Consider the following 55204-nt stretch of genomic DNA (forward strand, 5'->3'; position numbering starts at 1 on the left):
AAAAATTGCTGTATGAGTTTTCTGCCTTTCTAGGCCATATTGAGTCACTAATTTTGAAATCAAAATGAGCAAAAGGCAAGAGGTATTGCTTTTAGAGAAGAGACACATCATATTGGGTTTAGCTTTCAGGAGCCCTTTGTGCTTTTGATGCAAGCCAGGGGACCTTACAGGAAAGCCATATAGTCTGCATATTGTCTTGAGTTGCTACAGGAGAAAGTAGCTACAGATTATCAGATTTCATCAGTATCACATCCCAAATGGCCAGAGTTCACTGCTAACAAGGAAGGCAATTTTAAAAGCCAATAAAATTTGGTTATCTGTTGTTCAGGTAGTCTGTATAATGTCATGGCTGGAGATGACCGTAGGTCCTTCTTCAGTCTAAGCAGATCACTAGGAGCCACAATCGTAAAGCCTTTGGTTGCAGAAAAAGATCTCAGAAAAGGAAGCCCCAGTTGAAGGTGGTATAAACTCCACTTCGTCCAGAGTAGGTTCTCATTTCTGAGCAGCTAAACCTGGTATTCTTGTAAGTCATACAAACACAGTGTAGCCACAATGACCATAATACACATTTTGGTAATACCTTTATTAGGCTATACCAGGCCTGCACAACATACAGCTAATGGTCCACATGAAGCCTGCCAAAGACTTCATTTCGGGTGGCCTGCAAAAAATGTAGACTCCTACTTCTCCATTCCTAGGCTTTCTCCCCTGTGGAAGCCCTGGGATGTTGACTGGTTACTGACAAGAAGTGTTATATATCCCATTCACCAAATGTAAAAAGAAAGAAAAACCTGAAAAATATATTAAAACTTGTACTGTTTAGCTAATAACAATCTTAACTACTAAATGTAATCAACTGATATTAATTGGAATTTCCTTTTTTATAATATGGTTTATTTGCAAAATATTTTAATCATTAATTATACCTTTACTTGGAAAGTGAGCTGCTAAAAACCTATCTGCTGCCCAAAGAAATTTAGGCTATTTTAAATTTGAGCATACCTATTGCCAAGTTATGCAGGTCTGGGCTAAGCAAAAAGCCCCCAAATCTTTGTGCAGCCTTTCCAAATTACAAGTTTCTTCATCTGGAGATTAAAAAAAAGCATGGACAGGAAAGTACACCTGGAAGCATTGTTGAGGAAGAATGGAAAAATTCAAGATCCAGAAGGTGGCAGTAAATTGCTGTTTTGTAGCCATCTCCTGGAGAGTGTGGAAACATGGAAAAGGCAGCTGCTACTTCCTTGCAAAGATGCCCAGCTCTGCAATATCATGAGGAAAAAGTCCTCCCAACCCACCAGCAAGAAAACCAATTTCCACAGTTCAGCCTCTATGAAGCATAGAATGGTCAAAAAGAACGAATCTTTGGACAGAGAGAGAGTGTTGGCTCTCCCATGTTTACCAATATTTATTAGAAAACTTGGGAAGACAGTGAAGATACAAGCCAATCAACCTTGCATCATATTGAGGGGGGTATTGATAGAGTCACTCACTGATAGAAGAATCACTAGGAACCCAGAGATACAGAAGCTGGACAGCTAGATCCATACTTAAAAGACAGTAAAAACAGTGGAACTGAAGTTAATCATGTCTAAGTTTGGCTCTAAACCTGAAGTCTTAGTGGACAAGAATGGCTTGGCACGTCACAATCTGTGCATCTCAGAAAGGTTTATTCCCCATATTGCTGCAGTGGCAATTCAAAATGCTATACAGCTTAGGTTCAGACTATATGAAAGATCATATTGCCCCATATGAACTGGCCAGAGTTCTAAGATCTACAGGGAGAGGCTTTTTCTTGGCCCCAAGACCATCACAGGCTCACTTGGTGACCACACAACCTTCAGTGGCTGCTTGCATCCTCTGGAACTCCCTCCCATGGAAGGCTAGGCTGGCCCTCTTCCTGCTTTTCATTTGCTGGCAGGCAAATGCTTTTTGTTTAAGCAGGCTTTGAATAGGGGAGCTTCTTTTTGGGATGTTTATTTATTGCAAGTTTTTTCAAATGGTTTTTCAAAACTTCTTTATGTGGTGATTTTAATTTTTAAACCTTATTGTGAAGATGTTTTCTTTTACTTTCTCTGTGGGAGAAAGGTAGATAAAAATGAAATAAAATAATTTGCAAGAAATTTGTGTCTTCAAGTTCTTCCTCCACCTACCCCTGAAATCAAGAGGCTTGTAGTTAGAATCCAGTTGCCCCTCCTAAGTTGTTGGATCTGAGATCTGCGACCTTGAATATCCACGGAGGGGCAACCCACACTATTTTCAATATTGTGCACATGCACCCAGGCCACATGCATGGGGGTGCGCCCATTCAAGCCTATGGGGCTTGAATATGTGTGAGCCTCCATTTTTGCGGGTGTGTGTGTGTCCAGAACGGATCCCCATGAAAATGGAGGGCCAACTGTACTATTAAAACTTTCTTGGTGTTCTGTTTTAAACAGCACTTAGTCATATATTTTCTTTAGAAAGGATTGAAAACAGATGACAGTGAGAACTGATAGGAGTTTTACACCCACATTGAGAGGGCCACAGCATTTCTTATCCTGGCTTTATAAGGTGTCCTGTGTGCTGGGTCTGAGAGTTTTCCCAGATAATGAAACTTTAATGCCACTCATTTGCCTGAAAAACAAGTTTAAAATGACGAAGCAAGGATAGTGATTGAACAGCAGTGAATGCATATGATTCCCCAGCAGATGTCACTATTATCACTTCTATAAGCCACATTTTCTACTTGATGGCAGTTGAAAATGCAGCAACATGTTGTTTCTCTACAAAAGGAGGTCTGCAACAGTCACAATATTGGTGTATTTTATTCATAGTATAAAAAAGAGAGATGATCTACAGTATTCCCCATGCTAGTTGGAGCATTTATTTAAAAAGAAAAGAAAAGAAGATATTTAACCACACATACAGACATACCTTTCAGTTCCATGGATTATGTATCACACGAGTAAACAGGTTTTCGTAGGGCATATAAAAAGAGTATCTACACCAGAAAGACTTGTTAGTGTTCAGGGCCTTCTCTCTCTCTCTCTCTCTCTCTCATACACACACACACAGACATAGAGTTTAACTTTAAAACTGAAATGCCCTTTTGTGTACCAAAACTTTACAAAAGGCAGTGCTACACTAGATTAGAAAAGAAATATGCAAATATTAAGTGAATTGGCTATGTGTAATGCCAAGGGGAAAAAAAAAACCCAAAACCCTGCTCTAAATATAAGCACTGGAACTGTGGAATAAAACCATGACTTGGGAAGCATGTGAAATATTCAGATCTGTTTCCCAAGAATATCCATAGCAGCAGGAGCAAGAAGTGTGATGACAATGAGAGCTGGATCCAAAGGTCATACATGGGAAAGGGTACCTATCCTTTCACTGGGTCATCTCTCTCTCTCTCTCTCTTTTTCTCAAGACAAAGTAAGAGTGTTGTCAAAAAAGGCCAGATCTGATGCAAGCCCCTTTCCCAAAGAAAGATATGCCATTAGCAAGGAGTGTTCCCAACTGCTCTTTCCAGATTGCTACCATTTTGTGGAAGTGCACCTTCAATGATGGGCACTTGAGATGACTTCAGACACATTCTTGCAGGGAAATAAAATCATAATTCTGTGTATTGCCTGCAGTTTTGTGCCGAACGAGTTCTGCCTTATTAGTTACTCCTGGGCCTCCTTACGAGCCAGTTTGTAAACCTCTGTGGGTCCATCCACGTGGGTGATAGTGGTAGTAAGCTGAAGTTCTTCTCCACTGTTTACTCTGAGATCACCTGAAAACATAAAGCTAAATCTTAGAAGAAAGCCCAAAGTTTCAAGGGAGGGGGATTGGTTCTGAAGAGGTAGAGGAAAGTGAAGTTTCTTTAAAAGTATTCATGAAAGTTGGGAAGGTAGGGAAAGTATCAAACTAGACAGGCAGGACTCCCAAAGGTAATTCCTACACTGAAACAGGATCTGGTATGGAGAGCACAAACATAACTGACTGATCCACAAGACATAGCAGCCTTTCCCAGTCTAGTGCCACACAGGATGATAATTCTATCATCTCCAGCCAGCACAGCAACTGACCAAGCTGCCCTGGGATGATGTGAGTTGTATTCCAAAACATCTAAGGATGGGCTATGACAAGAATATACACACAATCCAAATACATGACATTAACAATGTTTAGGCTCAAGACAATACATTGGAGTATGAGATGTGGAATAACGTTGTATGACTAGACAAACTAGACCAATACATTTCTTTCCTATTCCCCTTTCTCCATCAGAGTTATGCACCATATATCTTCACAATGTGTGCCCTCCAGCTACATTCAAGCAAAATAAAGCATTAGTCATCACAACCCCATGCTCAGCCTGTAATCCCAGCTGTTTCCAAAACACAGAGAAGCCCAAAGTTCTCTGAAGTCCAATCAAGTCACTGCTGTATCAAATATCATCTCACCATTTGACTGATCATCCCCATAGTTTTTGTGTGAAGGAGCATACAGGAACATAAGGGCAAAGACGTAAAGATTCCACATCCCATAAATTCCAGTGAAGAAAGCACTGTTCACTTGAACGGTGAATTCACCCCACTTCCAATGGCCTTCAGTTACCTAGTCAGGAAGAAGAGTAAGGTTTAATGAAGTATGGAATACATACCCAGTGAGTGAGTAGAAAAAGTCAAGAAAGAAAGCAAGAGTCTAAAGTCAACACAAATAAATTGATCTTTGCATAGATGAAATCATATATCCTATGTTTCTAATCCCCATTCTGACATGGCATAGCTTCATCGGTTGTACTTGCTTCCTTAGTGATATAAGGACAAGAATAACAATCACAATAAATGTTAAGGAGAAAAAATATACCTACAATGCCATCCTCCCCACTTCTGTCTTAGACTTGCGACTGATAATGGTACAAATCAAGAAGTGCACACCATGCATTTTTTGTTTGTTTGTTTTTTGAGAGGAGGGCAAAACCCCACATTTCAAATGTTTGTTTTTTGAGAGGAGGGCAAAACCCCACATTTCAAATCAAGAAACTCAATCCCAACAAGTCATGAGTGAGGTACCAGTTGACAACACACACACCACCATGTAAGAGAAATTAATCATCATGCCTTTTTAAGATTACTCACCTGACTGACAATGAAAAATATCACTGTCATGGCAGCACAAGCTAAGGTGATCAGCATCAAGAATTTGAATCTAAAAATGAGCCCCTAAGAGGAGAAAAGAAGAGTAAGCAGGGAAAACAAAAACTATCTCTCAAATATTTCAAGCCAGAAGCTGTGTGATAAAGACTGTTGTGGGCTGATGACATAAGCAAGAAATGCAATAGGACTCCCATAATAACAGTTTTCAGTTGTAGTTTGGATTGGCAAGTCACACCTATATAAACAGCAGATCTTGAAGTAAAAGGTGCAAGAATACAAGATTGTGCCAGGGAACCATGTACCATTTTGTTTCTCTTTCCCAAACCTATTTTGAAGTGAAGATGAAAGAGAAGGGGGAGTATCTGTGCCAGCATCTGTCTTGTCTTGCTCAGAGACAGGAGGATGATTCACTTTCCACTCAGTTATATTACAAGATAGCAATCTTCAGCCTCCAGCTAGTGTCTTCCACAAAGGAGACATCAGTGGCTGACCCATCTGCAGCTGTCTTCAGATTTCTCCATATTTAGTAATATAAAAGACAAGACTTTCCCCTCTCCAGTTCATTTAACAGCCTGCATGAAACCTGCGGTCAGCCTCCCAATGGTCATGGCATCATCTATTCTAACCTAATGGAAAAATGTACAAAATCCCTAGAAGGCGTTTTCTTTAACAGCCCTGGACTTTTTGGGAAAGACCTATCATTCCATTGAATCTGGGTAGCCAGCCAACTTGGGGAAGGCCCAGCCCTCTGAGCCTGGAAGATCTCTCACCTCATAATGAAGCCTTCGGGCTTTGGACATCGCTGGGAGACTGGACTGTTTGCCACTGATGTTTCTGAACACTTGAAACACCATAAAACACAGCAACAAGAAATAGAGACAGAGACAGATTCCAGCAACAATAATAAATGCCATCTGATCAGTAAAGTTAAGGGAACAGTTATTACAGTAAGCAGAGACTGAGATAGTAACAGGTAATTCATTCTGTTCTTAAGGGGACACTTTGGGGGGAGGGGAGTTTCTATTTGCAATATTCAGTGGGCTTTTGGTATCTGTTGGGGTTTGGTTCCAGGGCTTCCTGTGGATACCAAAATCTATGGATGCCCAAGCTCCATTATATAAAGTGGTGTAGTAAATGGTGTCCTTTGCATAAAATAGCAAAATTAAGCTTTGCTTTTTGGAACACACACACACACACACACACACACACACACACACACACAAGCATGAATAGAGGAATCAGTGGGTGCAGAATCTGTGGATAAGGAGGGCTGACTGTATATGCAGCAGAGCTTTTATGCAAGGATAAAAAGGGCACTGATTTGAGTTTGTCCCAAACCTCATGTGTTGCCTGCTGTTCCTTCAAGTTCTTCAGATGGCAATGATATAGAATAAAATATTGAAAACGCCTGCAAATTGAAAAATAACCTCACATGGAATGATCACTTCTACTTCACCAATGCATCTGAGGAAGTAGACTTAAGTCTACTAAAGTTCATGCTACCTGATTTCGGGTTGAGATGGCGAGGCAAATATGAGGTGAGAGCTCGTCCCGACTGCACCACCACCACAAATACAGCAACTGAGGAGAGTTTGCTGGACACCCACACACCGGAAAAGGTGTTAAGGATAGTAGGGGCTCATCAAGAACTCTTGGATTAGCTTCCCAACCCCCCTAACTCAAGAATTGATGACAGAGGAGGAGGAAGTTTGGGAATTGCAGAGCAGCCTTTGCAGTGGGTTGGAAGTCTTTAGAGGCACTAGTCTCTCCAACAACCTTATTTCAATCAATATAGAGGACACTAAAGAATAACTTGTAGACTATACAAACCCACAAAATAACCTCTACAATTTAGGGCTCCTGGAATAAAAGGGGAGACAGAGTTAAAAACGGCAATGTTATTCTCTAAAGGACAGATTGGAGAATTGGAAGGAGTATTTCAGTTGCCGTTTGTTTTGGTCAGAGCCTGTTTGAGTTCATTTCGGTATGAGTTTGTTTGGATGAAGGGAAGCTAGTTCAGCAGATGCACAGCTAGCAATAAAGAAACAATAGCTGGACTAACTATTCCTCTTTCTTTTTGAAGAAGCTTCTAAAGTTTGGATTTTGAAGAAGCACTGGACAGAACAAACTTTAAAAAATACACAATTTTTGGATGCTCTTTGATTTGTGGACTGCCTTGGCTGCTTGTGGTTTCCGGTTTGGGAACTGCAGTTATTGCGGGAGGCTGGGAATAAACACCCACACTTTGCTTGAAAACCAAGAATAAAAAAAGTGCATGCTGCCAACTTCTTTCATTCAGTTAGTCTCAAAGGTGCTGCAAGATCTTTCTACATACCGATTCCACAGACTAACATGGCTATTTCTTTGAAATCTATTACTCCAGTATAGGCAAAGATGTTTTAAAGCAAGCAATCACTTTGGAAAGTATTGCTAGAGGTTTGGGTTGCAACATAAGTGGAGCTCACCATATTAACTTATCTCAACTTTTCGGGGGAGAGCTGCTCTTTGGCCCCACCTCCATAAACCTCTTCCCCTGGAAACCTTGTCACCACACCGGGTGACACCTGGGCTGGAATGCCATTGTTTTATCATGCATGTTTGTGGCAAAAAATGATTCAAAGGAACCAAACCCCAGTGGATAATACCAAAGGCTCCTAAAGCTATCCTTTGGTGTGTATGCTGCTTTATTCTAAAGCAGAGGCAGAGAAGCTTTGGCCTTCCAGATGTTTTGGCCTCAAACTGCCACCAGACTCAACTCAACATGGTAAGAGTCTGCCAGAGCCACTGGCTAAAATATCTGGAGGGCATATGTTTTAATTTATTATAGTTGGAAACAGCAACTGGATTCAGGCCAATAAGAAGAGACAAAAGCCCAAACTTTGCTCATCTCAGGTTTTGGCCACAACCTCTTAGCTTGTGGTCTAAACCTAAGCCAGGCAGCGGTATGCACCTTTCATCCTCATCCTCGCTGCTGAGAAAGCAGAAATGCTTATCTTTATGTGTGTGTGAATGTACTGGACAAAATGTTCAGTGAAAAACAACAAGCCAAATAGTTTCTGATCAAATTACACCACCCCAAGGTTGACTTTGCAGAAAAGCATCAATTTTGTTTTCTGTGAAACTTGTTGAAAGGCTCTCCGAAATGATCCACAACTTTTAAATAAACTCCTCCCATCATTTTATCAGTGTCACCTTCCCAAAGTTAAGAGACTTTTGAGGCAGGTTCAGCAAGCCTGAGAGAAAAGCAGTCATATCCCATCATGAAAGGTTCCCTCAATGAACTTGTTTGTTCCCCCTAATTGTACAATGTCACTACCATAATGAAAATGACAGTTAAGCGTCCTGTATATGTATTCTTATACATATTCTTATACTCATATCCTCAGCCTGTTTTAAAGTTTTATTCTTGTTGATTTAGTGGAACTATAATAAATAAAATTTTATTTTAAAAGAGAGAGGAAAAAACAGTAATGGCTTCTTGTCCTCCTTTCTTTTGACACACCATGAAAAGCAAAACAATGGCCCCACTGAAGCGAGAGGCAAAGGATACAGCCAGTTCTGTGCCGACATCTGTAGCCCAGATACTATAGAAAGGATTTTTCAATTGTACCCCCCTGAAAAATGGAAGAGAATCAACAGAGCAAACTATATACAGCCGAAATATAAAATAAAGCAGAAGTTCCTCTTGGAGTCAGAAAGTACTGGAAGAGTGATGCTTGCGAGTCTCCTGATGGACTTTATGCAGGGGAAGCTATTTGAAAACTGTTCAGGTTAATGCATTGTTACAATATGCTACTTATAATTTATTGTCAAAATACAATTTTATTCTATGTTAACCTGGCTGAATAGTGCTTCAGTGGCCCTTTCAATTTAAAACAGCCTAGGCATTTTATCTCTATTAATATAGATGGTGACATCTACATCTACTAGAGAGAGAAAGCAGATTCAGCCCCTATCAATTCTGCTGACAGAAATGATTCCACTGAATCTTGGCCCATATCTGTTTCTGTTTCTATGAGGAGGATTTGGAAGGAACCAAATGTTATTAAACACTAGAAATTGCAGCAGTTCCCCCATAGCATGCAGTAATGAAAGGCAAAATGTGAGATGGCAGATCTTACAGGAAAATCTCTTTTGGATTGCAACACACAGAATCCCCAACCAATATGACTATGATTTCTGTTCTTTTATATAAGCATCCACTGGAAATCCAATACATTCAGCTCCCAAGGCCATGCCATAAAACAGTGCACCCTTTCTTTATGCGGGGGATCCGTTTTGGACTCCCTCACGTAAAGCAAATTCTGCCTATGCTCAAGCCCTATTTAAATTAATGGGGCTGGTGCACACGGCCACGCAGTGGCAAACATGTCCTCCATTGTTCCCTATGGGACGTGCTGCCCCTTCTCCCCACACAGCTTTCAGTGTATGCTGAAAGCCACGTATGATGCAGGCACACTGTATATATGTTGTTAGATTCCTTCAAGTTGTTTCTAACTCATGGCAACCTTAAGGCAAACTTATCAGTTGGTTTTCTGGGGCTGAGAGGGTGTGATTCACCCAAGATCACCCAGTGGGTTTCCATGGCCAAGTGAGGAATAGAATCCTGATTTCCAGAATTGTAGTCCAACACTCAAACCACTACACCACACTGGCTCTATAATGAACAAAACAGATAAGGTATTCACCAACCTGTTCCTTTATCTTACAGAACTTTTTAAAAGGCCTGGCATCAATTCTTTCTTTTAAGAAGTAGTTGCCGATGTAAGTCCAAAGACAAGTTAAAAACAGAAAAGACATCATCTGAAGCCAACATTGAAAAACCAAGGATGTCTTAATTGCCCTAAACCAAATGTCATGCTGCCACAGTACTGCCAAGTAAAATGAAATTTCCTTCCTCTTTCCTTCAAATTCCCAAAACCCCATTCTAAGGCTGCATCTGCACTGCAGAAATAATCCAGTTTGACATCACTTTAGCTGCCATAGCTTAATGCTATGGAATTTTGGAAGTTGTAATTTTGTAAAGCATTTAGCTTTCTCTGTTAGAGCGCTCTGGCACCATAATAGACCACAATTCCCAGAATTCCACAGCACTGAGCCATAACAGTTGGCTGCATTATTGGTGTCAAACTGCATTATTTTTGCAGTATGGATGCAGCCTAGGCGGTTTCTCAGCTTTACAGGGATGGTTTTGGGGGTGCATGACAGTCTGGAGTTGGGAAGGGGGATTGCCAGCAGACATCTAGCATTGGATATTGCCCATTAAAGACAACAGGCTTGTGAGACAGGATTCATGTAGAATCCCCCTTTACCTAAATGTTTGCTATATTTAATAATAAAAAATGGTATTTCCTCATTGTTGTAAACCACTTCATTTTCTTTTTAAAAGGAAAAAAGGGCTCAAACTAAAATTCATTCACCTTAAGATTATAAAAACATTATAAAAAGGAAGCTCTTCAAGTTACCTCTCACACATATCAAAGACAAAGAGGCAGAAAGATCCTACAGCTATTGGGCCAACTTGTTTCCAGTAAGCTGAGAAGTGATTTCGTTGATTCTGATCCTAAAAATTAATAATTAAAAAATATTACTTTACCTATACAATGAAATAGTCAATAATGCAAGCTATATCAAGGCTGAATCAGTAATAGTGAAGCATTCTCACATTAAAATTAAAATGCAGTAGTAGTTCCTTGACACTTGAATATATATCAATGCTGTAAAACAAATGCAGGATTTCAATAAATAATTAAAACATAAAGCAACCCTGCTGCCAGAACTTAAAGATTATTTCAAAGTTTTTGGACTAGCTGTAGACAATTATATTTTATGATGTTCTAAACAGTCTAACACAGTACTTCTCAAATAGTGGGGCGCGCCCCCCAGGGGGGGCGCGAGGCTCCATAAAGGGGAGCTCGTTTGACCTCGGCAAATACTATTTGCAGTCGTGCGGGGGGCACAAAATGTTTTCTTCTTCCTAGGGGGGGCATGACAGAAAATAATTGAGAAGCACTGGTCTAACATGATGAAGTCTCAGTCTCAACTGTCTTCTTTAACAAATGAGCACCTTTTTTCTTATCTAGTTCAGTCAATGAAATACAAACTAGAAATTCACATATGGTGCTTTGACAACTACATGACTGCATACTTTAGCAGAGATGGAAATCATGTGCCCCTCCAGCAAATCATGTTGCTGGACAGCAACTCCCATCAGTTTAGCAGAGCCGACAGTGAAGGATGGTGGGAGTTGAAGTCCAGTAACTGGGTTGCCAGAAATTGCCCAGATTTCCACTTCAGAGTGAAAGCAAATTTTACAATAATTTCCCCATGTTTTTGAAGAGCAAGAAATAGCCTGTTCAATAATATTGTGTCAACGATTTGGTATGATTGCACCTACCATCATATGCTCTCCACAGAAGATGATCCAAAACGAGAGAAGCATTGCATAAAAGATTCCTTGGCGAATGTCTCCAAAAAGCAACATCCATGTCCAGTCAAATCCAATAGAAAACCACTCTACTGGGATATTTATGAAGGTCATGGAGATCCCAAGGGCGAAGATAACTCTGGAAAGAGTAACATTTTCAAACTTTTTCCTTTCAGATAAATGACCATGGCAAAAACTCAAGGCATTCATGTGAAAACTCAAGGGTAAAGACATTCAAATTATGCAAAATTGATTTTAAGATTAGTCAGCAAGGTCTACTTTAAAAGGAAACCACTCAGTTAAAATGGCATGCAACCAGTTAATGTCCTCTTTGCTGATCTGCTCTAAGTCTACTGCATTAAGAACTGCCCACAGATGGGATGATCAGATAGAATCTCCTGAACTTCTGGAATGCTTTAGGCATCGAGTGGGGAAAATATGGACTCTGGCATACATTTGGCTCCCAATGCCATTTTTTAAACCACTCAAGAGTCCCCAGGTCCCCACCCCAAATTAGGCAGAGGTATAATTTTTTCAAAAATGGTTTCCTGTATGGCCAGTTGTTCCCCCAAAGTGCCCTGGAGGGGGGAGCTTTTTTATCCTCTTTCACAAGGGAATCAAATGCAGGCCCCTTTTTCTGAAAGACTAGATTCCAAAACATTGCCTAAGATGTTCTGGCCTCCAAAACTGGATCCTGGAATGTCTCCTGACAGACGCTCAGCATTCAGAAAGCAGGCACTGAGACCACTGAGTGGAAGCAATATCTGAGCTTGAAACAAGTGATGAAGGGTATTTTTAAAAAAAAATAAACTCCATAAAATAAACATTACACCCACGATTTGGAGGGGACAGTGAGATCTGTTTTAGGAGTTCTTGAAAGAGGCTACTACCAGCTAAGTACACTCAAGCCAAATGTAGGAACCAAAATCTCAACAGGTAGGACATACCTTTACTGAAATCCAGATTCTTTATAGGTGGCTATGTTAGAGAATAAAGCCTGAAATAAAAGGTCCAGATGTGGAGAAAGTGACAAAGGTAACTATAGGTCACTTGCAGTCTGATAACCAAGGAACTGGTTACAGCTGGTACAGGATATGTGATGTATCTGTAAGGTCATCATGTTCCGGAAAGCACTGTAAATATGCTCGGTCATCTTGGCTGGGGGACAACAATTAAGGTGACATAGCAGGAAGAGGCTGGACTTAGTGGCCGCATGGCAAAAGTGTATATAAAGCCCAAGCCTCATTGTACAGTGTGGATTTGTTGATTGTCGGTGGTGGATGTGTAGCTTTGGAGTTTAGTTTCTATATGTAGCAACTGGAAGATTAAAGAGCCTCTTTGAAGAGACACCTGTCTCAGTGTGCTTTCTCAGGATCTGGAGGGAAGGAGGAGATTCCAGATCAGCCACACAACTCCGTGACAGTCTGCTTGGTGGTTCTTCTGATGGAAGCTTCTGCGTAAATCCATGCAAGCTGCGCACTCAGCCCATTCCAACAGGCTAACCTATCTGACTAACAGGGATTTAAAATGAACCACACACAAATTAATTGAAACTAATCTATGGCCTCTTACTACCAACCCAACATCAGACAGTTGCATAATTTCTTCTCCTTCTTTTCAAATATATACTGAATTTCATGAATTCTGAAATCTACAAAACATCTGGGATGATCTTTGCTCACTTTTCCAAGAGTACAGGTGGCCGTGTCATCAGTGTGATCCGTCTCCAGTACCAGATCATGATGATGACGATACTAGGTGTAAGAAAGGTCTTCATTGCAAACCACACTTTTGTAAAGCCTCCGTTTTGGTGGATGCCCTGAAAGTGAGAGCAAGTTTTAATGTTTTATTTCTTTATATTCCCATTAAGAACTATCATACTGATTACACTACCTTGTAACAACTCTACAAGCCTTAAATAATAACTATGTTGGGAGCGGCGGAAGGAAAAATCCCCTGGAAAAATACAAGCTCTTTAGAGAGCTCCTTCATCATGAAAATATTTGAATACAAACAGATTTCCATTTACAAATGAAGACAGAAGCCTTTATAAAAATACTCATCAAAACCAATAATTAAAAATGCTGGTCACAATCTTCTAATTATATCTTAGTCACTTTATTCTACACTTGTTAATGTACTGCTCACAACTGCTTGTGTTTAAGAATTGAAGCAACCAGACTAATGAAAGCTCACTGATTTAACCACAGACACAGAGGGAAAAGTACTCTTAATGGACACTGGAAATTTTCAAAAATATTTCAGTCCATAAAGAAGAATCATTTCCATATTAGATGGACCTAGCAACAGAATTCCTTAAGACTGTTATCTGTATCACAATGAGAATGGTACTCCTCCCACTTGCAATTTAGGGTAAAAAAAATCCTGAAACTTAGAGAAGTTCCTTTTTGGCTACACCTCCCAGGTTGGTCAAACTTTGAAAAAACGATCCTTGTTTTGTGTAATGAATAACAAATCCTTAGAATAGTCATTTTTATCATTTCTCATATTCTCTTGTTTTAGCTTCCACAGAACCTAGTAAAAGTAGGTACTACTTCTACAGCTGAGTTCTCAAACTTTAAATAAAAAGACAGATGGAAGAGTCATCCTATGGGAAAAAACACTGGAAACATGGGTGGCTATGTGTAGGGGCATTCCATTCACCTAATACAAGGATTACTAGACACTTTTTCTATGAAAATCCTTGGGCAGTATCCAATACTGGACTTCTGCTAATGGAACAATGGAATCCAACAGGACAGGGAAGAACAATTTCCCTCTACATCTCAGAGCCTTATGTGCCCCAAAACCAGTTCTAGACAGATTCTGAAGGTCTGAATTTCTGGGCAATGCAGACAGAGTTCTGAAGGAAGGAAATTCTACCCATGTGACCCTTGCAGTTGCATATCTAGTCTGATAGTCAGAGAACTCTATTTTTGCAATGTACTACCCTTGTGAATCAAACTAGTTAATAAAAGGTGAAAGCATGGAAAGTGATTTCAAATGCTTTTCTTGCATGAACAGGACTTCTGCCAACTTATTAGAATCATAGAATCATAGAGTTGGAAGAAACCACAAGGGCCATCCAGTCCAACCCCCTGCCATGCAAAAACTATTCAATCAAAGCATCCCCGACAGATGGTCATCAAGCCTCTGTTTAAAGACCTCCAGGGAAGGAGACTCCACTACACTCCGAGGGAGTGTGTTCCATTGTTGAACAGCCCTTATTCTCAGGAAGTTCCTCCTAATGTTGAACTGGAATCTCTTTTCCTGGAGCTTGCATCCATTGTTCCGGGTCCTGTTCTCTGGAGCAGCAGAAAACAAGCTTGCTCTCTCCGCAATATGACATCCCTTCAAATGTTTAAACAGGGCTATCATATCACTTCTTAACCTTCTCTTCTCCAGGCTAAACATCCCCAGCTCCCTATGTCATCATAGGGCATGGTTTCCAGACCCTTCACCATTTTAGTCACCCTCCTTGGGGCATGCTCGTTTCTCAATATCCTTTTTAAATTGTGGTGCCCAGAACTGGACACAATATTCCAGGTGGGGCCTGACAAACCCTATACTCTCAACTTTACATCTGGTTTCTGATGGAGTCTATCACAACCTCTCAGAACACACTAACATACATGGTTAATTATACATTTAATAAATCAGAGGTTAAGTCACCATTTTCCAACAAACATTCCACATGAAATACATTTTGGGACACTTGAATTAAGGTGTTAGCCAATGGACTATCTGCATGTTACAGGGAGAAGACCAGAGGTAAAGTGAATTATACTTACCACTAGACGGATATCTTTTATTTCACCAATTCCCACATTGATGCCTTTCTTCTCATTCACAGGGAGACGAATGTTGATAAGATAATACTTATGAGCAACGGTTCCAATCTCCATGAATGGCAGTACATCACAATCATAAAACTTGCCTTCATGCTCTGGAGTCTACCGGAACATCAGGGAGCAGAAAGTCGTAGAAGCTGGCTTCAATTTGCAATCCAAAATTTCTTTATATTTTTAAAAAACCCTTACATTTCCCAAAATGGCAAAATATTTTTCCCTTTGCCACTTGTTATCCCTCTAAGCTAAACTAAACAACTAATAAAAATAATTATCACAACAAGAGATATAAATATCATAAAAGAGAAATAACAGATAACACATGGAATTAATCCATTTGCCACTGTATTCTATGTTTCACACACAAGAAAACTTTTACTCTTGTCAGTCAGGTACAATGATTAAGAAAAAATGTCCTTGCAATTCTCATAAGGGAAGAGAAACCTAGAACATCTAGGAGAATAGTATACAGTCGTCCCTCCATTTGTGCAGACTTTGAATCTGCATCTCTCGATTACACGCAAGGGGCAAACGGAGGGACATAAAATGAGGTGCATGCCCGCAGGGATGCACCACCATTCAAGCCAATGGGGCTTGAATATTGGCAGATTTCCATTTTCGCACTGGGGGTCTGGAACGGATCTCCTGTGAAAACAGAGGGGCAACTGTATACTGAAATCCCCCAGGTCCCCTTGAAGAGGAGTCTATGATGATGAGTGTTTTTGACTGCAAGAATGCAATGTTGGGGTACAACAGTCCATCTTTTGAGGTTTCTGCAACTATTTGGCACCTAACAGCAGAAAGCGATAAGGTTGAGTATACTTTATCTGGAATTCCAAATTCCAAAGCACTCTACAATCCAAAACATTTTGAGCTACAACACAAGTAGTGTGTACATACCTGTACTGTACTACCTGTACTGTATTAGTGAGTCTGGACAGACATGTATCTGGAGAGAGACATGAGGATATGTGAAATGTAGGGAATTCACACCTCTTGCTATTTCACAATCCTAAGTCTTTCTCTAGCCTGTTTATGACTCATTGTGTATACACAAATATAGGTATTCCAAAATCCAAAATAATGAACACTTCTGGTGCCAAACATTTCAGACGAAGAAGAGTAATGCTTCACAGCTTATACGTTAAAAAATGAAGTACAATATTTCAGAGACAAGTCTCCCTGGTATGGCCTCTATTTCAGTACTCACAACCAATTTGAGCCACAGTTGACTGAGGTTGGAGAGCTCTTACTGAAAAGTCTAACCATGGTCTTCTGGAAATATCACGACCTTTAGCAAAAGTAGGACAGGGAATATGCCCCTTTTATGAGCTAACAAACACATCTTGATCTCAAAAGAACACCTGCCTCCAACTGACATTTCCCTGGCTCTCATACTATGAGACTCAAACAGGTTTTCTCCAAACATCCAACTCATGTTCTTGCATCAATTACTGTAGTATGTTCGAAAGCAAAGGGTACATAACACCACTTCTTTGGAAAGATTCTAACAATGTTAAATAAGAACAAGGGACCTACTTTTGGAGCACCAAAAGTACACTTGAGCTTTCGGGTCTCTGTAGCACGTGCCATTTCTTCCCAAGGGCCACCCATGACATCACGATATGCCAGAGACACATCAAGTGTAACTTCTGCATTCTCTTCTGCAGGAAGAAAGCATCAAATTGGTTACAGAAAGAAATTGGGAAAATCTGAAAAGTAGCACCATCATTTCAAGATAACCGCCTTGATACCAGACAGTCATACATATGCACTAATTAATGTATACATGTTTACCTGTTCATGTCTGAAAGGGGAAAAAAAACCTCATAGTCAATTTGTCAGAATGAAGTTTGTTCCACCATTCAGTTTTTAGGTAGTGTGCACTATTCTACACACAAAATCCTTAAGCCCCAAGTATTCTGTTGCTATAACCTTTCCAAGTGTCTACTGACTCAAATATTTTTTTTGGTAGAAGCAGGTCTGTGATAATGTACTCTTACAGAAGTCATATTCTGAGCTTTGAACAGCTACAAATTTCCTTCCCTTCCTGCTGCAAAGTGAGATGAACATTTTTGATCAGTCTTTCTGAACTATTGATTGCAGATTCAGTCCTAGTCAGCGTATGGAAGAACACACACACACATCCCCAAATACTTCAGGGTTGTTGTTGTTTTTTAACAAGAGTCCCAGAGTGCACATGCTTCATGTGTATGGACACCAGTGCCTGGTTTAAAATTATGGTCTTGGATGCAGTTCTCATGCAAAACTACAAATACTGCTTCCACTGGACATAAATGTAACTCGTCTTGAAACCCCACTTTTGTTACACATTATCAGAGAGGTTGTACATGCAGCACACCTACTGAGATTTTAGTTGCAAGTGTCAGTGCCATGGACTATTGAAGACAACCCTTGCCTATGGTCTTCAATGTATATTTCCAACCTGCAGTTAAGATGACATCTTTGAAGTTCTACTGGCCTACACATCTGCTGCCTGTTTCAAAGTTATAATTTTATTGGAATTACGTGGAGGGCTGCTCATCCAGAGTGCTGGGAACAGGCGTGGAAGGATTTTGTGGTTCAGACCTGCTATTTATATCATCTTTGGAGGTGTTTCTTTTCTTGTGCGGTACAACAATGTTCTTCTTCAGTATGCACAACTTCCATATTCCAGATTTAAAATGGAAGTGGATCCAGCTGAATGAAGTGCAAATACACTTGAACTTTCCTCTTCTTTCCCAGCTACAAAAACTGTTATTCTAAAAGGGCAGAAAGTGTGCTGATAGATGAGGAAATGCCTGTGACATACGCTTTTTATAAGGGTTTTCTGTGAGCAAATTTGTAGGAACTAGGGTCCTCCCCACTTTCCTCAAATTTCTGACAGTGGTGGAGCAAGGGATCCTTGAGGAAAAACTCAGCATGTGCTGGACATTTGACTAACCCACTTTCCTTGAAGGCAGAAGCTGGTGGCAAAACGTTGTGGGTTTTGGAAATTTTTGTATTTCTGGCTAAGGGAGGTTCAACTTGTTCTTGGCATCCTCTTAAAATGGCTAAGACACAAGGGACAAAAGGTTTTAAGAAGTTCACAAAACAGACAGTACCTTTCCTGTGGTGGCCTCCAGACATACAGAATGCTCTCTAGGAGATAAACATGCACCTGATTTATTTTTAAACAGGCCTTAAGGACTGGGTGCTCTAGCCCTCTTTTAGATGAATGGCTCTTTTTAGAAATTGTACTCCTGCTATTATACATTTTAAGAACAATGTTTACTTTTATAATTGTGAAGTTTCTATTATGATTCTGTTGCTTTAGCTGGCTGCTGACACAATTTATTGTTTTCACATTTTACCTTGTAGATTAGTTTGAGGCTTTGCCTCAAAAAGGGGATAAAATATGCAGACGCCTGAGATTAATGCAGTTCTTTAAAAATATAATGCAGCTCTTTAAAAAAGTAGAGGAGGGTTGGTTGATAATAATCCCACCAACTCTACTTGGAAATCAGACAATTTCTTAAAATAATGCACAAAAATAATAGGGCTCTGTTTCTAAACTGAGGATCACTGAGGCTCAAGCCTAACTCAATTCTAAACTGCAAAGATCTTCCTTCATCTAGAGATAAGACAGAAACTGGTCTAGAGTGGTGGCAGAAAGGCCTAGAGTAAAGGGTAAGGAACTAATTATCTTTCACAAGCATGCAGCCCTAGTAAGGCCAATCCTTCAGACTGTCTCTAGAAGAGAAATAAAAAAGAAATAAAAAGAGTGGTGAAAGAAAGAAAATATTATTACAAAGGATGTTTGAGGCATACTTGTTCTCCAACAATTACAGTTCTTCATTTTGGGAACTTCATTAACTCCCTCCAATATATTTTATCACAGCAGTATTCAGACAGCTGTAGTTCTGGTATTTTGGATCTCCATACTGCAAATACATACAGACCACTGGCCTTGAAAACAAGACCAAACACTGGTTTTGCTTTATTTTATATACTAATAAATGTCCTTGATGTATTGCAGTTTCTCACATTAGCCATGTTTTTATTTGCAAAATCTTGGCTCTGAATTTAACTAATGCTTCACGAAACACCCCCTCCTTGTAGATTATACTAAAGATTCAAAACACCTCTAATTTCACAGACCTTTGTTCAAACTACAATGATCTAAAAATAGAAAAGCTGTTCAACACAAAGGCAGCACTTGCAGCTGCTTTAAATAAACAGAGAGGAAAAGGTGGACTTAAATGCTTCAGTCTGAATTATAGCACAGTTCAGATGTCCAGAAAGCATGTAGTCATGTTTTTCTGATGTACCACTGTTTCTTAAAACCAACGAACATTTATTGAGATCCTCATCCTTTTACACACAACTGAAGAGGTTGTAGCTCTCTAAATGTTGGTGGCCTCAGCTCCCATCAGCCCCAGTCAAAGATGATGGAAGATGTGATCTAACAACATCTGAGGGAGCCAAAGTTTCCCCACCTCTGCTCCAATGATTCTGTTAACTCTAAATAAAAGCAGCAGCTCACTGACTTCTCTTTGTTATGGGCCCTAATTTGACATGTGAGTTTGTTGATATCATCCTTACAGTATTCCAGGTGAGGTCTGACCAAAGCAAAGTAACTTCTTGTCATCTGTACATTGTACTTCTGTGGAGATGACGGCATGATCCTTATACCTGGGTTGTCCAGTCCTTATTCCTCCTGATGTTAATTTTGAGTTGTGCATGAATGCACAAAGATTTGCACTACACATCTTGTGACTCCAACCATTTTCCTTCAGGATTATTGGCTTGATTCTATCTCTTTCCCCAAGTTGTTTGTTTATTGTTGTTGTTGTGTGCCTTCAAGTCATTTCCAACTTATGGTGACTATAAGGTGAACTTATAAGGGGGGTTTCTTGCCAAGATTTGTTCTAAGGAGATTTATTGCCTTCCCCTCCCTCCAACTGAGTTAGTGTGACTTGCCTAAGGTCGCCCAGTGGGTTTCATGGCTGAGTGGTGATTTGAACCATTATCTCCAGAGTCATAGCCAGACAATTAATCCACGTCACCATACGGGCTTTTAGTAAAGGACACAAAATAGCACTGCTCAGTGAAAGCTACATTTTATTCTAGATGTTCTTGTAAAGGTCTATAATATATGGGTAATCCCCTCCCTATTGATAAGGAATTTGGGAAACCATTCTAAGAGTATTTCTGGAGAGACAGTGGATTTTGTGAACTTCAGGCATGTCTATTCTGAGTACCTGACACCTGCAATTTGGACAAAAGCTGTAAGAATTTATATTCCCCTGCTCTACAGATCAGCCCAGAGCCTGTAAAAGTTATTTTTTTTTTTCAAGTACAGATCTCAGAGCATGGAGCCCCTTAGATCTGTGACCCAGAAAAAGTAAAGCTTCCAAATTCTGATGCAGCCTAGGTTCCTCAGACCAGTATAGCAGAAGCTATTCAGAAAATAAAGAATACTAAAGAACAGAGGAAGATGGCTGGAGTTCTGACTCATTGAGAGGAATAAGCTTACTTACAAAAAGCTGGAAGTACCCTTCCTTGTTTCAGAATGAGCCTTTTGTGCAGCTCCACATAAGAGATTTCTTTCCACTGCAAAATGAGATTCTCTTTTACTCTCTCCTGTGCTCCACCCTCTTCAATCCTCCTTCACCACAGTCCCATCTCATCAAATGTCAGGTTACCCCATACAAACATTCCCCCTTCAGAACTCCATCTATTGCCTGGGTGACTAAGCTCTTTCAACAGCTGTGTTATTGCTGGAAGACAGGCAATGTTATTCACAGAGTATTTGTTTCATGTGGTTTGTGTGAAATGTGACTTGCTGCTGCATCAGTGCAGAATCTCAGACCCGTTTAGAGAGGGAAGAACATCACATATAAAGTTACACAAAATATTCACCACATCTCACAACTTAAAAGCAAGTGAGGAGCTAATTACTTCAAGAAGACATCAAGACATGTATTTAACCTGTTTGGCAAATATAACTGAATTAAAACAAAGGGTCATCATACACCAATGGCCAACCATCCAGCAGGAATCATCTAGCACTACCTTCTGAAAAGAGTATGGATAAAAAAAAAAACCATACACAACTCCCAGAATCCTCCAGCCAGCATGGCTACTGACTGGATCCACCACATCTTTATTGAACCAAATTTTTCCACATCAACCTGCTTGGAGATCAAATACACTCCTTCAGATAGTAGCATCACCTGAGATAAAGCGCAGACTTTTCAGTGCTGGCCTTGCTTTTGGAATTCTGTTTCCTGATATGGATGATGATACTCTTTCAGTACTAGACAGAGACCTTTTTATTTTCCTTAAGTTGCTTTTTAGATCATTTGGGCCTGTTACAGACTGCTAAAATAAAGCTGCTTCGGGTCTCTTTGGAGGTATTCTATTTAAATGATGCATGGGTCCTAAGAGTCCGGAGGTCACGCCAAAGCCACACTCCATTCCTAAGCACTGGAGTGCAGTGTTGGTGCAGCTTCTGGATTCTTAGGATGCATGTAGGGTTGCCATAACTCAGGACCTCCAAACTGGGGAAAATGTAGGACAAAATTGTGAAATGTAGGACACTTTTTTTTTTTAAAAATGGGGCCTCCATTTTAAAAAAAACGTGTCCTACATTTCATAATGCAATCGCCAGTAGCCCCACACGCTCCTTCCCGGCCTCTGCGGAGGCCTCAGTCTCCTCAGAGGCCAGGAAAGAGGGCACGGAGCCCCTAGCGATCGCCAGGGCCTCCCCTCCTTCTCGGCCTCTGAGGAGACTGAGAAGGAGGGTGCAGGGCTTCTGGCGATCGCCAGGGCCTGCCCTCCTTCTTGGCCTCCACAGAGGCCGGGAAAGAGGGCGCGGGGCCGCAGGGAGGCGGGGAGGGTGGTGCGGCCGCGCACAGGAGGCGCCACCTCCCCCTTCGCCTCCTCCGCCCAAGGCCTCGCTGTCCTCCTCTTCCTCCGCGCGGCCATGAGAGGTGGAGGAGGAGAAGGGCAGCGAGGCCCCACGGGTTGCAGCGCAAATCCGCTGCAACCGGGGTTGTCCCGGTTTTTGGCAGCACCCGTGATGTGAGCGGGCAGGTGCCGCCAAAACCGGGAAAATCCCGGTTGCAGCCGGGTTATGGCAACCCTAGATGCATGCATCATTTAAACAGCATACCTCCAAAGAGATCCAAAGCAGCTTTATTTTGGCAGTCTGTAACAGGCCATAATTTCATTGTTTAAGTCATTGTGACTATCTTACTACTGCATTCTAGGATGCTGACTTTCTTCTGTTGTTTTATTGGACCTCATAGGACTGCTAGTCCTATCAAGAGTATGCCTGCTGAATCAATGGAATTTGCCTAAGTCTTGATTTATCATTCGCCAACTGCAGCTAAAACTAGCAACTGGATTTAGACCCTGTGACCATTGTTTTAAAATAACATTTCCTTGGTTTTACTGTAACCTGGTGGGAATTTTATTGCTGAAAGTGAGATTTACAAGTAATAGATATAGATATATAGATACAGATATATATTAATATGGTTCCTAGTGGTAAGCCATCTCACTAAGCAGAGATAATGCTGGCTGTATTTAAGATGAAGAAAATGTATTGCCCATATAAATACACTACCCATCCAGCAGGCTGTTGTTGTTTTTTTCTTTTCTCTTCATATCAATCTATCAGCTAGCAAGGAGATAATTTATTCACGCATGTAAATATTAAATTAATCAATTTTGTTCACAGCAATAACAGAATTAACTACAAAAATATTTAGTCACTGGAAAGACCTAATTTCCATAAGCATGCATAACAAATGCATCTTTCAGAAAGAAAAGCGCAGCACCCTTCAAGGTCATTAAAAACATCCTCCTCCAAGATGTGCTTTAGAGCCTCACAATCAATCTGCTTTATTTGAAAGGAAAATAAAACCACTGCAAAGATCTTTCAGAGGCATCCTGCCAAGATCAGAGTATTCCTCCACTGCTAGAAAACCTTTAGCTGTTTAAAAGAGGAATTTATAAGGTCTCAACAGCATTACTGCCTAGATCTTGAATTTCTGCACTGTGTATCATAAACAAAGAAACAGTAATTACACTGTGGTGAAATGGTGACTTAAGCCTCCCATTATCTTTCACTCAGTGATTCAAGCAGCCAAGGGATACTGGCCAAAGGAAGCAACTAGATTGAGTCAAACAATGAGTCACTCTGGCCATTTTTATTCCACTGGTGTCCCCCGATCCAAGTCTTCTATATATGCCTGCACGCTCTCTCTCTGAATTTTAATGTCAAACCCAAAATAATTCCACCCACAAGGAAAAAAGTGTGAAAAAGAACAGCTGCATATATTTTGGGTCTAGGTTTCTGATTGTGTATGGTCTCACCCGAAACAAAAGATCATTACTGAAGATGAGATAACATATTGAAACACTAACTTAAGGAAACAGAGACATTAGAATGCAAATTAAATTTGTAGATTATAGGAACCTCAATGGATTCAAATAACATGCTGTAAGGATGGTGTAAACCAGTAGTGGAAAATGCATGGTCCCCCAGATATGTTTGGATTTTCCACCCTGGCCAACACAGTTAATATAAAAATAAGGGGCCTCTGAATTACACAAATAAAGCATGAACATAAACTTTAGTACAGTGGAATAACAGGGGTCAAGATAAATCTTTGAAAAGTTAACACTTTGGATCTATACAGAGTGGCAGCTTATGAGGTAGCATAGATAAAATAAATTTAGTCAACATGGGCACTATATCAGGGGCCAAAATTTTACACAGTAGTCGGTAAGCTGAGCCATTATCATTCACATGTTACAGATGACAGGATGTCTGAGACAATTCAGAGTAGTGTGAAGTAGTGATTAGGATTTAGGAGATCCAGCTCCATGTTCCTCTAAGATAAGAATCTCTCTGGATATCTTTTAGCCAACCACTTCCCCTGACCTATCTCACAAAGTTGCTGGGGATGAAGTGGGGGAAAGGGAGAGCCATGTATACTTAGTACAGTGCAGTTGATGGAAGATGGGACAGAAGTGCAACTAATAAATAATATGATATATTATTTTGCAAAATGAGAGGACGACATCTCCAGTCATTTTTTTCTACATATAATCCATTGAATGTTGCTATCTCCAATGTTACTGCCTGTCTGATTTGCCTTCTGTTGGGCAAAAGGTCTGGCGTATGTCAATAACTATCAAACCACCCACCTGCTTAACACTCACAATAAAGGGGCGTATTCAGTATTCTATACACCCAACCAGAAAATTTTGTGGCTCTGGCTTTAGGCGAATCACCATTTTTCAGTCTCCCGGGCATCATGGGCTTTCCAAATGAAAAAAAGACACCTCCTATTTCTTCTCTCTTGGACAAAGGGAAGGATGCATTCTAGGGCACAGAATAATTAACTGAGATCTATTTATCCACTGATAGCTAACAACATATTGTAAGGGTTGCAAATTTTAATGGATGAAATAAAATACCTAGGGATGGCTCCATAAAGTTAAAAGGTGTTACCAGCTAAAATGACAACATAATTAAAGGAAGGGATGTGGACAAAGTAAGATGGGGCACTGGATGACTAATGAAGCCTACAGAGTCAGGAGAAATGCCAGAGGGAGTCGAGGCTTGGATCCTGGCCAGTCTGTACTCTCATTCAGTGTCTAGAAATGGCAAAGGCAGGACAGAGTTATATTCACTCAAATTAGAACAAGAGAATCAAGCCAAGAATGATCTCAAAGATGACTTTCACCTTCATGTTTCTCCTTGACAACATGAGAAAACTACATGTTTTTTTCTTTTTTTCTTTTTGTCCTCAAGACAGAAAGGAAAAGGGTGTTTGGGATTCAGATGTCAGATGAATAGTGAATATACTATTATAAGAACATCATTAGCGGCAAACTTAAGTTCAGAGATTTAAAAAAAAGAAAATAAACAATTCTAAAGATTCATCTTCTGACCTCCACACATTTCCTGGAAATGAAGAAAAGAAATACCCCCAAACTATTGTGCTTCATGAAATGAAAGGATTTTAAAAACTGAATAAACACACAGATGAAGGATTGTAACTCACTTGGAATGTTGTGGACTTTGATCTCTCCAAAACTGTAGTCATGAGATTATTCCATAGAGTATAAGAGCTGCCTTTCCCACTGGCCACAGCCAGACAGAGATAGATAAGAAAATATGAATGTGAGATGGTGGTGACCTCAACACTCACAACTTCAGGATGAGGTTGCTCCAAACCAACATGGGGTTACAGTAAAGTCATCCAGACAGAACTGGGGTATCTAAGAGTTAGCTGAATAAGTGAATACGACTGTTCAGTCTGTGGAATGAAGACCCTAACAGATCCTATCAGCTCAAGTGCAGCTCCATCTCTGACTCTGGATGTATCTACACTGTAGAAATAATGCATTTTTGACTCCAGTTTAAGTGCTGTAGCTTCATCCTATGGAATTCTGGGATTTGTAGTTTTGAAAGATCTTTAGCCTTCTCTGCCAAAGAGTGTTGGTGCTTCACAAAACTACAAATGCTGGAGTTCTGTAAGATGGAGACATGGCAATTAAAAAGGTGTCAAACTGCAGTATAAATGCACCCTCTCATTCATATTCTCTCTGTCTCTCTCTTTTGGCACTAGCTAATGATTCTATAGGGCTTCTCTACTATTGTCTTGGTTTTTGTTACAGTGGTGGGCAACCCAATGTAGACCAGTTTACCAGAAGAAGCCTTAGAGATGGACAGTCAGGGCATCTATCACCTGTCAACTTTAAGGTGGGGAACAAGAAGCACCAAGAAAACAATGAAGACACAACTGTCAATTGTTGTGGTGGGAAGTGTTTGACTGATGAAGAGTGACATGACTGGTCAGTTGTAGTAGTGAATTGTGTAGGCATTGGAAAGTTGAGTGTGAGTGGGCTGTGCTGTGAGAATCTGCAACCATTTCTTAAGGATTAGAAATATTTATTTATTTATTTATTTATTTATTTATTTATTTATTTATTTCCTTCCTTCCTTCTCTTTTCCCAGGACTGGGACTCAATCACCTCAATCCAATGACTAAGAGAAACTACTGGAAGATGCATACCTTGTAATTTAGAGAGTGACTTGTTCTGATGATATCAAAGGGGATTAGGAGAAGAGGGGCTAGTGAAACGTCCCCCTCCCTAGGAAAGGTCTCAAAATGGCTCCAGGATTGATGCCAAAGTGGCTTGTGTTTATAAAACAGTGCAACTCACTGAAGTGAGAATTCTTTGCTTTCATTTACATTTTAACACTCATTTGCCCCTTCTTTTTTCTTACAGTGATACCATTAAACTGAAATCTTTTTTCCAGGTACTTACTTATTTGGTTGTCAGTCTTGAAAGCAATATCCATATGCAAAATGTACAGCATGAACTGGAACCAAGGGCTCATTTCTTTGTTGGGAAGTGGCATGTGAACCGAAAACACAATATCATTGGCTTCTATTTGCCGGATCATAGCTTCATCCAAATCTCTGATTTTTTCACACTGGTTAGGTCCCCACGGCATAAACCATTTGTTCTTGTGGTGGTTTTTCCGCACATCTATGCATTTTATTGCCACATAGGGCACAGCTGTAGTGGGACTTGGAGCTGAAAAAAAATGCACATATACACAGAATAGTTTTAGGATTCATTAACACATGATATAGCGACTCAACAATGAAATAATAAGTGAATTTCCTGCCTTGGAAAACAATTGGCATAAATCATGGGTGGAAATTACGCAGCCCTGCAGATGATGCTGGATGGTAACTCCCAGCATTCCTAACTAGTGGTTATATGAGCTAAGGCTGCTGGGATATGCAATCTGAGAGCTGCAAGGCTGTATGATTTCTGCCCCTGGAATAGATGAATTTTGCAATCACTTCTAACTCTATGACAGTCAAGATCTCATGTAGTTACTTCAACTTAGCATACAGCAGAGTTACTGATATGAAACACCAGAATACTATTATTTTCCCATTTGTTTGTAAGAAAAAAGAAGAAAAGATCAGACCCTATTTTTATTTCCTTGCTCCTTAGATCTATACAGCAAAATAGTTACAAATAGAAATCTTGCATTACTACAAAATGGTTGTTTCCTTTGAATGGAGTCATCAGTATTACTGTCCTCCTCAGTCTACCTTGTGAACAGGAAGCACATAACTGTTAAACTTCCATGACAGGTTCTTAAAGAATTAGACTTTCTGCAAAAGGATTCTCCAGGAATTAAATATATTCAGCCTGGTAGAGCAAAGCAAGGACACTGAAGACTCACTTATCTTCTTGTACAAATATGTACAGACAAAACACAAACAACAGACAGAAGAGTGCCATAAACAAGACCACCTTTCCCCGCATGCATATGCTAGTACCAGTAGCACAGGTAATAATACTTCAACTATCACAAAATCAGTACCCAAAACGTCTTTAGTGATATGATTATCTCAAAAGAAACAATGGAAGGCTCACCTAATGTAACACATGAGACTATCAAATCTAGTACATGGCACTGTTCTGGGCCATGCCCACTCCCTGGCATACTCCTCATCTCTTTATTGGTGTATTGGGCAAGGAATTTTAAGCCTACATTTAGGAAACACAGTGGGTTTCATGGCCAAGCCAGGATACAAAAACATCCCCAAAAAATTAGGTGCAGTTTTGGTAAAACATGCCTAATGTAGTCCCAGTTTTTTAAAAAGATGTTTTACCCTTGTTGAAGTAGAAACCTCAAACAATAAAGCTTCAGTCCATTGGCTTCCTCTTTAGGATTCTCCTGTTGTGGCTAAAATGCAGTATCTTCACATCCAGGAAACATACTCAGGGATGTTGGCCATACAGCAAAATACAGTAACAGCCCAAAATTACATTTGGTATGTTTTACCAATACAGCACTTAAAATTTTCCCAGTGCAAAAGCATGGAAGCTTCTCTTGAGACATCCAATGTTCTCTGCCTAACAAAGGAGGTTGTGACCTCACAAGGGTTAGAGACATTTTGGATCACATAGGAAGTACCTTTTTGTATTGCTGATGGAATTTAAATTTTATCTCCTGGACTCCTGGAATGTTTTGTTCCCAGTGCCACATGGTCAGAAGGAGGGGTCTTCCTGCATAGCTATCCCTCCACACCATCTTAAGTCCAGTCATAAGCAAATTTATGCAGATCTTTAAACAATCAGCCCAGCAACCAAAATCACCACACCTCAGGCTGCTTATATTATAGGAGAAAACATTAGCTTATACACACATTAAAATTCATCATCCCAAAACAAAAATAGCAAAGCAAAATCTTGCCTCTACAGTAACAGCATAACCTCATCTATAAAGCTCCTGCCAATTCTACAATTAAAAAGAAAAACACTCTCAATCACCAACTGCCAAATGCTTTCTATAATAAAAAATACACGTTTTTGAATGTGTTTTTTAAAGAAGAGCTGTAAAACCAGCACAACCTGTATTATAAAATCCTCTCCTCTATCCATGGACTCCTCCAAGCAATCCAGAATTTGGAATTTCACATTCTCCAAATAACACAGAGAACATCTATAGATGGAAGCATCTCTCCTCTTCTGAAAGTCACTCCTCATGAAGACAACAGTAAGGGGGAGGGGAGTGTTAAGATAATTCCCTTTTTTACATATTCTTAATATGATGTTAAGGTGCTAGTTCTTAGAAGAGTACCATCCATTTCATATTTTACCTCCTCTGGTGTTCATACAATAGGTACTTGTGCAGTGATAGATTTGGAGGACATATCTTAGAAAGTTTGCTTCTCAAATTTGCAGAGGCTTCCACATTTAACTGACCAACTTACTTCTACAATATGGAGGTACAGTATTTTAAACCCTAGCACACATAAATGACTTATGTGCAATATCTTGATGGCCATTCAGCCTCTGGAATTCCCTGGCTGACCCTATCTGCTTTGTTCCATCAAAGATCAAAGGCTTCACTGAGGGTGTATCCATGCTGCAGAATTAAAGCAGTTTGACACCAGTTTAAGCATCATGCCTATCCATTCCTACACAGAATCCTGGGATTTGTAGATTGTTAAGGCAGTCTACAAGAGCTCTGAAAGACCAAACGAAACAACAAACCTCAGGACTGTGTAGGACAGAGTTGTGACAATTAAAGTGGTGTCAAACTGCTTTAATTCTGTAGTGTGGATACACCCTAAGACAAGCTCTTGGCATATAAACTCAGCTGCCATTACTTCTGTTTTACTGCTGTCTTCTTCTTTATTTAATTAAAAGTCGTTGTGTTGCCCTTCTGCCCACCAGCACTTCCAAAATGATAAAAGCTTTATTTAAAGCCTTATTTAAAATAGATTAAATGCAATGTTAAAAAGTGAATGTGAAAAACCAGTTTTAAAAGCCATGTGGAATACAGGTACATCTCAGTTAACAAATCCTTTTAAGAAAGAAGCTTCTTTTCACAAAGTCTTCTGGTGCCTGCCCATACCCTCTGTTCTTCATTGTCCTATATCTAAGTTTTTTGTTTATGTTTTTTGCAGTACTGACACTGAGGATGAGGTAAAGAACAAACTTTCTGCTGTTTGTAGTAAACCATGCAATAAAAATTGAGCAGGGAAAGAGCAAGATTCTACTTTGCCAGTTCAACTACAGTAATGTGTGCCTCCTTAAATCAGTCAAGGTAAGCAGCAGCTGCCTTTGGAATCTCATACTAAGCACAACTGAGTGGCAAGCTACCACCAGAATGTTTTTAAAACACAGATCTATCAGTTTGGCCACCAAAATGGAAATTATTAGAAAAAAGGGTGAAAAAAATATCCCAGGGTGCATTTTGGACGGTTTGAATTAGTCTCACGCAAGGCTTATTTGACCTGGTTGTTTTATTTCACATATGCATACTTTTAGTTCTGAATAATAATTTTTAAAATTCTGCTGAAACGTGTGCTTTTTTTGTGGTGAAGGAACATATCCCTATTCTGTTCATATTATTTCTTCTTTTGATTCCAAAAGTTTCTATTAAAGAAGTAATACCCAGAACACATCTGCTTCTTTAACTGAGGTATACCTGTAACACAGTTTTGGCTGCTCATGAGAAGCTCAGCAAGGACAGATGATTTTCTTAGTTGACATTCATGTTTTAATTGTATTTGTTTACTTAGCAAACCGGAAAGCCAATTTTGTTAATTTTGGGGACAAAGGAAGAAGGTACTGGTAATTAATTAAATAAACAACAACCACAAAATCAAACTGCTGTAATGAAAACCATGGCCATCCAAAGAAATTCAAGATATTGCTGAATATGTGCCAGTTACTGAGTAATCAGAACAGGATTAGAGAACACAAGAGGGATTCTCCTACAGTTGGATACACAAAATAGCCACATGGTTCTCAAAAGGTCAGGGGCAATGACTGGCTCCATATATCCTGCCTTTTGTTTTGTCCCAGGGAGCATGTACTTGTATCAGTAACTCTGGTCAATTAGCTGGTCCCATGAGCCTCCTAATCCTGCACATCAAGCAATGACCTGCTCCAATGAACCAAACAAAAGCATGTTCCTGGGCCTCCAGCCCACCAGAGGATCATTTTGCTTGCGGCTTCATCATATAAATTTCTTTTACAGAAGAACATACAATCTAGTGAACAGTCACTGGCAGAAGCCAAATCACTGTTAAGCCTTGCTGAAATAAACGCATCAGCACATGCACATAACATGCACACACAGTCAAGGGTCCTTAATTTTGGTTGGGCTCTGCAGCCTTATTAACTATTGTCCCAGAACCTTCTCCTCACCCTGAGTCTTCTGGTTCTTGCATTGCAGAAGACTGCATGACTTGCCATGATACCAGAGCTCTAGAGGTCAACACACAAGAGCCTCACCACCCATTTGGAGCGGCAAGGAAAAGAAACAATACGGGAACCTGGTGGAGAGCAAGCTTGTGATGTTGTGGTATTTCTTACCTTGATTTTACTTTATTCCTAAATTCATTTTTTAGAATGTATAAATCTTAACCTACAGGCAGTATTATGGGTCACAGGCAAATTCAGCATAATGTTATATTCTGGTTAAAACTTTTATTCCAGGGCATGTATATTTCTCTGAGAATTTTTTTTTTTTTAATGCACTGGTGAGAGTTGAAGAATTGAATTTTCTGCACTTTTCAAAAAGATCCTTTAAGGTAAGATTGGGGAACCCATGGTAATCTAAATAATTCAAGATTCCAACTACCATCAACTCCATCCAGCCCTACTAATGGTCAGGGATGATGGGAGGGGGAGTCAATCGTCATCTGGAGAAACACTGCTTCATCACTTGTTCTATGGACACTGAATTCATCTCAGGCAAAAAAAAAAAAAAATATCCCAATAATTAAAAAGAGAGAGAACAGGAAAACCAAATTTCATTTCCTAACTCCTTCTGCCCTCCTCCCAAATTGAAATAATAGATTTTCAAATTGTAAGCTGTTTATAATACATTTTTTAAACTTAATATCTCTTCTTGTTACGTATTCATCCACTGGAGAATTTCTGTATTCTCCATTTTACCAAAAAAAAAAAAAAAAGTAAAGAAACTTATGTTGGAAATGTTACATTTTGAACTGCAAGTCTCAGAATCCCCAAGCATGTCTGGCAGCTGGCTGAAGAGATTCCAGGAGTTGTAGCCCACAAAGTAATTTCTCCAAGCTATATAAAGAAATGTTTATGTCCTGCATGGCTACCGAGCTGAACATAATAATATCTTATCTGAAGAGCAATGTTTAGCATAACACTGCAATTCCGTTAAGTACCTCGGCTCTCATCCCATGGAGTCCCTCTTTCCCCCACACTTCGTATAGCACTCTTTTCTATTGAATGGGATGGGAGCCAAACCTATAATGCAAGCCAAGTAGTGATGCTTGTCCAGTGCACCAGCCCTGACAAATAATAAAATACATAAATTGTCTCATTTTCACAGTTGTAATTTTGCTTGGGAAGGCACTATAGGCTGCTGGTTTGAAATTATGATCTGAACCCTAAGTTAGGATGAGTTCATAGGTGAGTGGTGAGACAAGGGGAGTTAACATTTTATATGGAGCACCATTTGTTTAACTGAAAGATGTCTGCTTCAAATACAAAAGACCTCATCAAGTTGTATCTCTGGAATGTCTGGCACTTCTTAATACTTGAATCCAAGTCATTCATGCACAGGGGTGGTGGGAAGTCCCCCCCCCCCATGTTGGAGGATTTGTTGGGTAATAAAACTAAAAGCTGCTTGATGCCATTTCAAAGTAAATGTAGGCAAAACAAAAGACCAGGAAGAGTCCAGATATCTTTAGAACACAGTGTCTCATAAAACCTAGACAATACATAGTCAACTGATCCAAATCATATAGGCTGCATTTTTAGTACTACTTGCTGCTAACATTCTTTATGTCTTGAAGTGTTATTTGAATAGCAGCTGAAGTGTTCATACTTAAGTATTTTGTTTACAAGGTTATTGAGCTCTCTCATGAAAAAACAACAACTGCAATTCACTGGAGCAGCATTTGCCTTTAATAATGTTCTTCAAATTCTTTTCTCTCTCTTGAGAAACCAAGGCTGCACCCACACTGCAGAATTAAACCAGATTGACACAACTTCAACTGCCATGGCTCAATGCTATGGGACTCAGGAACTGTAGCTTTGTGAGACATTTAGCCTTCTCTGTCAGAGCTCTGGTGCCACAACAAACTACAAATCCCAGAATTCCATAACATTGAGCCATGCCAGTTACAGTGGTGTCAAACTGCATCATTTCTGCAGTACAGACATAGCCCCAGAGAACACAAACACATGCACATACCACTACTATCTTTTCTCCCATGTAATAATGGTCATTAATGGGAATACACTGGAAAGGCACCATGATGGGAATTACTGTCAAATGCATGGCAGAAGGGTGCTCTGGTTCTAAAACATGCCCAGTTCAGCCCATCTTGGTGTTATGTTTCTCTAGTTTCTGTTCTGTAATAAAGTAGATTCTGATGTGAGATTTATTCACAGGATGCAGCCTCATTCTGCTTGATTTTAAACATTACACTTTCTTGAGAAGGAAACCAGAATTTTGATTACAACAAAGCTTTCTCGGGTCTGGAAGCTATCATTCCACAATTTGTGCTTATTTTTAAGGTGCCTAGTTTTGGCCACGAAATCCACTGGGTGACATTGGGCAAGATGCATGCTCTCAGCCTCAGGGGTAGGCAATGGCAAACCTCCTCTCAACAACTGTTGCCAGGAAAACACCATGATAGGGTCATGCTAAATCAGAAACAACTTGAAGGCATGCAACGACCATTTTGGTGGTCAGTAATATTTTGACAATAACATCAATAAATTCATAATGTGGTACATGAAGAAACATCTCAGAAGGCTTTTAGTTTTGTTCCAACATCTCCAATATATTTCTAGAAGCATATAACTTTTGCTTTTAAAACAGATTAGGATTATTAGACTCTGCAATTTCTCTCTATTCCCATATGTTCACAGATGGCCAGAAAACAGTGACTCTGAAATAAAAACTAAATTCTTCCAATGGGAATGTTCTATAGCAGTGGTTCCCAACCTTCCTAATGCCGCGACCCATTAATAAGTTCCTTATGTTGTGGTGACCCCCAACCATGAAATTATTTTCTTTGCTACTTCATAACTGTAATTAAATAGGTGTTTTCCAGTGGTCTTAGGCGACCCCCATAAAAGGGTCCTTTGACCCCCAAAGGGGTCCCGACCCACAGGTTGGGAACCACTGTTCTATGGCCAGGATATTAAGTAGCATCCATGAATGGAAGAAGCCCTTTTGTTCACAGATGGTACTGGATGTTGAGATCCAGCAGAATGTGATTGGCAGAAGGTGTGCATTGGGTGATCTTTGTTGATTCACAGTCCCCTGTAGTGTCACCTCCACTCCCCTACAAACAGACATAGTTCCATAAGGTCCCTGACAACAGATTTGGGGTGTCACAAAAGGATGCACGGTCAAGGGACCATTTCCCACCTTCTGCTGATGGTAAAAAGCTCAAAATCTCAGCCTGTATTTTCTAGGAAGAACTGTCCCCAGAGTAGCACATGAGACTGGATTATTTTGCCTGAACCCATGAATCCTCATGGTTGCTATTAGTTTTCTGGGTCTCTTCTAAGCATGCTTATTCTGTACTGTATGTTCCCACAAGATTAGTTAACACAGACTTAGAGCCTGAATATTAAGAAGACACTTGCCCCATAGCAATACATTTGGATATGGCAGACAGCTCTGCCACAACATTTGAATTTAAGAGCTCTCTAGCACTTTATCCCCCTCAACCAAACCCTGCTGCAATGATTCACAGCCCCCAGGACACAGATTGTGAAGAAGCTGGCTTTCTTTAAGAAAGCTGCGACAAGAACAGCTGTTTCTTAATGCTTTTCCAAATCAATGTTCATAGGGGGTTTGCTGGGAATGAAATGCTTGCCATTTTCCACTTGGTTCCAAAAGCAGATCTGTTCAGCAGTCACCGGCAACTCAGATCTTCCTATACCTCAAGGCTGAAGTTTGGTGTGGTTGTGTCTGTAGGGAAAAGGGACTTTTTTATTCCTGGGAGTGGATGGGTGTGACTTCTTGAGACAGAAGATTGCAAATTCCCAGAGTTGGCCTTACCATCAAGCAGAATGAAGCAATCTGGTTGGGATATCAAAATCTGTGGTGTCACAAAAAGGTAGCCAAATTGTTCACTGATTTGTTAAAAAAACTGAGATGGGGACAGAGATGGGTACTTGAGGAATGGATGCATACATTTATGCATATAAATGTATATATGCGGGGCCATAAGTGTATGCATAAATCTATGCATACAACCTCCAGGGCCAAAATAGTTCATTTTGCTTTGGGTACCATGCTTATTAACATAACTGAAGAAAGCAAACTGTTTTGTTATTATCCCTCAGGCAGCAAATGTCTTTAGCCACTCCTCAAGCAAATTCTTCTAACTAGCTCCCTCCAGCTTTTCCAGGAGTTCATGACTAAAGTCAGGTTCACAAGGCAGCTCCATACAGCTCTCTCCTCAGGTGAAAATAACTTTGGGAAATCATCATGCATCATGTTTGGAGAACTGGTGTTTATTTGATTAGTGGCACACAAAGTACAATTGTCTATTTTAAAGCTAGATACAGACTCCCAGGTTTTTTGTTTTAGAAGGCACCTGCAACTTAATGTCTGCTCCTCATTTTCCACAGTGCCATCTGTATTTCGGATTATTTCTTGACCCCTGTTTCACACCCCAATGGGTCCTTTAGAAAAATCTCAATTGCATGGTGTCTACACTGATTAAAACCTGAAGCCTATGACCTCATGTGATGTTAACGACTCCCATGCTCCAAGAGCCCTCTGCTTTTCTGTTCAATTACTCCCTTCTGTGCAGAGCTATCGCTACTAAATGAGTGCATACAATGGACTTCTGCTTCATTACACTAACCAACAGCAGGATAGGAATAAACAAGCTAATTTATCATCCTAACCTCTTCTCCTCACATGCCTAGATCTCAAGAATTTCTCTCATTTTTGGAAAGAATTTAATTATCTGCTGACACCAAACTCTTAAAATTCTTAGCACTTTAACCATTGTGCTACAAGCTATTGGGACTTAACCTTCTGGTAACTATTACACCCCAAAGTAGCTTACACAAGAGTAATCCAATTTTTCTTAGAACTACACCACTGGCTATGTTTTAGGTTCTTGTTAGGTGTTTTGCATTGGTTTTTTGTTTTTGTTTTTTGAAGTAACATTTTATCAGTGTGGATGCTTATCTGAACTGCTATAAAAATAGCCTGTGTGCGTATGTGCCTTCATGTTGCCTGACAACTTGTGGTGACCCTATGAATTTCATAGGGTTTTCTAAGGCAAAGAATATTCAGAAGTGATTTTGCCAGTTCCTCCCACTGAAATATATATTACAGCACCTGGTATTTGTTGCTGATTTCTCATCCAAATACTAACCAGGGCTGACCTTGCTTTAACTTCCAAGATCAGGTGCCTTTGGGGTATTTAGGCCTTAAAAGCTCAATGCTTAAAAGGTATCCTACAGCTAAGCCAACAGCAGAATTTATCCACCACCACCACCCTAATTGGAAGATCAAGAAAAATAATCATGAAATCCTTTCAGAAGGACTGAAACCAACATTGTAGCATCAAGTCGCCTACATGGTTTATGAAAACCAAAGCGCTATCTGTTTTATTCCATGCAGAGACAAAACTGCAGAAAGTAGGGAAACATCAATCAAGCTGAAATCTGATTACATTTTATTCTTTTTGGCCTTTTCATTTCCCTTTTCTTTACTCACTGCCAGCCTTCCCTTGAATGAAGTAGGCTAGAAATAGAAACAAACGAACATTGGCGGGTAAGAAATAGGAAAATTGATACAAGAAATGAACAAAGGATACAAGAAATGAACAAAGAACAAACAGAGGATATGTTACAATATATGAGCCTCAAGATTCAATGTCAGAGTGTACTTATGAAGAAATCTAAATGGGAATGTAGTATATACAGTTCAACCACAAAACCATGACCAGATGTCAGTGCTCTATTCAGTTTTGGTCTGAATTAGGCAAAAAGGGGACACAAAAGCACAGAGATTACAAAAAGCTTCAGGGAACAGTGACTGCTTCGACTCAACAACCAACCCGCCCACATTTTTCCTCACATTTTAACATGTTTCTTAGACAGGTTATGTGACTTGACAAAGGACATCGGGCAAGGTCAGTGACAAAGCAGACAACAGAATTCATATCTCTATCTTAGTGCTTCCTTTACTTAAATAATAGCAATAGCAGATGTTGTTGGACGGCAACTTCAGCATAACCAGTGTGGAGGGATGATGAGAATGAATGACAACCCAACATCTTGAAGGGGCACATCATCTTTTGCTTTCACTTTTACTAGTGATAGTTTAAGATTTTTGTTGGATATTTATTTGGAAATATGGCACAAAGTAAAGTGCCATACAGTATTTTGTCATTAATTTTTAAATGTCCGGTTTCCTAGTGTACAATTAAAAAGCATTATCCAGTAGCTGTCACCACAGTGTCAATGACAGAACCAGAATTTGTTGGCATTTCACTAAAAACAACACCTGGATACTTTGTTTTTCAATTTTAACTTAAAGGAACTTGATCCCCCACATCTTACACCCATACCACTGTAGCTAAGTCCATTCTCATTTTATAGTAAAGTTCAGAAAACACAACTTTTTTAGTCTACTGTTTGAGTCTACTGTCCTTTACTTGCAGTATGCCAGCTTGGACCAGGAGGCAAGGCAATTAATATACTGTAGCTGCACAACATGAAAAGCCAAGGAAACCTGGCCTGCCCAATGCAAGCAGTGGACTGGTGCATGTTGTTCAATCCCTTATACTTGCACAGGGAATGACTAAACATATCATGGATTTTGCTTGTGAGTGCTTTACCTTCTTTGGTTTGTTTCTCTTTCAACAAATCAGAGAGAGAGAAAACCATGAAACAAACCTTGAATTTCCTCCCCAACTTACCTTGTTTTTGAATGACACCATAAACAAACCACAAAGTCATTCCCTCTTTAAGCAGCAGCAATTATTTAGCCAATCCCACTACAAAAACCAGCGCTTTGTTCTCTAACTTGTTGTGTTCTACAACCACAGTCTTTTACTCAGAGTTATGATAATGACAGATATGATCCTGAGACCTTCCCAAGGTACTACTGCTAACCTTGATGAATCCTGCAAAGTTCCTCATATTTAATCAGGCCTACTACAGGATATTTACTGGAATAATCAACAATAATTCCAGATAAAAAATAAATTTGGCCCTCCACATTTCCTGGGCTTTGGGGCTCAGGACCCCTGTGAAACTGGAAAAATGGCTAATAAGAAACACAATATTTTTTTAACCTGAGAGAATATATCTCTAGGAATCTCTAGGTCCTCCACTGCAAGTCCTATGATCCACATCTGCAAGAAGTTGACCATAAAATTGTACTGGAGGACCTACAAATATTTAGAGAAGTATTTTCTCTAGGAATCTCTAGGTCTTCCAGTGTGACTCTATGGTTAACTTCCAGCACAGTCACACCAGAGGACCTAGAGGTTCCTCAAGAGCACAAATTAATCAAATCCTCAAAGCTGCAAATGTGGAGGCTGACTATAGGTCTGACATTCAAATATTGCACTGTGACTTTGCAAACCAGGGATGGGCAACTTTGCTAAACCATGGACACATTTTCTTCTGGGGCTCTCCTCAGGGTACATCTATATACATTGGTGCATCCCCACTCTACCCTCAACTGGACACAAATCCATAACCAGTTTTGGTGAAAAGTCCCTCCTTCCCCCTCATAAACATGGCCTTGTGTTTTCTTTGGGAGGCACACTTTTTGTTCTTCTAAAAGAAGATACAATGCTTCTGGAATCTTTTAGAGTAAAAAGTCTTTTTTGAAATATGGGAAGTAGTCTGGGGTCCATAAAGATGGCTGGGAGCTACATCTTGTCATTTCCATCATAAACCCATCCAGTTCCCCAAACAGGCAAAGTTTCTTAAGTGCAACAAAACATGCTTGAGGCTTGTAGTACCTTGTGTCAATTTTAACTCTTAATAACAAGACACCTCCTGCTAGTGTGCCCAAGCTATTTTATTCCCTCACACTTTGGCTTCTATAACAGTGATGATGACCCAGTGTTATTTACAACTTGAAGAAAACACAGTTCTGAAACAAGCTATCCTCCCTCTCAATTTTACAGTGTCTGATGATAAACTAACCAGTGAGTTCATTGTAAAACCAGTATATTTAGACATTTCCTGCCTTTTCAGGCATATTCTATGTGCATCTACCACATAATGCCTGAAGGAATGCTAAAGCATTTCTGGTATGCACCCAAAGTCTTTTCATCTCAAGGAAAGCATTTCTGGCTTACCAAAGAGTTAGAAATTAGTTTCAGGTGAGATAAGAGGAGAAGCCATTTGTCTCCCAAATGCTCAAATCAGACAAAATCTTTAATTTTAAAATGAGATGATAAATTAGGACACTTATTTTCTTTTATTATTTTAAATTGTTACTGCCCTTTCTGTACCATTTCTGAGTCTCATTTCTCCTCCTCAATCACCTTCCAGGACAGAAGTCAGGATATGAAAAGAGCAAGCTGTGAAAAGCCTTGTGATTAAACAGGGCTTTTAATCTGGATCTGCCATAATCCATATGAACCATGTATTTTCATGACAGAATTTAGAAGAAAACAACGGGCATTATTAACTTTTTGCTTTCAAGGCGAAGAGCAGTTTTTAACGTCTTTATTAATATCAAGAAAGTAAGTTTTAATTTAAAAAATTTATCAGCTGGAAAAAGTTAAACCTTTTACTCTAAACTAGATGCCACTATGCAGCATGGTGATTTGAGCGCTCCTCTGAACAAATTTTGCTAAGAAAACCCCAAGATAGGGTCACCTTAGAAAGTTGGGAATGACTTTAAGACATACAACACACACACTTGCTCCTGGACTTTCAATGAAGTGAGTTCCCTCCTGGAAAAAAAATAAGTTTCAGACATAAGCATTATGTATTCAAAAGTCCCATGGATTTTTAATGTGGGGCATCATGGAGTTGCAGGACTTCATTAAGCTTCCAGGTGGGAGATTTTTATGGAAAAGAGATTCCCCTGAGTATGCTGATCCCTCCTGAATTACTTCTCTTTTGGCTACAATCTTGTCAGCAATGCCCATAAGAGTATGCCATTAAAATAATTATTATACTTCTTGCAGTTTCCAGAAGAGTTTCCATTTTAGTTACAACAGAAAGAAGTGTCTTGTGGCACCATAAAGATTAAGCTTTTGTGCCCACTGTTTATTCATATTGTCACCTTAAACCTCAGGCCCTTCAAAGTGAGGATTGGTGCCCAGCATACACCAGTCCTAGTTCACACGCTGAGAGAGAGAGATTCTTTATGGAACTTTATTAAATCTTGCAAGAATGAGTACATGCAGCTTAGTAGCAAATAACATGTTTTCCCATAACTGGTGAGAACAGCATTCTTATACAATTTACAATTATCTCTATGATATCAGTGCAAGTTGTGATTGGAAGACAGCATTTTACATACAAACATAGGTGGGTTATAGACCGCCATTTTGGACGTCCTCAGGACATCCCATTTTAAAAAAGGGGCGTCTCTTCTAGATGCCCCTGTCCCTATCACGGACTCAGTCTGTGACAAATGGCAGCGGCTGTTCCACATGGCCGCCGCCATGTTTACGTCTTGGACGCATAGCGTCCAGACGGGTCACGGTGGTTATGACGTCGCGGGTGCGCCATGGGCGCCTCGCAACATCATAACGGCGCCGCAGGAAGAAGCTCCATTTTGGAGCTTCTTTTTTGCTCTGCGAGGGAGTTGCACGGTTTGGCTGCTACGACTCCCTTGCGGAGCAAAGAGCAGCAGCGGTTTGTAACGCCTCATAGTCTAAACTTGTGGACCCTGCATGGGCACCTCCTCTGAATGAATCCTGCCCAAAAAACACCATGATATGCCTTAGGGTCACCATAGGTCAGAAACAACTGGAAGGCATAGAGAAACAACAGTGCTGCTACAAGGTAAAAAAACCCAAAAGGTAGTATTATTTTAGTGGGATCTAAACTATTGACACTTCTTGTGTGGGGAAGACTCATCCTGCAGTAGAAGGAAGAGCCCCTCCACTGATCACAAGGAATTCTAAAGTGTTCCACCCTTATTTGAAGTATCATGTCACAGATTTGGGCCAAATAAAAAAAAAATCCCTGATGTATTTGCCAATTCACTTGCACGGAGAGATCTACACAAGAAAAACTAAAGTAAGCATAACCTTCCTTTTCTGTTTTTGTTGTTGTCGTTGTTTAATCTCAAGAACCTATGCCAGCATTTACCAACCTGGAAATAAAAGATGTTCTTCGGATGTTTTGGAATTCAGTTGCTATCACCCCTTTTCACTGGAAATACTAACGGAGCCTGATGGAAACTCCAATCTGAAACATCTGGAAGATTCATGGCTGGAAAAGGCTGATCTATGCCATGACTGCAAGCTCAATTACAGAAAGCCACCTACAGTATTTGTTGTTGCTGTGTACCTTAATAATTTCCAGCTTATGGCAAATCTAAGGTGAACCTGTCACAGACTTTTCCTAGCAGAATTTGTTCAGAGAGAACTTGCCCTTGCCTTCCTCTGAAGGAGTGTGTGATTTGCCCAAGTGGATTTCCAAGCTGAGAGAGGATTTGAACTCTGTTCTCCAGAGTTGTAGTTCAATGTTGAAAGCTCTACACCATGCTGTCTATGTATGTACCTATTTACCACAGTAGTCCAGATACATACATGACATACTATGTGACAGAAAAAGAGAAGAAAAATGTATCTCTGATACTGGTAAGCAATCTGAAAGAATTTCATCAATGAACTACAGTGTGTGAAGCGCTGACTGTGGTAAATCAGTAAATATCACTTTGTTAAGTTCTTGGGCCTGTCAATTTTTATTTTAGCTGCTGTGATATAGCTGTAGATGTAGAATGGACAAATTCTTCCTTAGCTCTGTTTCCACTTGTTAATTCAACAAGTTTCTTGCTGCATTAGCTCTGAAGATAAGTTAATTTCCCATCAGCAACTGTCTATAGATTATAAAAAGTGAACCTAGAAACTAATGAACAGAGAAAATACCTGTACTGGGGTAGACTCATGGTGAAGACACATTAAGAATTCAACACATCATCATTTTAAAAATCCCACAGTTTTGTTCAGAAGTCACAATCTGATTTCAAACCATGCTTTGTTGGGTTAGGATTGTGCTACATATCCACATACTTTTCTACCCTTTAACCCATTATTTAATACTAGTTTATTAAAGCACAGGTTGCTGTGATAGCTAATCCAATGGATTACAGTTTAATCTCTCCTTGGGGGCAAGCATCAGAAACCAGTTAACTATGATTTAATACATCAGGAAATCTTGAACCAGAGTTATATAGTGCATTCTCAGTCCAACAAACCAAAACCTCTTGGACTAGGAACCTGAGAAATAAACCACATAAACATGGATTGGACTCAAACACCTAGCTATACATACTAATACTGACACAAACGGCAGAGATCAATGAAGGCCTAAAGTCAGTGGACTCCCAGTTGTAAGTAGACAACTGGAAGCATTTTCTTGAGAACATTTCATTCCAAACTGCTGTTTTCCTTTGTCTGAAATGTCTTCCCAACAAAGCAGTAAGTCCCAGTAACTCAAGCATTAATTGGCAAGAGATATCTAGGAATCTACTATTTACAACAGGATAGCTGGAAAGATGACCAAATTTCAACTAGTAGTATGAATTAATAGTAGCCATGCTGAGGGTTACAAGAAACAGCCTTTTCAATAGCTGAAGTGCTGTTGCAGAGCTGTTTATCAGGAAGGTTTGCCAAGACTGCTAATTGTTCCTATTTAGAAATCCAGTCAAAACTATATTTTATTCTCTCAAACTCTGGGGGCTGGACAGACAAGTACATTTATCATCTGCCAATTCTGGTAAATTAATTGTGGGCTATATTGTTTTTCTTACTGGTGTTGTTAGTTTTAATTGCCTTTAAATTCACCTAAATATATTAAAGCTGCTTTGGAAACAAGTTAATTTCAAAAGCAACAAAACTAGAACTTTAGAATATTATTGAAATCAGTAAGTTAACTGTTCACTGGCCTCATTTAAAGAGAAATTGTAATTCAACAAAGTAAATCCTCTCCCTAAAGAGATTTAGCTCAGCGTTACATTACATGCTCCCTGCATGCAAAACATGCCAGATTCAATCCTTATTGTCTTCATGTAGGGTTAAGAAAAGAATCCTGCTTGAAATGCTGCCAGTCAGTGTTGATAATAATAGGCTGTCTCTGTATAAGGCAACTTCCTATGTTCCTCATATTCCCTGCGTAATTCCATCCACCACTGAGAAGATGGCTGTTTCTTTTACAAGCTCCAAGCCTGTGCATTACTTTCTTGTACTTGGAACGTATGGCTACTATATTATTTTGTTGACCATTATTACATTCTAGTGAAAGAATCAGGCTTGTGTAACTGCAAATTAAAAAAATGTACTGATACAGAAGTCACTATTGAAAATCTTTGCAGAAATATCCAACAGCAACCATCTGCATTATTTACACAGGAGTGAAGTATTGTATATATATCAACAGAAGTGGGCATGATGAGGAATCTCACCCACGCACCTTATTTCCAAACTATAAATTCTGTTGTCTAGCCAAAAGCACAGTGTGGCTCACCATATAACAGCCAATGGAATGTTATCTGAAAACATCAGTATTCAAAGTAATCAAAAACTTGAACATACATTTCTGAAGAATGTATGCACAGCTAAGACATATTATTAAATCAGGAAGACTAGATTAGATTACGGCAGAAAACAGTGAAGTCATATTACCACTATGCTTCCATTTGCTCTAAAAGAGAAGCAGGGAACCTTCAGTTCTCCAGATGTTTTGAACTTCATATCTAGAAGTTCCAGTGAGCATGGCCAATGGTTTGGGACTATGAAGGCTACAGTCCAAATGTATAGAAGGTCACCAGTTCTCACATTGTGCTATAAACGATCCATGAAGGCACTTAACTTGAAACTATAGCAATCTACTAGTATGCTAAACTACTACTACATTATAGTAGTTCAAACTACTAGCAAATCTATTTAATCTATTTTCAGAAAGAATTTTGTTTCAAGTAAAGAAGCCAACCACATTCAAACCTTGTGAGATAAACATGCTAGTTTCAGCCTTGAAATAAAAACATATGCAAAGTTTGTTGTAACATGTCTCAGATTTGCCCATAACAGCCTATTAGTGGTGTCTGGCAGACTCATGCTTGTCTAGTCTTGGGGAAGGTATTTGCAGTATGAAAAGCACCTTCATGCTCAGAAACATTGTGGGGTGTGTATAAGGTTCTTTCCAGGCTTATAGGTTACTAAGGATGGCAATCGATAGTGTTTCTGTGAATTGGAACAGTTTGAGAAACCTTAACTTTCCTGACAGTTCCACTGTTCACAGTATAGAAGGAACTTCTTGGGATTCATTTGTTGTTGTTGAATACATTGAAGGATCTGCTTTTTTGAAAATTTTCTCACCCCCTTTCCATGTAGACATCCTCAACAGGAGTGCTACTCAAAGTGGTGTATCCTGGACTGATGCCAGTCTTTGACCCATTGCCAGCTGGTCCCCAGCAAATTTCCAGGGAAAAAAACCAATTGTACCCAATGGGCACAAACATGGCGCCTGTCCCTGGCACACTGGGGGAAAAATAACCACCAGTCTCTTACATTAGGTAACATGAAAAGCCCCTCTCTGCAGCAGGGGTCAGATTCCCCCTATAATTCTCAGTAGCCCTAGGCACCATAGATGATGGTGAGGAACGTCAAAGAGTTGCAGCCCAGCCACATCTGGAGGGCCACACAACTCTCACATCTGCTCTACAAAACTTTTGACACTCATGAAGGATTTATCTACAAAGGTTTTTCTGCTCTCTGTGCGAATCCTCTGAATGGACACAGTATGTGAACGCAGCTGGCAGTTTAAGTGCTGCTTCTTAATAAATAAAACAAAGGACAGATCTATCCATTTGTGGAGCAAAGGAAGAACTAGCTCAGTGGACATATAATTTACTTGTATGGTGTCAGCAAGGATGATGATCACTAAGAGACCATCCCTGCTGCTGGAATATTCTGGGTTGATCCCACTTTAACTACCCTGGCTCAATGCTAAGGGTTTCTGAGATTTTGTAGCTTGTCGAGGCAGCAGAGTGCGGATGCAGCCTATGATGCAGAACAACAGGTACAAGTTTGGGGGCAACAGATGGGTGGTCGAACTTGTGGAAGCTTGAAACAAGGAGGAAAAAAACCCAGGCTAACAAAGGAGAAAAGATCCAGGTAGGGAACCCAGCAGGAAAAGGGGAAATATTATTTTTAGTTCTGTCTGAACACAAAACAGAAAGTAGTGTAGTTTGGGGGCACTGATGGAGTAACTGGGCCTTCACAAAGTTACTTTTTTTGTTCTGTGGAGGAACGTGAGAGCTCCGGCTCAGAAAAAAAGAAAAGACACGTTCTTACTTCTGGCAGTAACCTACAAATCCCACCCATTTGAGAAAAAGAACTGAAAGATCTCTCCAAGTGGGACAATATTAGGGGGGAGGAAACTTATTTTGCAGTAGTAGTGCCTGTCCAGGGAGCCTGTATGGATAGCATGGTGGTTTGACTGTTGGACTAGGACCAGGGTTCGAATCCTGCCTCAGCCATGGAAACCCACTGGCTGCCCTTGGGCAAGTCACACTCTTTCAGCCTCAAAGACAAAACCTCCCCTGAACTAATCTCCCCCCCCAAAAAAAAATAAAAAAAATAAACACACCCCATGATAAGGTTTGCTTTAGGGTCAGAAAAGACTTGAAGGTACAGAACCACCAAGTCCCTGCTTGCAGCACCTTCAGAGAAAAAACGAACCCAAGAGGCCAAGCTCTTCCTTCTCCCTGCCCAAAGGGGAAAGAGATCATCCCTAGGTTATCCTTCCCAGCCTTGGAGTTTCCCTTCTCTCTCCTTCCCAGCCTGAAATGAAATGCAACCGAGAGAGAGAGAGAGAGAGAGAGAGGCAGGCAGCCTTAGAGCCAAAGCAGCCAGACCCCATCCAGGGCGACACAAAGCGCAGCCACATTCCTTTCCTGGGCTGGAGCAATGCCTAGCATCATTATTAATAATAATATTAATATTACTATGGGGGGGGGAGGAGGGAACCGAGTGGGTCTCTTCTTGCAACTGGAGAGAAAGGAGGAAAGAAAGAGGGAGTGGGAAAGCGGGAGGCAAACGAGTGGGGGAGAAAGGAAGCTCAACTTTTCAACCCTTTCCTTGCAGGAGCCAAGTCGCCATGCTGAGAGAGGGATCGCCTCCCTCCCTCCCTCCCTCTCAGCCCCCAAATCATCACAAAAAGCAACATCTCACAAACTTTCCTACCAACTCCCCCCCCCCCCCAGTTCTTCTGCCTTGCAGCCACTCAAAGAGGGGGGCAGGATAAGGAATCTGTTCAGGTTTCCTTTGCTACAATGGGATCCAAGGCAGGGCTGCAGGGGGAAGAGGGAGGCCAAACCCAGCAAGGCTGGAGCGGGGGGGGGGGGGGAGGCCAAGAAAAGTTTGCTCCGTGGAGCCCAGCTGCTCACCGATCAGCCCTCCCACCAGGAAGGCGAGGACCTGGAAGACCAGCAAGATCGCGCCCACGATGCAGAGCTTTCGGGTGCTCATGTTCTCGATGATGGCCCCAGCCATTTTGGCAGCAAGGATCCCGACCGAGAGGAGGAAGAAGAAGGTGGCAAAAGTTGAAAGAGGAGGAGGAGGAGGAGGTGGGAAGCTCAGCCGAGATTGCCTTGGCTCCTGGCAGCGCCGAGATTGTGGCCGCCGCTGGGCTGCATGTGGCCGCTTTAAAGGCGCAGGGAAGCGGATCACATGAGAGCCCTCCCTCCCTCCCTTCCTCCTCTCCTCCCTTCCCTTCCCTTCCCTTCCTCTCCTCCCCCAGCCATTCCCCAGCCCTGGGGCTCAGGCCCAAGGAGGGAAGGGGTGGGGGCCCCTGGGGGGGAAAGGGGTGTAGGGAGGCTGCGTCCCCACTGCAGAGATAATCCGGGTTGAAGGCGCTTGGACTGATCTATTTCCATGCCAGATGCAGAAACCATCTCTGGACCAATATGAAACTGTTCTTTTTCTCTTGATCCCCCAGAGATCTCTTTCCATTTCTCCCCATAGGGACACATGGGCCACTTTTAGAATTCAGAGCAGGGATAAGAAAAAGTAAACGCACTGCAGAAACCATCCACTTTGAGACCGCTTTAACTGCCCTGGGACTCCCAGCACTCATTCCCACTTACAAAAAAAGTGCTTTGCGGTCCAAATCATTGGATTGATTCAACAGCAGAGTGTGGTTCACACTACATTTACCCCGCTCACACTTTTTTTTTGCCTGTAAAATAACCCACTTGTGGTTCACATTCACGAATGAATCGGTTCAAAATGGACCTACTTCAGCCGGCCAAAGGGCAGATTTAAACCGATTCCAATTTGCATCTGGTTCACACTTGCGCAGAATTGATTTATCCAAAAACACACGAAAAACATCAGGACCAAAAAGATGCCAGGATTCCCTAGCATTGAGCCAAGGGTACTTAGAGTGATCTGGATTATTTCTGTATAGTGTCTTTTGGACCTATGAGGTTTTCTTCTTTTTCTTGATCCACCACAGATATACTGTGTTTCTTGAATGTGCACATTCCTCCCTATGGATACATATGTCAATTGTAGGATGAATAGCAGGGAAAGGAAAAGGAAACTAAGGTCCTAAACACACTGCAGATATCATCCAGTTTGAGACTGCTTTAACTGCCCTGGCTCAGTGCTGGGGAGTCCCGGGATTTGGAGTTTGTTGTGGCCACCAGAGCTCTCTGACAGAGAAGGCTAAATGCCTCACAAAACTACAGCTCCCTAGCACTGAGCCAAAGGCAGTTAAAGCAGTCTCAGACTGGGTTTTTCCTGCAGTGTGTTTTGGACCTCTAAATCCACCCAAAGAGAGACTGTATCTAGTGAAATTTGCCTTCTGTGGCCATTCTTAGTTGTGGAAGCAAAGAGGGAAGTCCAGATGGTATGAGGCATTTTTATTTTCCTTTTTAGTTAAGTGGGATAGTTTTTAAACAGAAGCTGTAGGTCTCCTCAGTGTCAACTTCAAGGGAGGAGAAGGTGCAGAAAACTGAAGTTCAAAAACCATCTGTGCTTAAGAGAGACAAAATTTGCAAAATATGTTATGTAGGGTTTTTGGGGGGGGGAATGGGGAAATGTTTTTGAAGCAAAAACATACAGTGTTACTCTGGAGAAGTCAATTTTAATCAGGAACTGTGAACAATACCGCCAGACTTTAAGCAATAAGCCAATGAAGAGGTCCTCCTCACCCCAAAAGAAGACACGGCTCCATAAAATAGAGGACATTCAGGAAAAAAGGGAGGACATAGCCAAAGAAAAGATACAAGAGACTCCTATAAATATAAATTCATGCATCTCACTCAGGCTCCAAATGGAAGACATTTGGGAATTCCTCCTGGACAGAAGTTTGAAATGGAGGAGATGCCCTAGAAAACGAGGAGGTCTGGTCCCTCTGGCTTTAATCCATCTTTCACGTAGTCATGTTTTGAAAGAGGGCTGTGCCCTGGACATCCTTCCTCCTGAAGTGACTACTTTCCTCCACTGCCATCCAAATGGAAACTTCACAGCTGAACAAGGAAGAATGTCTTTGTAAAACCTATTTGGCTATTTAAGCCTGAAATGTCTGAGATAGATCTATCAGTATTCCCGATTAATGATTTTTTTTAGGCCATTTGGTCTGGAGACAAGTGTGAGTGTTGTTTTTGCACTTGCCACTTTCCCAGCAAGCTCTTTCAAACAGGGTGGTTTGAGCAGCCTTATTCAAATCAAAGTTGTTGTTGTTAATGCTCTTGAGTCAACTTCTGTGAATGGGACATCTCCAAGACCACCTGTCCAACTTTCCAACTTAGTTACCCTCCCCAGATATAGAGATATTTGTCCCCTCATCTGTCTATCCTTCCCTGCCTATCTTTCTGCCTATTTTTTTGTTTAATGACTTTAATGTCTTTAATGTTTTTAATGTTTTTATACTATTACTGTTTAATTCTGTTTTAGTACTGGGAATGGGGGGGTAGATCTAGGGTTTGATTTTTTTTAAACTCTATTGTAACTTGATGTATTTTATTGTTGTAACCCGCCTGGATTCTTCATGATTGGGCAGGCTAGAAATATATTATTATTATTATTATTATTATTATTATTATTATTATTATTAGACCATCTGTCCTCCATGGCTCTGTTCAGATCCTATAAATTCAGGCCTGTGACCTCCCTGATTGAGTCTATCCATCCGTCGTGTGGTCTTCCTGTCTTTCTCTCTGTATCTTCTGTGGAATACACTCCTTTGGAGAATGGTGGAGTCTCCTTCTTTCAGTTTTTTTAAAACAGAAGCTGGCTAGCCATCTCTCTGGGGTGCTTTGATTGTGTGCTCCTTATCTAGCAGAAGGGGCTGAATTTGATTGCCTTTGAAGTCTCTTCCAACTCTATGACATTATTGTCTTTTCTAATGAGTTGTGTCTTCTCATGATGTGGCCAAAGTATGACAGCCTCAGCTTGGCCATCTTGGCTCCCAGGGAGAGTTCAGAACTGATCTGCTCAAGGACCCATCTGTTTGTCTTCTTGGCTGCCTATGGCATCCTAAGCACTCTTCTCCACCATCACCTCTCAAAGGAGTTTATCTTCTTCCTATTGCCTTTCTTCACTGTCCAGCTCTCACATCCGTACATGGTGATGGAGAATAAGATGGCGCGGACGATCCTCACTTTAGCATGGTACCTTTACCCTTTCACATCTTGTCCCGTTCTTTCACAGCTGCCCTTCCCACTCCAAAAAAGGAAGAGAAAGGGAGCTATAGCTAATGGACAACTGGGAAGAGCAAAAGGTCCCTCTCCACCAGAAGATGTCATCAACTGGGTTTATAAATGGGTTAAACTTTGAAAACTAGACTAGGGCCTGTTACAGACTGCCAAAATAAAGCTGCTTCGGGTCTCTTTGGAGGTATGCTATTTAAATGATGCAAGGGTCCTAAGAGTCCGGAGGTTGTGCCAAAGCCACACTCCATTCCTAAGCACTGGAGTGCAGCTTTGGTGCAGCTTCCGGATTCTTAGGATGCATGCATCATTTAAACAGCATACCTCCAAAGAGACCCGAAGCAGCTTTATTTTGGCAGTCTGTAACAGGCCTATGTTTTATCTGTACTTGGGAAATACAAATTACGGCCAATAAAAACACAGCAAAGTACTCCTGAATATTCTATAAGCCTAAACCATAACTCTTCAGTCTTTTGTATGGATGGGGGGGGGGGGGGGACGACGACAGAAAAACCAAAATGCAGACCACATGTTGTGGCCATAGGGTCTACAGTTAAGACTCAGAGCTATTCCACACTGCAGAAATAAAGCACTCCACTTTAACTGTCATGACTCCATCCTGTGGAATCCTCGGATTTGTAGTTTGGTGAAGTATTCAGCCAGGTGTGTCAGAGCGCTCTAGTGCCTCAACGTACTACAAATCCCAGGACTCTGTAAGAGAATCATGGCAGTCAAAGTGGAGTCAAAATGCTTTTTTTTTTTTCAATGTGGATACACCCTCAGTCCCAAGGCAGAGAATATAAACTGAATGAATCACTAATAGAGTACATCTGCAGTCTCCATCCTGAGGTTCAATTTAAGTGCCTACCCCATAACCACAACATTTGGCCTGAAGTTTGGACTTTTATTTCCCCCCATCCTCCTATTTATATGGCCCATCTAGCCTGATGAAGACCTCTGGAGAACTCAAAACCTTGCAACCTTCTGTGGCATTTTTGTTGGCTTGATAAAGGTATTGCCCAGCTGTGTGTCTCCTATTAGCTTGTTTTTATTAATAGGTTGTTGAATCTTGAACTCATTCTAGTTCAAGATTCATAGACAATCTTGAATCTGTAGCTCAAGATTCTAGTCTGCATGAATGTCTTCAGTGCTTGCCAAGGAAAGTATTCACAATATTCTGGGTGCTGCGAGCATTATTAAAATGTACATTAAGTTGCCAGCTAGCCAGAAACACATAGCCCAGGTCTGCTTTTGTGCCTTTAAGAACAGATTGAGAAGAAAAATCAGCAGACACTTTTCACAACAGGGAGATAGTATCACTGCTAATGCTTACATTGTTAAAGGTGTGGACACTGATAACTTGTCAACTCTCATACACAGAAAAACTTCCAGATACCCTTCTCTCTTTAGAATTCACTGTCTCACAGTTATGCAGATCACTATCCACTGATGCAAGTGGTTTCCTAGAGAGAATGGGAACAGCTTAGTGGTCATATTCTTAGTCAAATATGGGTTGGGTAGAAAACTCTTTAATTGAGAGTTGATGACTGCAAAGCACTCACATCCATGCCCCCAAAGAGAAGAACAAGGATGAGAGGTCTGTTAAGTATGATGAAATTGGGAAAAATAAATCATCAAGAACAGATGACATTCCAATTGTACTGTTACAATCCCTACAGCCAGAAGTCCAAAACACACTGCAGAAACAATCCAGTTTGGGACCACTTTAACAGCCCTGGCTCAATGCTAGGAAATTCTGAGAATTGTAGTTTTGTGAGACATTTAGCTTTCTCTGTCTGGTGCCACAATAAACTACACTTGCCAGGTTTCCCTAGTACCCAGCCAGAACAGTTAAAGTAGTCTCAAACTGGATTATTTCTGCAGTGTGTTTTGGACGTATATCAACTGTAGTGTTAATCAATATATGTCAGCAAATATGGAAAACAAAAAGGTCCCCAATAGACTGGAAACTATCAATATACATTCCCATCCACAAAAAAGGAGACAGAAAAAGACTGTAGTAACCGTAGCATTAATTTCACATGCAAGCAAAATTATGCTCAAAATTCTCCAACACAAACTCCAGTCACACATGCAGAGAGAAATCTCAGTGATGCAAGTGACATACAATGACTAACGGAGCTTATAAAGTAATTCCAGGAAAAAATCAGCATGTTTTTTATAGATTAAAGCAAAGTATTTGACTGCATAGATCATGAAAAACTATGGATGTGCTCTTCAGGACATGGGAGTGCCACTACTTCTGATAATCCTGATGAAGAATCTGTACTTAGGACAAGAGGCTACAGTTAGAACAAAATATGGAGAAACAGAATAGTTGCCAATTGGCAAAGGGGTCGGGTAAGACTGCATTCTGTTATCCTATCTATTCAATTTATATGCAGAAAACATCATACAAAGAGCAGGCTTAGAAAAAGAAGAAGTAAAGCTAGGAGGAAAGAATATCAAAAATCTAAGATATGTGGATGACACCATACTAATAGCAGAAAACATTACAGACTTGGAACAATTATTTAAGAAGGTCAAAGAAGAAAGTGCAAAGGCAGGATTCATGGCAAACACAAAGGAAAAAAATAACCACAGAGAACCTATATACATTTACTAGTAACCAAACAATGAGTAATAGTAAAAGAGTTCCTGTACTTTGGATCAAACATTGATCTGAGTGGAGACTGCAGCCAAGAAATCAAAAGAAGTACACTACAGCTGGACACTGAACACTAAAGTTAGAATCATCCAAATCATTGTATTCTCCATCACCATGTATGGATGTGAGAGCTGGACAGTGAAGAAAGTAGATAAGAAGAAAATCAATTCATTTGAGATGTGCTGCTGGAGTAGAGTGCTAAAGATACCAAGGACAGCAAAAAAGACAAACAAAAGGGGTCCTTGAATAGCTCAAACCTGAAATCTTAACCTGGAAGCCAGGATGATCAAACTGAGACTATTGTACTTTGGCCATATCATGAGAAGGCATGAATCATTAGAAAAGACAATAATGCTAAGAAAGATAGAGGGTAGCATAAAGAGAGGAAGGCTGCACACCAGATAGATGGACTCTATTAGGGAAGTCACAGGCATAAATCTGCAGGACATGAGCAAAGCGGAGGACAGGGGGTCTTAGGGATGTCTCATCCACAGGGTCACCATGAGTCATTGTTGACCCAAGGGCAGATAACAACAATAGTTCTACCCAGGAAGTTTGAAATTCAAATCTAATTTGCTTTCTTTTTTTAAAAAAGGAAAGCACATTCTTAGATTGTATCCATCTTGCATTCAGCAATAGTACTGACGTCTAATCATATGAGGAACTGTAAGAGAGATGTTATGGCTTTTTAAAAAAATTGTCTGTATCCCACACCTGGGCTCCCACCCAGATTGGATACTTAATGTAACTTAACATAAAGGGTCATCAAACAAATTGGCTAGATTCTGCTAATTTAAAAAAGCATATTAAATCAAAATCAGATAAATTTATGCAAGATGCTTATCTCTTATTAGTTAGTAACCCAAATAGCAGTATGCGATCCCTGTGTTCAAAGTAGTCTATGGCTCTGGTGATAAAATGTGGGCAATAACCAGCTTCATAATGCCCTATATTTGTAGACTTTCCACTGCTGGAGAACTGGATTATATTAAGCTTTGACCTAGCCCAACAAAGATATTCGCCATTATTGTAAAAATATATTGCATACACCTTGTCACCTTTACAATTAGTTTCACTGTAGCTTTTGAAAATACTGGATTTTTGCCTGGAATTTATTTTTAATACTTGAAACTGTAGTCCTGTCGGCAAATGGATTTTGCATTAGTTTATTAAGTATATATTTCTAGCTGTAAAATTTCCTGCAGTTGCACCCGGACAATATTTAGGTGGATGTGGCCTCTGTATGTCAGTAAAACCTGCCTGATCCATACCTAAAGATAAAAAAGATTACACTCAAATCAGGCGTCTGGTTCTTATTCTTATATATCTGACAAATTTTGAAAATCTGAAAAGGCTGGGGTTGTCATCACTCTTCAGCTGTCAAAGAGGAGTAGGGAATGTTTTTAATCTAGAGCAAAATTGCAATTTGAAAGGAATTGGGCCAAGGGCAGAATAGGTAAGATCGACCAGACTTAATTGTTACTTGTGTGGTCATGTTCCAACTAAGCATATAATACACATTTGAATTCTATGTATATCGACTTAAAAGCACATTACAGCCTGAAGTGAAAAGATGGGTGATTTGTTGAAAATCAATTACAGCTTCTTATTCATTCATTTGGTTGGCGAGCAGTTACAGAAACAAAATCCCCCTGTTATACCTATTATCAGATTCTACTGAATAAATTAAGAAAGCTGAAGGTAACAAGAAATATACTTTTGTGTCGAAGGATTGTCAATGTCATATCATAGTGATACTGGCTCCTCTGGTTGGTGCTGGCTTCATTAAGACCAGTAATCTCATGGTACATGGTACATTTGTTTAAACATTTCATTAAAAAAAATTAACCCATTTACAGGCTGATTTTTATATTAACAATGAATTAGATGGTAAAGCAGAAAACAGACCTCACCATTTAATCTCTCTATTAAACAGGCTGAATGAAGCATGTGCAACAAAAATGGCAATTTTCATCTTTTAAATTCTCTCTTAGTTCCTGGCACAGTAAATAATAAACTGAAATGAGTTTTCAAACTCCTCCACCTTTTCAAGATTTATGCCTTTCCTAATAATATAGCCTTAAGAGAACTCCTATCAGCAAGTGTTACAGGATTTCACAGTGTGGGGATGCATTTGTTTGGGGAGGTTTGAAATGCATTTCTCTGCTGACAGGAATAAATGCCCTGTGAGGAAAGAGGTGGTCTAGAAGGATAATGATGTGAACACCCCCTGCTGCTAAGAATATGAACAATCCATTCCAAGGCTTTGTGCATTTCTCTCTCTCTGAGCTGCCAATGTGAATTTTGCTCTTTACCTCTTCTGGCGGATTCTTCCAGCTCACAAACGTTATCTCACTCTTGCCTCAATTAAGCCACAGACAGTTATCGCTCAGCCAAGCTCCAAATAGAGAGACATGCTGGATTATTTGTGTCACTGCCTCAGCTGAGCCAAACCAAATGGAAATGTAATGAAGACTGAACCAACAGCAGTCAATGCTAAAGGAGAAAATATTACAGGTTATATATGAGATATGTTATACTAGTTGTGAAATCTCAGCTCTGTCTGCCAATGAGATGCTGGGCCTAATCCAAGGTGTTATTAAAAGCATTACTAATAGCTATAATTGGCTCAGGGTCCAAGAAGAGAAGGTGAAGAGGTGGTGATATGATAGCCCTGTTTAAATA

The 55204-nt window shown here is 40.3% G+C and overlaps 1 protein-coding gene across 1 annotated transcript; it reads right to left on the bottom strand.

Moving 5' to 3' along the window:
* Positions 1-1373: 1373 nt before the first annotated feature.
* WLS (Wnt ligand secretion mediator) lies at positions 1374-46747 on the bottom strand. The gene is made up of 12 exons (XM_089515414.1): positions 46582-46747; positions 26739-27011; positions 16941-17065; positions 15345-15506; positions 13236-13372; positions 11524-11692; positions 10592-10689; positions 8677-8740; positions 5897-6040; positions 5109-5192; positions 4431-4584; positions 1374-3757 (listed from the first exon to the last, which is right to left on the bottom strand). The coding sequence occupies exons 1-12, from the start codon at positions 46685-46687 to the stop codon at positions 3648-3650; spliced, it is 1626 nt and encodes a 541-aa protein (XP_089371540.1). The 5' UTR covers positions 46688-46747; the 3' UTR covers positions 1374-3647.
* Positions 46748-55204: the final 8457 nt, after the last annotated feature.

Source organism: Sceloporus occidentalis, unplaced genomic scaffold (genome assembly GCF_023333645.1).
Source record: "Sceloporus occidentalis isolate IW3139 unplaced genomic scaffold, rSceOcc1.0.p SCAF_3, whole genome shotgun sequence".
Classification (NCBI taxonomy): Eukaryota; Metazoa; Chordata; class Lepidosauria; order Squamata; family Phrynosomatidae; genus Sceloporus; species Sceloporus occidentalis.

What these genes read in the sequence shown, in the direction of transcription:
- WLS (XM_089515414.1), bottom strand. Translation starts at nt 46,687, where the DNA reads ATGGCTGGGGCCATCATCGAGAACATGAGCACCCGAAAGCTCTGCATC. An exon ending in CAAGACTGACAACCAAATAA is followed by an intron (nt 17,066 to 26,738) that starts GTAAGTACCTGG and finishes TTCTTCCTGCAG; the next exon opens with AAGAGAATGCAGAAGTTACA. An exon ending in CCACCTGTACTCTTGGAAAA is followed by an intron (nt 11,693 to 13,235) that starts GTGAGCAAAGAT and finishes TACTCTTTCCAG; the next exon opens with AGTTATCTTCGCCCTTGGGA.